Genomic DNA, 61,112 nt, shown 5'->3' on the forward strand with positions numbered 1-61,112 from the left:
GGATATAAAAAGCTATGCAAGCAATATATTTTCCATTCACAATTAATTGTAGAACATTTACTTTAACACATTACTGGATATATGCAAGAATGTTTATATATGATTATAAGAATTAGACTTGCATACAATCAAATACTTGTTTTACTAAAAATTAGAAAACTATAGTTTTTGCAAGAAGAACAAGAGGCAACAGAAGGAGACAGTACACACACCCAGGTACTTATTATGGAAAATTAGCTTTTATTGTACATATAAATGTAATTTCCCCAATGTACACATTATATAATAATTCTGGAAACAAAACGGAACATCCAAGAAAATGCACGAAACAAAAAAATAAGTGAATGCGTGGTAGTTGTCACGCTCGGTCTGCAATTGTTGAAATTTTGTATAAATGGACAAATTGTATAAATGGATCGTGGCATTAACCTGTTGGCCAGGTTTAGCTAGCTCAGACAAACTCACTGAAGCCATTATAGTAAAAAAAAGTGTCTGAAACCAGAAAAATGCCCCAAAAAAACAAAAAGAAAAATGTATAAAGATTTGAAGGAACATTTCTTCCACAACATGTAAATGGAAAAAGCTTATAATATTATATACAACGTTGTAAACTAAGAATCTGAAAACACTGGTTAGAAAAAAACAAATACAAACAGCAAAACCAAGGTGTTGTTGTTGAAAAAGGTGCCATTTCTGATGCAAGGTAAATACATGCTCTTCAACGTCGCCTATTTTTCAGCATATCGGTCTGCAAGGCTATTATTATTATTAAGTGTACAATTGTTACTACACAGACGACCTTGTAGAACTTGTGTGGCCAGAGCTTTTTCTCACAGACGGACATATTTTTTCCCCCTTCCACATACCAGTTGTAGCATTAACCTAGTTCTAGCCATACAGTTATAACAACTTTGACGTAAGCCATTTGCTTGCATTTTAGTAAGTTAGTTTACATGTATAATGCACTGTACTGCGTCATTGCATAGAAATAATGTCTTGTAAAGTGTTTTGACAGAAAAGGACTTCAAATTTTCCTCCAACGACCAAGCTTTATTATGAATTCGTCAGTAATGAGACCAAAAAAACAACTAACCAACCAGGTGAAGAATACAGCTGCCCGGGTGTTTTTGTAGTATTTCCAGTTAAATCAATACGTAAAAAGAGAACCTTTTTTCAGAGAATAATAAAATATTGAACCACTCTATATAGTTCCTCTAAAACAGATTCTACTGTTACTAAAATTGTTACAAAGATCCCCAGTTGAACCCACATTCCCCTTTTTACTACTTGCCTCGGCAAACACCAGGTTACAAAATAGAGACCCGCTATTGGTCTTCCCTTCATAAGCCCAAATCAACAGGCCAATCGAAACCTCTAGCTACACAACTACATACCTTAGAAATAAAGTGATACGCATGTTTTACATAGCATACACATATGATATTGCAGATAACCTATAACAAAAAAACAGCCCTCTTCCAGGGCAGTTTTCCTGCCCTCCATACTGCATACCATCTGGGTCATGTTCATTAGGACACACAACTGAAAGTGTAATACTAACCAATTCGGTAACATTTTCCAGTAAAATTTTTTTTATATCTCAACGTTTCAGTGTAATTGTGGGCCTAATCAACGATTGCAATTTCCATTTTGATATTAAAAGGTTTGCTTATGTTTGGAGACAGTAAATGCAACCCTCGTGGGAAATATCAGGTGCTTCTTTGCATCATTCAGTGTTTCTTACCCCTAAGTGATCCAACAAACTCCAGAATACTGTAGCTACAGTCGTTTATACATCCTCCCTACTTCATAGGCCTGCTAGGGTGAGTCTACAACCTATTCCCACCAGTCAGGAGGGCACCCCATGTCCTTTTCCCAGGCCCACCCTAACCTCTCTGGGGCGGTCAGACACAAACGCCCTCTCGCCGAGGCGTTGGTTCCTTGTCTGGTGCCCGTGCATTCTCAAGGCCTACACGTCACAGCACCCAGGCTGACCTGGATTTCCTGTTTGCATATCAAGGCCTACTGTAGATCAGACCTGGGTTCAAATACGATTCTAAATGATTTAATATACTTTATTGGGGCTTGACTGAGCTTGCCTGGAGTGGAACCAGAAAAATGTTCACAAAAGTTATAAACTCTGCCCACCTGGCACTCCAGGAAGGCTAAAGTATTTGAAACATTTTAAATAGTATTTGAACCCAGGTCTGTTCCTATAACATACTGTACTCTCCATGTTAACTGCAAAGAATTACTAGGAAACACCAGACCATATTATCACACATGGAATATGAGGGTTTGGTTAGGTAGGGGTGAATATGACAGGTTTAACTAAAGCGGTTCTATGCAATAAGAAATAAAACTGTTACAATTTAAAATTCAAGACAACACTTAACGAACAACTCCAAGCTTAGTAAAAAAAAAGGTAAAACTACTACTGCATGTTAGTTGCACATAGTGTAACAATGTTGCAGGTTTCGATATCTCAGATCATCCTACAGGAGAACAAAAAAAGGTAATGGTATTTTGCATGATGAATGTCTTGCTTTTTACAGTATCATGTATGAGAACAGTAATACTGGGTCACTGCCTCTCTATAGCATTAGGCCTATGTGAGCGTCAACAGTTGCCATAGACCCCATCAGAGACAGAGGCAGCATAATCGTTACCCTGTACGCACAGTTGCCTAGAAACAACATTTCATGCATTTCAAAACGTCAGTTGAAATTAGCCATACAGAATCACAGATTACATTATGTGCACCATACTTTAAATAGACAGCACGCTTCATGTCATATCGAGCTAATATTGACAATTAGTTACCCACCATCAGACTTGTGCTTTGTGTAACACAAAACATACATCACACTGTTCTTTAGTACAATTATGGATGCCTTGGTTACAGTCGCTCAGGACGATGCAAACTCGACTTTTGATTGGCCAAGGCCGGACACACACACAAGCTGTGTTATGCAGGGTCACGACGGGAGGAATTATACTGCAAAAAGATGACCAAAATAACAAACAGCGAGAAATACATTTTTGGACCATGTTTTTGGATTGCCATGTTGCTCGATACACGTGTTCTTTCAACGCCAGTACCGCAAGGCTAGAACACTTTCATTTCAAAAGGATAACAGCAAAACAGCATATAGAGTTTATATACAGTACTGTACATACTGTTTGGCAAAGGCTATTCCGCCTTAGTGCTTCACATTCAAACTACAGTATGGTGCCTGCATTAAGGTGCCTGCATTAAGGTGTACTATGTAAACACACACAGGGAATTCCTCTCTATGACCAGACACTGTCAGGTCAGTACAGAGAAAAGTAGTGTTCGTAATATTTGCTTCTTGTGTGTATTCATGTATATTTGTCTGCTACAACATCCTATGCCGTAAAAACTGTTTTAGCTTCATCAACTTAAAAAAATGTTTGGGCCAACTTCAAGTCAACCTTTTCCCATTTCATCATAAAAATCCATAGAAAAAACAACCATTGAAAACGTAAAACTTGAAAAGGGGTGGGCACGGGGCAACGCTTTAGGAGAACCGAGCAGCTACTGTTACTGTAGTAACATACAGTAACAGACTGATCTGATTAATAAAACCTATATATCCTGATACATCTCTAATATAAAAAGTAGCTTCATTTCTCTCTATATAAATCTCCTATAGATACACTACAATGGCAATACCCCCTCTTACTGTGGACTATAGAGTACATTATATCTTCCTAGAAGTAAATATACTCTAAAACCCCCTCCGGGAAACACCAGGAAGGAATCAAGACGGTTTCTCACTCCTCTCCCTCTTCCTCCTCCTAGGAAGGAATCAAGCCTGGTTAGGGTCCCGCCATCCCACCTCCTCCATCTACTCTTCCTCCTCCTCATCATCGTCTTCATCGTGGCAGTGGGTGATCTCCTGTGGGGTCTGGGGGAACATGTTGGGGGGTTTGATCTCACTGATGGACCGGGTCAGCTGGCTTCGGTTCTTGTTGCTACAGCACTCCAGGTCCTTGCTGTCGGTGCAGTGGCGGTTGCGCGTGGCCAGGGGGGACTCGGTGTCCGTGTCGATGTGCGCGTGCTCCACCGTTGACTCGTGGGGCATCTGGGAGGGGAGACAGAGAGACAGAGAGACACAGACAGAGACAGAGAGAGAGAGAGAAGGTGAGGAGAGAGGCTATTACCAAAGACTACTCAGAGCACTTCCAGTTGGCTAACAGCTAGTAAAGAGAGTTTCAGCTCACCGATACATAATATAATATTATTATTACCATGCGTTGAACTTGTTATACAGAATATTGATTACTGTGTGTATGTGATGTGCATGTTTCAGATAATATGTCTGGCAAAGACATTTGTATTGAATTGAGAAGATAACGCATACATACCAACTCTAATGCAAATGTCACTCTGCCTGTCAGTGTTTCAGCTAGATGGGCACCAGACTATGTAAGCATTCAGTCTGAGTCAACTACTGTATATTTTTTATTAAACTAGCCGGAAATGTTGATTCATGTCCATCTATATTTTTAACCATCAATTTCTAACAATTACAGTTTTCCAATTAGCAAAAGAAAGGGCTGTATCTTACACTATATTATTTCTTACACTATATTATTTCTTCCCTTTTTTGTAAACTGTTAGCAAGAATCAACAAACAAATTCAATACAGTGACTCACCAGTACGTGAGCAGCTCTGAAGAGGTAGCTGAAGGGATAGTACAGGAGGTTGATGAAGGAAGCAGCATACAGGTCAGCATAGCGCATCACCTGAGAGGCAAACAGAGTCTGTCTGGAGCCGGACCTGAACAGACTACCCATCATACCATAGCACATGTCCATGTCATGGGTCACTTTCTGCGGAGGGGAGAAGAACACCGGGTTTAGATACTCAGCCGAAAGACGCTCGGGCAATACTTCAAGCTCTGGTGGAAGAACGTGATGACCATTGTCAAATATGTTTTAATGTATGGTATTGTGCTCTTGTGTTATGTGTACATTCTGACTACTTCCTGCTGACTACTTCCTGCTGACTACTTCCTGCTGACTACTTCCTGCTGACTACTTCCTGCTGACTACTTCCTGCTGACTACTTCCTGCTGACTACTTCCTGCTGACCTCTTGCCAGGTCCCCTTCTAAAAAGAGGTTTCTAATACAAAATACAAAATTCCGAGGAGGACAATGGAAATTCAGCGACTTGTGTTCCGGTATATCCAAGCCTTCGATGGGACGGGTGGAGGATCATAGTGTATTTTCAGGAGTTTACTTAGGGGTTGTTAGACCATATAAGTCCACAGTTGGGAATGATTTGGTTTAAAGACAAAACTGAAACCTGTAACTATTCAGGGACACGTGGACATTTTGAATAATGTTTCTGTAGCTGCAATGGAAACATGTGTAGAATCAGTACCTTGACCCTTCTCTGGAGAGCACTGATGTCAGGTCTCTCATTACTACTGCTGTCCAGATGCCTGGAGAGATAGAGAGATAATGGGTTAGATAGAGGGCAAAGAGGTAGAGAAGAAGGGGATTGGAAGTGAGAGAGCGAAGACAGTGCTAGTCACTATTATAAAGAGCAAGGAAGGGGACAGGCCTACATACATAGATAGACTTCAGACTGTTTCTAAATGGTCTGACTGTGAAGCCAGTTATCATCAGACCGATGGGGCAAACCCTGCAGACTTTGGCCCAAGGGCGACAAACACACAAACACACACGCACTCAAACAGTCGTTCACGCACACACACACACACGCCAGGTGCAGAGGCAGCCTAGAGAGCGAGCAGAGGGGTGTTGTACGGGAGTAGACGGTGCAGTACTCACTTGTAGAGCTCTGCCAAGAAAATGTCCAGGCCCTGCAATTCTTCGAATAACGCTGTAAGACAGAAGAGGAAAAGGAGGCCAGGGTAAGTCTCAGTCACAACATATTTCCCTTTCCCTCCTCCTCCCTTAAATCAGCGGTGGAGAAAGTACAGACACCACAAAAAAACCGACATAAGTAGTACTTTAAAGTATTTTTACTTAAGTACTTTACACCACTGCCCTTAATCACAGGTGTTGGCTCACTCTTGTTCCATCTGTCGCGTTCTCACTCTCCCCCTCTCATTCACCCTCTCCCTGACACACTGTCGCTCACAGGCCGTTGAGAGGTTTACGAGGGCATTTTACAGCTACAATGACACGTCACAGTTATATTTGCGTGTGTGCCTGTGCATAAATGTGTGTGTGCCTGTGCATAAATGTGTGTGTGCGCACAAGTGTGTCACTGCTATAATATACACCCCTTGTCTAATTAATACCCCTGGACTTTTTCCACATTTTGTTGTGTTACAGCCTGAATTTAAAATTGATTAAATTGAGATTGTGTCACTGGCCTACACAGCATTTCCCATAATGTCAAAGTGGAATTATGTTACGACATTTTTACAAATTAATAAAAAATGAAAAGCTGAATTGTCTTGAGTCGATAAGTACTCCAGCACTTTCTTATGGCAAGCCTAAATAAGTTAAGGTCCCTCACTCGGCAGTGAATTTCAAACAGATTCAACCACAAACACCAGGGATGTTTTCCAATGCCTCTCAAAGAATGGAACCTATTGGTATAGGGCTAAAAATGAAAAAGCAGACATTTAAATACCCATTTGAGCATGGTGAAACTTAATTACACGTTGGATGGTGTATCAGTACACCCAGTCACTACAAAGATGCAGTCGTCCTTCCTAACGCAGTTGCCAGCGAGGAAGGAAACCGCTCAGGGATTTCACCATGAAGCCAACTTGACTTTAAAACAGTTAGAGTTGAATGGTCGTGATAGAAGAAAACTGAGGATGAATCAACAGCTTTGTAGTTACTCCACAATACAAAAAAAATGACAGAGTGAAAAGAAGGAAGCCTGTACAGAAAAATATGCATCTTGCTTGGAATAAGGCACAAAACTAAAACTGCAAGAAATGTGGCAAAGAAATAAACTTTATGTCCTGAATACAAAGTGTTACATTTGGGGCAAATCCAACACATCACTGAGGACCACTCTTCATATTTTCAAGCATGGTGGTGGCTGCATCCTGTTATGGGTATGCTTGTCATCAGCAAGGACTAGGGAGTTTTTTTAGCATAAGAATAAATAGAGCCAAGCACAGGCAAAATCCTAGAGGAGAACCGGGTTCAGTCTGCGTTCCAACAGACACTGGGAGACAAATTCACCTTTCAGCAGGACAATAATCTAAAAACACAAGGCCAAATACACTGGAGTTGCTTACCAAGATGACATTGAGTGGCCAAGTTACAGTTTTGACTTCAACTGGCTTGAAAATCTATGACAAGACTTGAAAATGGTTGTCTAGCAATGATCAACAACCAATTTAACAGAGCTTAAAGAATTTTAAAAAGAATGTGAAAATATTGTACAACCCAGGTGTGCAAAGCTCTTCGAAACTTACCCAGAAAGTCTCACAGCTGTAATCGCTGCCTAAGATGATTCTAACTTATGTAAATTAGATATTTCAGTATTTCATTTTCAATAAAACACAAAATGTTTTCACTTTGTCATTATGGGGTATTGTGTGTAGATGGGTGAGAAAAAATAATATTGAATCCATGTTGAATTCAGGCTGTAACACAACAACATGTGGTATAAGTCAAGGGCTACGAATACCTTCTGAACGCACTGTACGCCATTTAGCAGACGCTTTTATCCAAAGTGACTTACAGTCATGCGTGCATACATTTTACGTACGGGTGGTCCCGGTAACCGAACCCATAATTCTGCCGTTGCAAGCACCATGCTCTACCAACTGAGCTACAGACCAGTGCTCTCCAGTGTGCCTATCTGCCTTTTTATGTACGAGTATCTGTATCTGCACCCGTCTGTCTGGCTGCTTGCATGGGAATGACCACCCGTCCTTTTGTGTGTGTGACTGTGTGTGTGTGCGACTGTGTGTGTGTGTGTGTGTCAGAGAGACCGAGTGCTTTGTGACTCACAGCTCTTGTCAGTCCAGACATGCAACTCCTGGGCCAGCTCGGGGATGATGAGGAAGGTCCTCCAACCCTGGCGTTTCTTGGACTTGAGGATGTCCCCGAAGATGTGGTCTCCGATGTAGACGATGTCCTTCCCCTTGGCCCCCAGCAGGTCACACACAATGTCAGAAGAACCTGGGCGAGAGAGAGGGACATATTGAAATGTAGATGTTACTGAACATTGTTGTTTTATTGAAGATTTGGACCACGTTGTTTTTAGAGTTATACCATTGTTTTGTTTTTAGGGTTACCAGACCTCCCTGGAGAACAGTGAAAGTTGTTAAGACTATGCTGGCTAAATAAAAGGTTAACTGAGATCCATCTTGTTTAGAAGTACTCTGCTATTTAGATGATTTGTGAAGTTTGCAGTGCTGTCTGGCTGTCTGGTGGTTTGTGATGCGAGTCAGTGCATTTCCCCAGGTACTGTATCTTACCTCCAGAGTAGACGATGCCATGGTGCAGGGGTCCTGTGTAGGTCCCGATCTTCAGCCGCCCTGTCGTCTAACACCAGAGAACACATAGAACAGTAGTTTCACCACAAAACAATGTCAAGTATTTGCATTTATTATGGATCCCCATTAGTTCCTGCCAAAGCAGCAGCTACTCTTCTTGGGGTCCAGCAAAATGAAGGCAGTTTATACAATTTTAAAAACATTACATTCACAGATTTCACAACACACTGTGTGCCCTCAGGCCCTTACTCCACCACTACCACATATCTACAGTAATAAATCCATGTGAACGTGTGTGTGTGTGTGTGTGTGTGTGTGTGTGTAGTGCCATGTTATCATCGAGTGTGTGTATGCATGTGTCTGTGCCTATGTTTGTGTTGCTTCACAGTCCCCGCTGTTCCATAACGTGTATTTATCCGTTTTAAAATGTATTTATTTGTATCTAATTTTACCGCTTGCATCAGTTACTTGATGTGGAATAGAGTTCCATGTAGTCATGGCTCTATGCAGTACTGTGCCCCTCCCATAGTCTGTTCTGGACTGTGAAGAGACCTCTGGTGTCATGTCTTGTGGGGTATGCATGGGTGTCCGAGCTGTGTGCCAAAGTACAAGTAGTGATGAAGTCAATCTCTCCTCCCCTTTGAGCCAGGAGAGATTGACATGCGTATTATTAATGTTAGCTCTCTGTGTACATCCAAGGGCCAACCGTGCTGCCCTGTTCTGAGTCAATTGCAATTTTCCTAAGTCCCTCTTTGTGGCACCTGACCACATGACTGAACAGTAGTCCAGGTGCGACAAAACTAGGGCCTGTAGGACCTGCCTTGTTGATAGTGCTGTTAAGAATGCAGAGCAGCGCTTTATTGTGGAGAGACTTCTCATCTTAGCTACTGTTGAATCAATATGTTTTGACCATGAGTTTACAATCCAGGGTTACTCCAAGCAGATTAGTCACCTCAACTTGCTCAAATTATAATTCTTTACAAGTTGTACTTCACATTGTGTGACCAATTAGCTATCAGGCTACCACACTCAAAAGTCTTGGCACGGTGTTCTGACAGAACCCGTTCTCCATCTACGTGAGTGTAGAGGTATGATGGTGCAATTACTCACCGTGTCGACTTGTCTGAGCACCGTTCCCTCTCCAAAGAACAGAGGCTTCCTGGCGTCCACCAGAATCAGGTCAAAGTAGGACTGCCACGGCCGGTGGGACGTCCCGTGCTGCAACAACCACACACAGATTCTGGTCAACGCGTGCCGAATATAGTTAACTACACGCGTCTACGTAAGTTAACAAGATTTCATGTCTGAGGGAGAATGCCGTGTGCGAACGTTGATACGATTCTCTTACCTTTGGGCCGTGGGGGAAGTCAAACAGGTATGTCATGATCTTCTGTGAGAAAATGAAACATAATGAGTCTATTAGTCATCTCGTTAAAATGTCTTTGTGACTGGGACAGATACCGCAGCTACACGCCCCAGTTCAGTACACGAACACGTCACCCCGGTTTCAGATGCAAACGGGACAGTTTGCCAGGACATGTTTTGTGAAGCTGTGTGTACGTTTGCTTTGCATATTAAACGTTGTTTTGCATGGACGTTTAACAAGGCGGGACTTACCTATTGTTTTGGACTCTGAAGGATGTCTGTTACTGTGTACTGTGCATGTGAAGCGTCCATTCCCCTGTGTGTGTGTGTGTGTGTGTGTGTGTGTGTAAACAGTGGACCAGGGCACTTAGCTTGGTCAGTACTGTGTACTCACGTGTGTGTATTTGTAGTCACTGTTGGTGGCCAGGAACACCTTGGCTACTTCATTCATTCTACTCAGCAGGAGAGGCAGCTTTGCCTTCATGAGAGAGAGAGAACACTAAATATTACAAAGCCATTATCATATACAGTGTGTTCGTACAGGCATACAGACAGAGACGTAAAGTAAATGTTAACTACTCATCAGGTTTTGGAGTCGTCGTGTCAGTGTTTTCCCATAGAAATACGACACAAGTCGAGCGGTAAAGGGGCTGATAAAATGTTAATGTGTGTACTTACGTCTCTCACTACGTACTTTTCAAGGTTCTCTACTGTCTTTTCCTTCAGGGTGCCCTGGAAGACAGGACTACAGGTAAATGGGTTGAAATACATAGAAAAATAACAAGCATGCATCTATATATCATACAAAATGTCTTCTTTATGATGACACTCACTGTAAACCATGTGAATCATTTTCAGGGTACATACCATTAGCACTACGATAAACAGTAAATGATTGCTTCAAGATAAAGATAATCATTGGGCGCTTAGCCCCATATAATACCTTGAAATGGAAGTAAAGTGAATTGAAGTGAACAAATGATTGCATTGTTATAGACTTCCTCGTCACGCTACCTTGAAGTGGACCCAGTCGACGGCGTCGCGGATGTCTTGGAACATGCTCTTGAAGGACATGAAGAGGTCGCCATCTTTAAAGCCAGTCTCACAGCTGAGGTAAGGGGGGAGGAGAGGGACACACAGAGCCAGTGGACAGGCCAAGGCCAGACAGAGAGCGTTGCTTTTAAATGCTAGTAGCCATTTTCACTACGTTTTTTGTTTTGTTTTTGTTTTGCTTTTAAATGGGATAGTCTTCCCTTGTTTGAGGTGGTTTCCAGCCAAACAGGAAAGCAATCTCCCCCTAAAAGACCAACAACTCGTTTCAGAGGAGAAGACATGCAGCCATTCCATTGCAGATCACACATCATCACACAAAGAATTCGTTGAAACTACCGCTAACAAATGATTGTATAATTATATCGAGACGATAGACATGATATTACATCACGCTAGATGATTAGTCATTACAGAATCATTTCAATAATAAAAGTAATGAAATCTGAAAATATGGAATTAAGTTACTGCATGCATTGGTGGAATGATTAGTATCGAAGACCAATAATCATTCAGATAGCTGAGTAATCCTAATAAAGTATCTTGTTTATGACACAATAAAAGGGTGGTCCTATTACTCAACCACAGGCTTAACAGGATTAGGGCTAAAGTATTTCCTTATTGGAGGATTTTTATTGGAGATATGGACCTACCCTGTTGTCATGTTGTCTAATTGGCTTATCAATGTTGCCATGTCATATCCAGGAATGACTTGTATATAACATACAAGAAAAATAAGGTGGGTAGCGTGACTAGGGATTCCTTACCTTGCATATCTGTCACAGTTTGAGAAGAAGTCCACAAGGCAGGCAAAGAGGTAGGTCTCTGGAGAGAGAGGGAAACTGTACTGTAAAATCAATCGAGTGTCAATAAAGTTGAGTTGAACTCCATGGCCTTGCCCCAAACTGTGCTCAGACAAAACGGAGGGCATGTCTGGACTTGTCCCTCTTATGAATGACAGTTGAATCTAGATGGAGATAAACACATTTTTAAATAATTGAATGGCTCTGGCATGGACAGAATCTCTCCTCCTTCTACCTGGCAAGTTGAAGAGAGTGTTGAGGATATAGAAACGTTCAGTATCGTCACGTTGGATGAACTTGTTCGGGTATAGCTCCCGTATTTCAGGTCTGGGGGAGAGAAGAGAAAGAGAAAATGCAACGTCAGGAGAATTTCTTGGCAGGTAGACCGGGATCTAACCTTCAAACCCGCTCAATGATCTGGGGAGAGGGGACGTAGGGAGGATGTTGCGAGAAGGTTAGGAGAGTGTTGGGTTCACCATTTACCCTCGTAGGAAATTGAAGCCGTGGACACAGACCAGGATGTTGCCGTACGCGTCCACCTTCAACAGGTTCCCATACATGGTGTCAAACACCAGGCCTCTGAAGAAACACAGAGAAACAACATCATTCAATCAGTTCGAATACGTCTAGAAATGGTTTATACATGATCTTTAAAAGCCCATCAGAAAATCTACCTTGCTACAACCAGGACCAAATTAGAAACCCACGTATCCAGGTACAAAAAATAGCATTAAAACGTCCTCACCATGGCAACCATGATGTGATAGGTAATAGGTACCTGGTAATAAAGTACAGCTGGTGCCCCGTTGACATCAAAGCGTTTTCCAGTCAAAAAATAAATAGAGCAGTATAACGCCATCACCATGGCAACAACATTAACGGTATGATGTGATTGGTGGTCACCTGGTGGGGAAGGCGGGGTCGTAGACGAAGCTGAGCAGCTCCTGGGGGTAACCGATGTGGACCAGGCGCTCCACGGTCAGCTCAAAGCCCAGAGACTCGTACTCTGGAGACTTGTACACTGGAGAATAGAAACAGACAGACAGACGTTAGCATTTAACACAAGCCGGTGTAGACTACACAGAGTCACACAGCAGCACTCCACGAAGCCTATACAGTGACGTAATTACACTGACCCCATACATTTAGGAAAAGGACGTAGGAGGAAGTCAAGTCTAATTGCCTGTTGGCGAACGGACTACTCTGTAACTAGCAGCCTCCAATTTATCCAGAACCAGCCAGTGTGGACCCATTCACCTCCACTAGATAACAGCACGTAAGCCATGGCAACATGGCGGTGATGCAACATGAAACAGGTCTTTTAAAAAGAACTAACCGTCAGGGTAACCAAGATACTGTTGGTAATAACATAGCCTAGCCCCTCTCCCCCTAAAGTGCATCCGGGCACACACCCGGGCACACACCCGGGCACACACACCGAGCACAGCGGCCTGAATATCCTAGGATCTAATCCGTGGAGAAACAGGATCCATAGCTCAGCTCTGGACTCTGATACTAATGAGGCCCGTGGAGACGATGACATTCAGACACCAAACAACCAGGCATCTCCAGGGCCCTGTTCATTAGGGCACGTGACAGAAAACAGTTTACAAGGTTTTGCAACGGAAAAGGATAAGCCTTTCTTATTGGGCAGGTCCATTTAGTCCCTCCCTGTTTCAGTCTGTTTTCCGCCGTTTGGTGCCTAATGAACACACCCCCAGGCCTGGCGAGCCAAGCCATGGATGAAGGGGAAAAGTAGAGAGGGATACAATGTCCAGGCCTGGGCCAGAGGGGCCTATCAGCCGATTAGAATGCTAACTGACATTGGAAGAAGGTTCTGTCAGATGGTATTAATATAAAGGCTGTTTTTCCACATTAGGTCCAGTCAGGCTGCAGGAGGGGAGGACTTGGCTGATGCTTAAGAGGGAGCAGGAAGGACGATGTGGGGATAGGCTAGCTAGCGCTGAGACCCCAAACGTGGAAGGAATAGGCGTCTTACTGAGTTAGCACGTGCACACAGACAGAGAAAGAGGAGTGTGAATACCCATCTTGGTGTAATGTGTGTGTGCGTGCACATTTACCCATTTGTGTGTTTGCTTCTTAGCCCAATTGTGCGTTCTCTCTCTCTCTCTGGTGAGTTCAAATCCCCTGTGGTGTTCCAGTGTCCCTGGCTAGCTAGCGAAGCAGAGGAGTGGTGGGCATCATGCCCAGTGCTGCAGCCTCGAAGAGTCGCACAGTCCTGGGCCAGACTCCTCCATACAAATAGCCCCTCCCACCTTTCCTCTCCTCCCTCCTCATCCCTGCCTCCATTTCCCTAAGCTCTGTGGCTGTTACAAAGAAACCTATTTTAAGAGTATTTTCCCCTCCGTCACCTTCCCGATCAGCTCTCTCTTTGGTTACCCGGCGATGAGCAGAGTTCTCTCTCTGCACTGTCCCCTGCTGTGACCTTCAGACAGCTTTAGCTTAAATACACACAGGCGTGGAAACACAGCCTATTTGTGTCTGTATATATAACACAGTCTAGTCCAGGGATAGGCAACTTTGATGGGAGTGGGGGGGGTCACAAAAAAAACGGAACTCATGAGGGGTTGCAGTGGGTCTGCATACCCACACCCCCACCTTGCGAGCAAAACATTTCAGCGACCCCCCCCTCATGACAGCGAAAATAAAAAAGTACGTTTTAAAAAAAGGTCCTTTCCTGCAGTTCTACACATTTTGCCATGGGGTGAACAGTAAAGTTTGCAGTTTTTAATATAATAACTGGCCCCACCCCGGTCGGTAATTTGGCCATGGTTACTACAAGTTTAAATAGGTGGACGTTAGACTAATTTACCAATCAAAAAAAAAAATCCCTGACATTTCAAAATTGCACCTTGTGTGTTCTATTATTCTAACTCTCAACAGTATGCTGAGAGTAGGGGGGGTGGTGAAATTGTTTGGTGGCCCATCCCTGGTCTAGTCCATTAGATTTACTGGTCTGTGACCATGTTAAAGTTGAAATAGTTGATTTGTTTACTCATAGGTGAGGGGTATACCTTACATTTGGGACCAAAGTGACACTGGAAAGTAGTAAATTATAGCCTGGTAACACAAACACACACTAAGCTTGGGGATCCTTTAAATCCTCCTCTCCTGATGCAGTCGTTGACAGATAATTATACTCCCCTTAAGCTGTGTGTGTGTGTGTGTGAGTGAGTGAGAGAGTGTGAGTGACCAGGCTAGAATTTACAGCCCTTCAAATGTAAGCTATACCCCTCACCTAAGGGTAAACAACTTTACCCTTTAACTAAAACATGGTCGTAGACCTGTAAACCTATTGGACGAGACTGTGCTATATACAGATACATAAACAGCCTTCATCCCAAATAGCACCCTATTCCCAATATAGTGAACTAATTTTGGCCAGAGCCCTATGGCAGGTCAAAAGAAGTGTACTGTATTGGGAATAGGGTGCCATATGGATCGTAGCCATAGCTTATGACATATGAAGTGTCTTCTGCACAACTTCCTGGTAGCTAATTATAGGCCTAAGTAATTATCTAGCTGTATCGGAGGTGGGTCCAGACATCACTGTCACTCAGACAGCGGTATCTTTATTAGACAGCAACACCTTGTCAAAATAACATAAATTAACATGAGTATTGTTAGTAGCTTGGGCTCTGCAAAAAGGCTAAGAGTTAGCATAGCATAGTCTAGCTTATTCCAAAACGAATGGCTTTCAGGCTAATCACCATGCTACAGTAGAACAGTGAAAAATAATCCCGTGCCCCATAGAACTAACAGGTCGACAGTGTGGCTCCAGTGTCATTTGAGCTTCTCAGAACAGTGGAGTCTCTCACTGGGTTGTTTTCAGAACAGTGCGTGTGTCATTTGAACTACAGTACAGTGAAGCCTCTCTATGTTGTGTTTCCAGAACAGCGAGTCGTCGAGGACAGATGTGTCAGCCAGCGTTGCCGGGGGTATCTTGTTACCACGGTAATTTGCTAGAGGCGAGTGGGCAGGGACAGTGTTAGGCCACCCAGAGCTGTCATCAGTGGATGATTTCACGACCTTTGATATAAAACCACAGTTAATGACGTATGACCTATCATAGAAGGGCATGGTTCAACTAATGCCCTTTTCTTTTGTCAGGCACCGTGATCTTGATATGGAAATACTTTATCGCATTGACATGGATAGACTGGAGGACATTTGATCTCCTCTGTGTGACACAAAGCTATTGACAGAAGGCCTATCCTAGAGGAACATGGTTCAACATTTGCCAGATATCTTGATCCTAATATGAACGTATAGGACCACTGTCTGGTTATGGTCTATTTACGGTCAGAGGATTTGATGTACATTTAACCATGTTGTATGAGAACAATTGTGGACAACTCCTAACGGCCCTCTTTTTAAATCCTCACTAGAAAGAGAAACCAATGTGTAGCCTAGCTGCTGCCGTGAGAAGTCGTCCCAGTGAGGGGTCTGACTCCTGAGGCGTAAAGTCCTATCAACATTGGTCAAGACGCTACCTAGCTAGCTAAACGTGCTTCAGTGACTCAGCTAAGTGGAGGGTTGGTAATTCATCTATAAATACAGTGTGTGTGTGAGACTTTGAGGAGGGGGGTCATCCCTAGGGAAAGGGGATCGCTTGTACCCGCAAACACACGGCCCATATCCCATTTCCATCATCTGAGGGCAGATTTTACGGACGCTCAACTGTTGACATGTAGCCTCTTTATATAGGACGGTCCATAACCAAGTGATGATGTTTACAAGATGCCAGGGCTATCGTATCGCTTCACTCAAGGGCTCGAGTTGCGACCGCAGGAACGGGCTGTGGCCTCCCTGGCCAGAGCGCGACACCTCAGCCTCCTGCCGGTCACTGGGGAGAACCTCATCTAGGGTTCTGGTGCGCCTTGCGGTTACAATCGGGCACGGACTCATGTCAACGCCATCATTTAGACATTGTGTCAAGAGATGTCCCCTAATTGTGGTTGACGGTCAGGTCAATGGATTACAGACAACCTATTGTCACTTAGAAAACTATTTTTTTAAAAAAATGACTGCTACTTCTTTTACTATTGCTTAGTCAAATACAGAGAAACTGTACTAGTGTTAATATATAGAAAGTGAGGAGAGTCTTAGCCAATCACTTGAGGTCAAAGAGTTTTGTTGTTTGCAAATTCCAATGACAGAAGAGGCTAAAAACAATACATCTAAATCGGATTACAGATTCAGTTCACGCGTTTTCCTCCGTTACAGTATCCTTCTGAAGAACTCATCACCTTTTTCCATCACCGCTGTACCCCAAGACACCTACACCTCCCCTGTCCTTCTACCCACCACCCCTAGTCCCCCTAGGCCCCAGTGAGTCTGGTCTGGGCTTATCGAATGACACGTGAGCCCCTGTTCTGACCCAGTGTACTTTGTCAACAAACACTGAAGGAGAAATCAATATGGCCGACGACTAGTTGCTATGCCAACCAAACTAGAGTTGAGTCTACATTGTAAAGTAGTGACGGTGGGCTGAGGGCGCCCACACACACACACTGTAAAGAAGTGTTGACGGCCAGGGCAGCGACTGTAGTGCACTTACCGGCTAGAGTGTAATCCATATCGAAGCCAAAGCATTTAATCTTCTCCATGGCCAAGCTTCTGTTTACAAAAACTCTAAAAAGGGAGGAAACCGAGAAGGATAGAATCAGAAGAGTGATTTTGAGAGACATACAAGAGAGTACTGTCTGTGTGCAAGGAGAACATTAGGATAAATTGCCTCTCACAGAAGAAGAATGAGCAGAGGTATTTTTGGGATTAAATCATATGTTAGCCATCTAGTGATGGCTAACGTGGTTCTCATTTTGAAATATAGCCAAACAAACATCTACAATTGATATGCATGGCCTCAAAACAGATATTAGAAACAATCTGGCACAGATAATGAAGTCAGTAAGCTCCTATTTTCTCTAGTCTTACAAGGCGCGTTCCTACAGGTCTTAAAAACATAGGAATTTGAGTGTTAGACAGCTAGACTCGGTGTCTGAGCTTTTTAATCTTTTAAAATGCATTATTAGCCCTTAGACAGTGCATTGCTTCCTACAGGGTAGGTTCACAAGTGCACACTATAGCAAAACATTTAGCAATGGACAACAAAATGAGCGTTTCTTATTGGACAAGTTCCATCCCTATTTCAGTCTGTTTGGTACCTAATGAACATGACTCTCCATTCTGCATAGACGGCATGTTTACGGTGGCAGCTCGACTAGCTCAGCTGTTCCCGGTGTTAAATCTCCGGCATGGCCGGAGTGGTCGGCATTGTTGGCATATCCTGCCTGACACTTTCTGATCCAGCCAGCTCCAGTGGCAGGCCAGGCCAGGCAGCTCCAGTGGCAGGCCAGGCCAGGCAGCTCCAGTGGCAGGCCAGGCAGCTCCAGTCCAGGCAGCTCCAGTCCAGGCAGCTCCAGTGGCAGGCAGCTCCAGTGGCAGGCAGCTCCAGTGGCAGGCAGCTCCAGTGGCAGGCAGCTCCAGTCATCTCTGTTCCTCTGGTTCTAGGCTTTACTGTGTTAGCTCAGCGTAGCCTGCTACCTACAGCTTTTGAACAAACTACCACAAAATAACTTATACTGCAAAGTAACTTGTATAAAAAAGATTAGGCTACACATAGAATTGCGCCATTTTTTCATAAATATGTTGGTATTCAAAAAAGGTCTCTTGATGTTTTCACACACAAATCAATGTAATTAATCTAGCAATTTTTTTATATTTCATACAACTAGTAAATCCAGTTCAACAACTACATATCTGTTACTAATGAGATTGTAAACATGTTGACATGCATTCCACAAACCGGTTTTTCTTTGCTCCGAAACAATCAATCAACATCTATGACACAATCCTCATTTCCACACTACCCTAACACTACCCTTTTCCTATTCAGGGAAATAGAAGAACCGGGACGATACCAGTATCGCGATACTCGTTAATATAATGGCAAAAAAAATTAAAACGGATTTAACGTCTTTACAAAAAAAGTCCTAATGTTGGAAACAAACATCATTATGTTGTCATCGAGTCACATTTATATATTTTCCAAGCTATAGAACACAATATCTTAAATACAGCAGGTTTTTAAAGGAGCAAAGAATTGTCTACTTTGTGTTTCCATTTTTACCATGGAAAACATATTCACTATGATCGAATACTCATACAACCACACTAATGTACTATTTGTGACTTAAATTGAGTATGTAGTATGCTTATTGGTCATAGTATGGAAATAGTTAGTATGCCAAAGTTCCGGATGTCATACTAAATTCGCCAAAATACGAAGTATACAAGCAAGTGGACACAATTTCCGTGTTTTTAGGGCCCATAATGCAAAATGGGCGTGGCTTCACAACGTTTTCAGATTTGAAGAAAATGGCGGAAAATATGCAGCTAAAGTCCAACGAGAAAGGATACAAATTCATTGCTTTAACTAATTAAGACAAATGTTAAGAAAATGTTCAGCAATGTAATAAAGTAATGACTTTTCAAATAACTTACATTACACGTTATGTTGGCTGACAATTAGTTAGCTAACCTTACGAACCGCATAGCATATTACAGCAGTATGTAATTTATTATTTTATTTACCTTTATTTAACTAGGCAAGTCAGTTAAGAACAAATTCTTATTTTCAATGACGGCCTAGGAACAGTGGGTTAACTGCCTTGTTCAGGGGCAGAACAACAGATTTTTACCTTGTCAGCTCAGGGATTTGATCTTGCATCCTTTCAGTTACTAGTCCAACGCTCTAACCACTAGGTTACCTGCCGCCCCATGTATGTAAGCTAGCTACCGTCCTAAAGTTAGTTGGCTACTAACATATCGAACTTGCCAGGCAGTATATTAACTATATGCTACATAACTAACTACCCAGTGTTTATTGACATGATTATTCACGTCATTCTTATCTACGTGGTTTAGTCATTGTTCATTCTCTATGGGCATTGCTAATTCTGTCTATCTACTCTGATTTCAGAGCACTCGCGTCTGAGTGTGCCAGAGCGCAGAATAACTGATGAATTTATGAACGATCAATACCCATTGAATATGGCCGGTCTCAAACGTTGGCTAAAAAAACGCGTAATTAAAATGTTGCCAGCAGCACAGTTACAGTCACCAATGCTCTGGATAACCAGCTCTGCTAGAGCAAGTAAAATGGTCAGAGAGGTGTTCTCTCAATTGTGTCTGGAAGTAGCTAACAAGCTAGCCAACGTTAGCCAGTTAGCGTGGGTGCTTGACTGCCGTTGTGAGGTCAGAACGCTCAGATCAACCCTACTCCTCGACCAGAGAGTCCAGTGTGTGCGCTCTGAACGCTCCAAGAGCAAAACGCTCTGAATTTACAAACGCTCCAGATTGAAATTATGAACACACCCGAAATCGTAAAAGGTCTAGGTAGTCATTTGTTATGCTAACAAGCTAGCAAGAGGTTGCATAGCAACAGCATCAACTTCCGGTAGACAGGCAAAGCACTAGTACACTCAACTGAAAGGATACAGTTCTTTTACAGTATACTAAAATTAACTAATAGTATATAGTATATACATTCATTAAGTATGTAGTGTACAGTATGGGTATTTGAACACAGCTATTATGATCCTGGTATCGTCACGGACCTAGGAAATAGACCATAATACATTCATAAATGATCCAATATTTTGTCATTACCTTGCTGCAGCTCCATACTGAACCAGCTTCCATTGCGAGTTAAGCCCGACGGCAGACATACGATGCATTCTGTGTCGTGACTAAAAGTGTACTAGCCTGGGCTCTGGCCTAGCCCGCTTACATAATGTTATTCCAACTCCAGCCCAGAAACAAAAGAGCCCACTCTCTTTGCTTCCTTGCCATTCAATTTCTGACTTGTTGCAAAAATTATTGTTGCCATTCTGCATCATTCTCTGTTATTGTTGTTGTTTGTGGTGCCCGTTTGTCACTAGTGTTGTTGGTTGGAGGGAGTTGTTGTTTGCTCTAGCCCTCAAAGACATCCAGAACAATCCATCAGGTGGAAACAGCAACAAACTCAGTGCCTCCCAGGCCTTAAGCCACTGGATTCGCAAAGAGTCGTAGTGTACTAGCCTTTTAGATGATAATGAATGTGATTGTATGGACCAGAGGGACCTGATCCTAGACCTGCGCTCCTACTCTGAGACGGTTTGTGAATAGGGGCTATGCTTTCCATCAGGAATAAGGAGAATGTAACACCATTCACTGCTTTAACTCAGAAGAATTTCATCAGAAATAGCCAATTACCTGATGCTCACAATCCCTAATGTGGATGATACAATTACAATGTCAGTGCACTGGATGTGAGGTAGACCTGCTACTGACACTAAGCTGTAGCTTACAACTGAGGTCTCTCTAGGCTAACTGATAACAATCGTCTGGAATGTGAGTAGGCCTAAGAAGGACCTACTGTATTCTCGGGATTGAGTACAAAGCGGGGTCTTGAAGTAATGGGTAGATTACTGGAGTTCTCCTTGTTACAGTCCCCCCTATGAACAGGTTAAACGGTCAAACTGTAGGTGTACAGTTCAGGCCCTCCTTCTGCAAATAGACCAAGATGTTCTGGGGCTATTAGCACTGAGGTGAGTGGGAGTCATAAATGTTGCCCAAGTGTGCGAGTACTCTTCTCCCTACTATTGACAAAGAGTGACGGTGGGGGACAGCCCATTTTGGCCTGATGACTGGGCCTCAAATAGACAATGTGTGGGCCGGCCTCCCGTACCAGCCTACCATTACCTGATTGTCACCACTGTGGTCTGACTGAGGGACTCACTTTCAGGTGCAGGCGACGTAGAAATAGATTTACTAGAACGGGTAAAGCCCCTCAGAGCACAGTGATTCTATTTCTACGTAGTCTTAACAGTGAATCCCTAGCTTAGGCAGACCACAGCGTGTGACAATCAGGCAGACTTGTGTTCCACCAGTACCCTTATCTTATGGAAACAGTACATTGAACCTACCGTGAAAGAGTATCTAAGTCTAACAGACCCTTCTCTGCGAGACTAACAAATGGTGGTTCGCCTTACTGACTGAGTGGATTGTTTCATTGTATGGTTTCATCAGCCTTTCAGCAAAGATATTCTTTCTGTAAAGGTTGCTGATGTTTTTGAATCTGCAAAGCTTGTTAAACTAAACCCGACATCTCAACAACAAAAAAGTGTTGATACATTTATGTACATCTAACAACCCCTCTCAAAACAACCAGGTAGTAACAGTTCAATTCTGTTGTTGCGAGGGGCTTCGCTTACAGACTTCCTGACAGATGCCAGTGAACGCAGATAGACCTAACAATGACAGAAAACTGACAGCTTTAGTGCCGCTGTAATGTCCACAGGTTATGTAACCGTATGAAATAACTGCAATTAACCCGCACGCGCGCACACACACACACACACACACGTCTCTTTGGTGAAGTTAAACGTTGCACAAGCGGCTGTTTAACTCCCTCACGTGGAGCCGGCATTCCTGCCCACTGCCATTGCCTACCATTAAGGCCCGCTAACCAGCATGCATGGCCAAAGGCTTCTTTCCTGTCATGAGATAAAATGCATTTAGGGCTCTTCTATTTTAGGGTCCCCATTTTCAATTACAAAAGTAAGTGACTGCCAAAACATTGTGACCTATTTTACGACTGGGCACCACTTTAGCCTATATTTAACGAATTAGAGGACTAGTTTATCGAGTTAGGACATAGAGAGGATATTTGACCGCTGCAGGCAGCTAGTGTAGGACCACACACACACACACACACACCTAGAGCTGGGATGATAAACCGAAAATGATCAACAGACATTTTGCTGATGTCTTTCATTACGATAAGTAGCCTATAGTAGAGAAATGTCAAGTTTCAAATGAAATAAGTTTGCTAATATAATATGGATGTTTGTTAATGGGACAATTGATGGCTACAACCATCAAACTAGTAGCAGTAGGTTAAAGGATCATTTTTAAAGCCTGTGGTGCACATTGTTGTAAACTTATCGTTCTCGCCTAAATTCAGGCAATTTATCGCAATATGGATTTTTTTTCCCATTTCGCCCTCCTCTAACTCACACACAGACATCACAAATAATGTCAGTATTGAGAAAATACATGTTTCAATTGAACAGGATGTTGGTATAACGGTCATGAAGTTCTGAGGAAGACGCTTCAGACAGGAAGTGTTAGATTAAATCCACAGAGACTTCAGAACTGAACAGGTGTAGAACAAACTAGTACACACCGACTCTGTAATATACTCTACATTGCTGACAGGTTGTCGGCAAGCTATTTGACCAAAGAATAACCTACAACTACACCACATTCAAATCCACAGCAATTTACAAGACATACTGAGTGGTTATGAAGGTGTGAACAGAGAATTAGGCTAAGTGGAAATGTGTTTACCCCATGTTGAAAGACATTTACAAAGAGAGGGTTGGGTAAACACATTTACAACCAAGTAGTATCATAGCGTCCTTTCATATGTTGCTGCTGTAATTATCTGAAGTAGACTAATGACTCAAGAAAACAGTGACACACAATACCTGGCTACATACAGTACAGTAGCTTAATATAACGGAATCTTATTGTACATCATTTACATGTTAGTCATTTAGCAGACGATCTTATCCACAGTGACTTACAGGCGCGATTAGGGTTACATGCCTTGCTCAAGGGCATATCGACAGATTTTTCACCTAGTCGGCTTGGGGACTCGAACTGTCGGGTTCACCTAGGGGTCATGAAAAGGATTGTACCAAAATGTTTGATGTATTAGAATAATTTATTATGCTTTATTAATAGAAGGGGAGGGGTTATAAGACCCCCCCCCCCTCCTTACATTTATAGGGTCCTAGACTACAGATTAACAATATATATATTCATTATGTAGTTTTAGAATTGTTCCACAGTTGTTTGCTCTCTCTTTCTAAAGAAGACCCCTCTTAGAGATGTGTGACTGAGACAGAACTCTGCAGGGGAGTGTGGGAGATAAGAGACTACTCAGACATTCCACAATAAATCAACTTTGGGGAGGGGACATTTATTGCCTAGCTTTTAGATAAACACTGAAACTCTATGTTTGTATAGCTGTGGATGCAGGGTTTTGGTCTCAGGAGTAAAAAGGTAATGACGTAGTCAGTGACATCACTAAAGCGGGACTTCGGTTTAATAAAACAACTTGAGATCTTTTGTTTGATGTAGAACTTACTCAGAAACATGTGTGCTATGTTCCTGTTTGTCAACTTCTGTCTGCAATTGCATTAATAAAGGATTTTGAATGATTTAATTAAAGATAGTAATAATGCTAATTTCACCAATGAACCAATGATTGACAAGGAAGGACGTAAGGAACAAACCCTAACAGAACCAACAACCTATCGGTTCCTGGCCCACAGCTCTTAACCGCTAGGCTATCTTCCCAGTGTCCATCCATCCATACAGTACCAGGAAAAAGTTCAGACACACATACACATTCAAGGGTTATTCCTTTATGTTTACTATTTTCTACATTGTAGAATAATAGTGAAGACATTAAAACTATGAAATAACACATGTGGAATCATGTAGTAACCAAATAAAGTGTTAAACAAATCAAAATATATTTTATATTTGAGTCTTCAAAGTAGCCACCCTTTGCCTTGATGACAGCTTTGCACACTCTTGGCATTCTCTCAACCAGCTTCATGAGGTAGTCACCTGGAATGCATTTCAATTAACAGGTGTGCCTTGTTAAAAGTTAATTTGTGGAATTTATTTTCTTCTTAATGTGTTTGAGCCAATCAGTTGTGTTGTGACAAGGTAGGGGTGGTATACAGAAGATAGCCCTAAAGTCCATATTATGGCAAGAACAGCTCAAATAAGCAGTGAGAAATGACAATTCATCATTACTTTAAGAAATGAAGGTCAGTCAATGCGGAAAATTTCAAGAACTCTGAAAGTTTCGTCAAGAGCAGTCGCAAAAACCATCAAGCGCTATGATGAAACTGACTCGCATGAGGACTGCCACAGGAAAATAAAACCTATAGTTACCTCTGCTGCAGAGGAAAAGTTCATTAGAGTTAACAGCATCAGATTGCAGCCCAAATAAATGTTTCACAGAGTTCATGTAACAGACACATCTCAACATCAACTGTTCAGAGGAGACCATGTGAATCAGGCCTTCATGGCCGAATTGCTGCAAAGAAACCACTACTAAAGGACACCAATAATAAGAAGAGACTTGCTTGGGCCAAGAAACACGAGCAATGGACATTAGACCGGTGGAAATCTGTCCTTTGGTCTGATGAGTCCAAATTAGAGATTTTTGGTTCCAACCGCCATGTCTTTGTGAGACGCAGAGTAAGTGAACGGATGATCTCTGGATGTGTGGTTCCCACTGTGAAGCATGGAGGAGGAGTGATGGTGTGGCGGTGCTTTGCTGGTGACACCGTCAGTGATTTATTTAGAATTCAAGGCACACTTAACCAGCATGGCTACCACAGCATTCTGCAGCGATACGCCATCCCATCTGGTTTATGCTTAATGGGTCTATAATTTGTTTTTCAACAGGACAATGACCCAACACACCTCCAGGCTGTCTAAGGGCAATTTGACAAAGAAGGAGAGTGATGGAGTGCTGCATCTGATGACCTGGCTTCCAAAATGTCCTGACCTCAACCCAATTGAGATGGCTTAGGATGAGTTGGACCGCAGAGTAAAGGAAAAGCAGCAAACAAATGCTCAGCATATGTGGGAACTCCTTCAAGACTGTTGGAAAAGCATTCCAGGTGAAGCTGGTTGAGAGAATGCCAAGAGTGTTTAACACTTTTTTGGTTACTACATGATTCCATGTGTTATTTCATAGTTTTGATGTTTTCACTATTATTCTACAATGTAGAAAATAGTCTAAATAAATAAAAACCCTTGAATGAGTAGGTGTGTCCAAACTTTTGACTGGTACTGTACATACATACACACATACATACATACCTATGGGAACATGTCACCCCTGACAGTATCCATAACTGTGGTAACTAATATGTCACTGACAGTGTCCATCCATACATACCTATGGTAAGCCTCTCTGCGGTACTTCTTCATGGCCAGCCCGTCCATGTTGGCTGGAAGGTCTGCATAGTTCTGCAGTCTGTCGCTCCATGAAGTGGTCATATTTATAGCTTTAAAATCCTCTGAAAGTCAATCTAGAGAAAATAAGAGAAATTCACTTTGACATGATTCTGCAGTTTCCTCTTCTTGCACTTTGAGCATATGCCTAACTGAACATTATATAGGCTTATCTATTTAGCGTCAAATATCTTTGAAATCTTCAAACAGGAGGAGTATGAACTCTCAAAGAGTTCACTACACTAGCTCTGTGGAACCTGTATGAACGAGCCACAATTGCAAGCCACTGCCTGAAATCCGGCTGCATTTAGACTAATTCTGAAGTTCTAAGGCGGGGAGAGACGCCGGGTGGGGAGAGCCACCGGGCGGGGAGAGCCTAGTCCTCCAGTCACACCAGCTGTTTGTTTTGTCAATGACAGAACAAAAGAGCCACAATAATCTTAACAAATCCCTAAAATACACTAGGCCAAGTCTGTGTACCAAATGGCACCCTATTCCATATATAGTGTACAGGGTGCCACTTGGGACGCATCCCTGGTTTGAGTCACTCTTGACTACTAAAGAAATCGAACAGCGTGTGTTGTCAATGTTCACACTATGCAGGCCATTTCTGTGCAAGACTCGGTAATGAGTTAGAAGAAGAGGGGACGAATGTAAGACTAATTACTGTCCTCATCCTGACTGTGGCTAATGAAAAACGGTCGGCCACCGAGGTGGAAGAAAGTCACTTCTCCTGGGCTACTCAGTTTGAGAGACAAAGAGCTAGGGTAGATTAGATTAAACCCAGCACACGTGAGACGAAATTGGGTTGTACGGTAGGCGTAACACATTTTTTTTTTTTTTTTATGATATAAACAGAAATGAAAAGAGCCTTCAGTGCCAGCATGCACATCTGTTCAATGTTTAGCAGCGTAACATTCTCAGGGGAAAGATGTATGTTTTTAGCCGTCTCTCCAGAGAATGAGCAGGGGTTTTTTTTTAACATTAACTGCCTTCGCTATCTCCCAGGAGACTAGGGAAGGGGGCAGGAGAAAAATCTGAGGTCAGCTTTTCTTTGTCACACAATTCGCAAATGACACAATACACAAACAAGCGAGAAAACCTTGAGGGGTTGAAGGGTGAGGTAGCCAGCAGATCTGACCTTGCTTACAGCAGCACTAGGGTTGTACAGAATTCCTGTATATTAAGGCTCGGGAAATGTACCTCTATCCAGGTATGAGAAATGTGTTGCACTTCGAATTGTCCCATTATCCCAACTGTTACACCGAGAAGATTGAACAACTGCTAAAAACGAGCACTCGTTCAATCTTCTCATGGTGTAACAGTTGGAATATTGGGACAATTCAGAGTACAACACATTTCTCATCCTTGGATTGAGGTACGTTTTCTGAGCAATACCTCACGTCAGCTCCACGGTGTCTTAATATACACAGGAATGCTGTCCAACCCTAGTGCAGCTGTAAGCAAGCGGGTCAGATCTGCTGGCTAAGGGCGAGGGAAAGACTTATCCCCAGCAACCATGAGTTTCCTCGCTCCAGCTGTGCTAGGGAAAAGTGACATTTGATGAGATGCTCTGAAACTGGGTTCAGGCAAAGTGACATCACAGTGTGAACTACTCAACTGAGCAAGTTTTCCAAGGAGGCCAAGGACAGCCCTTGGCATTTTTGGCATAGATAAAAGTTAGCCTATTCCAGCCTTATGCTCCTTGACAAACCAGTGAAGAAATGTAGAGTATAGCTTTATTTAACATTTTGTAATGGACTATACAATCAAAGACCAAGTTAATATGTTTATCCTCAATAGAAAAGTATACAGTGTTCAGACTTGGTCCAAGGTCCTACAGGGAACACTGGACCTGCCTTGTCAGACCAATCAATGTCGGATTGGCTGATGATGCACCAAGCCAGATATGTTTTTGATTAAACAAATATAGCTAACGTTATGTAGCAACTAACTACTTTTTACGTTTGCTAAAAGAATGGGCAAATCAACACAAGGTAAAAAGAATGTCAAGTAAACTAGCAGTAACTACTCCATTTGAGTAGCAAGCAATAATCAGCTGCGCTACGCTAGCTAGCATGGTAGCTAACTGCAATTTTGAGGCCAACAAAAAGTGATAAGTTAGTTAGCTAGGTCACATTTTAAATTCAGTAGCTAGGTATGTGCTTTAAAAAGGTGCAATATGCATAAATCACTTGCTAATATTTCACCTGAGTTCAGTTTGTGACAAAACAACCAGTCATTGTGTAAAGAATCATTGTACCATCTAATATATTTTCCACAAACAAAAATATTATTTTCAGCTGTTTGAAGCTGGTATACAAAACCGAAACTTAAGAACGGGAAGCATAGAAAAGCGCACATAGAACAGATCTACAGCTTCTTAGACTTGCTTTCAATAATAATGAAAGATCTATAACCTGTATTTCTATGTGAATTTGGTTGGGTCGCCCAAAAAAAGTTATATATTGCATCTTCAATAACTAGGTTTAGCTCATTGTTAGCCTGAATATATACTGTAGCTTCCTTTTAATTATAGGCTCAGCTCGCAGAGGGCTTGTCATTATGCGCTTATCTTGCCAGCGCAAACAATGGTCTCTGTCTAAATCACCTTTTCTTTGCTTGCAGGTCGCCAAGGGGGTTAGCTAGTAATGTAGCTAGTTATAGCTACCTTGTCAGCTAACAGCTGATTAGGGAGTTTAGCATTAAATACTAACGTTAGGCAATTTACAAAATGGACGTTAGCTAAGCCACAATTTAACTATTTTGTCGCATTTATTAGCATTATGCTAAGCTAGCTAGCAGGTTACAAAACAACCATTCACATCTGCTCCCCCTTCACGGAAAAGCCAAAGTGGCAGACTGTCTATAGTAGAATAGAACAAAAACGGGTGTTCTGTGACCGATTTTACATACACTCACCTCTGTATTCCTCGATAAAGCAAAAACTGCACCGTTTGATAATCTGAGCATGCGCTTCATACACGATCAACGTGGAACAAAATCGAAAAAAGTATCTGAAATGCACTCGCAGGAGAACAAGTAGATACGTTATGCATACACAGTCCGTGGAGATATGATTCTTTCGCAATTTCTTGGAAAAGCTCTCTACTGACAGTGGATTGTTACCGAGGCAGTGGGCGGCGTTTTTCTGCTGTAAGGGGGAGGGACATAAATTGTATTATTGAAATATGATGATTTTAGGCTGAATACAATTCTGATATCATCAATGGGCCATCAATGAGACTACTGTTGCAATTCCTTTCATTCACTAAATGTATTTAGAATAAAAATACAATTGTGATTTCGTAATTTCACACGTTTTACTGCAAACACTATTGCAAACTTGAATTTGTTTTTCCAAATCAATCTATTGACATTTTATACTTTTTCTATTAGGCAAATCATTTCTCTATTCTCTATTATTTTGATGAATAGGCTCCAGTAAGTAGGCCTAGGCCTAGAATAAAATGGCCTACAATGCAGACCTGGACAATAGAGACTGCTGCTGCTTCCACATAAATGCATAGAATAAATTAACACAACATAGATAGAATAACACCCCATCATACACCCCCCTCCCCACCCACACAAAACGTTAGTACATGCATGGCAGGCAGGCTGTTTAGCAGTTTTAATGACAGGGGGACAAAATAATGTTTATATCTGTTCAGCCTGCATCGAGGCATCCTATAACACCTCCCCGGCAGCATCAGCTGGAACTCTGTGTTCAGTGCATGTGTGGGGTCCGATATGACCCTGTCCTGGAGAGAGGAGGGAAGTGTCATGCCTATAATCTTCCCCGCTGTCTTAGTCAGTCTCAAGATTTGGGCTTTGAGCTGCACCGTCAGGTTACCAAACCATGTAACAGTGAGCTGCACCATCAGGTTACCAAACCATGTAACAGTGAACTGCACCGTCAGGTTACCAAACCATGTAACAGTGAGCTGCACCGTCAGGTTACCAAACCATGTAACAGTGAGCTGCACCGTCAGGTTACCAAACCATGTAACAGTGAGCTGCACCGTCAGGTTACCAAACCATGTAACAGTGAGCTGCACCGTCAGGTTACCAAACCATGTAACAGTGAACTGCACCGTCAGGTTACCAAACCATGTAACAGTGAGCTGCACCGTCAGGTTACCAAACCATGTAACAGTGAGCTGCACCGTCAGGTTACCAAACCATGTAACAGGGAGCTGCACCGTCAGGTTACCAAACCATGTAACAGTGAGCTGTACCGTCAGGTTACCAAACCATGTAACAGGGAGCTGCACCGTCAGGTTACCAAACCATGTAACAATAAGCTACACCATCAGGTTACCAAACCATGTAACAATAAGCTACACCGTCAGGTTACCAGACCATGTAAAAGTGAGATACACCAAACCATCCATGTACAGTAACAATGCCATAGCGTATGATTGACCCAATTGGTGAATAATCTGCCCACGGGGCATTAGAATCTATCTGTCTATCATCCATCTCATGTCATATTTAAAGATATAAATGTCTGCTAAAGTAATTTACAATACCAGGCTAACTAAACTCAACACTGTCTACATCCATCCATCCATTTAACCACATGCACCTAGCCTTGTATTTAGCTGCAGCTGTCCCATCCCAAACTCTGGGGCCGTGCAGTATGAGTTGCGTCAACAGAGGGCAGCATCACACAACCATTTCTGTAGGAGGTGTGGAGAGAGGTCTGATTCTGGAAAGCTGCATGATGACTAAGGATGATACAGGGATATTTACAAACTAAATCTAGCCATATGTCAGAAATGTGCTGGATCCTCTGCAGGACAATATCTGATGTAGGCCTATTAACGTAGAGACAAGACGCTTCATAGTTCATGGTTCATAATTGTAGTGTCAAATTATGTAGAAGGACCTTTATTACTTTCAGTAATGGGAAGAGTAGCTCACATATGGCAGTAACACGTCAGGCTCACCTTCTACATTAATATACATTTCAGCATTACTACCGGTTTTAGTCTACAGAATAAATGTTTTAGGCAGCCTAAAAACGCATCCTAAGTCCAATAGTATTGAGAATGAAAATTGCACAGGTTTAGAACAACATTTAAAATAGTTTAGTACAATGTGTCCAGTCTCCTCAGAGGTGAGTGGCTAAAACGAGATCAAATATTTCTTGCTGATATCAGCACTGCGCCAAACCGGACAGTTCCATCTACTGGCTCTAGTGTCCACAATAGGTATGGCTCCTTAGATCTCCTTAGATGTGAGTTTAATCACAAATATAAATGTGGTTATTAACCCTTTAAAGGTGCTTATAATCAATGACTCAGTATATTTAAGGTATTTGATGAGAGGTTGTTTTACCTGGGACATCTGCAGTGGCCAGTTGGGCAGGCTAGAGGTTGTTTTACCTGGGACATCTGAAGTGGCCAGTTGGGCAGGCTAGAGGTTGACGTCAGCAGGCATTCATTATAGATCGTTGGGAGGTCCCCCTATAAAAAGGAGACGCGCCCCCTGCTCTGCTCCCTTTCATCACTCGCCAAGATGAGCTACGGATCTGACTTCAATTCTGCCTCTTCCTACCGAAAGATTTTCGGGGAGTCTCCCCGTTACTCCAGCTCTCCATCCCGCATGAGCAATGCCTCTTTACGCAGCGGCGGTTACCGGTCCCACTCTCAGTCCCGGAGCATGGGCTCTAACCTGGGCTCCTCTTTCCACCAGAAGAGGTCCTCTGGCCGGTCCTACTCGCAGATGCCCATGCCGATGGAGAACTTGGATTTTGCCCAGAGCACGGTGCTCAACAATGAGTTCAAAATCATCCGCACCAACGAGAAGGAGCAGATGATGGGGCTCAATGACCGCTTTGCCATGTTCATCGACAAGGTGCGCAACTTGGAACAGCAGAACAAGGTGCTCGAGACCGAGCTGGTGACCCTGCGTCAGAGGCAGACGGAGCCCTCGCGCCTGGCGGACCTGTACCAGCAGGAGATCCGTGAGCTGCGCTCCCAGCTCGATGAGGTGAACGGTGAGAAGTCCCAGATCCTCATCGAGCGTGACAACATTGAAGAGGACCTGCAGAAGCTCCGCGTCAAATACGAGGACGAGTACCGCCTGCGGGAGGAAGCCGAGCAGACCCTCAAGGCGTTCAAGAAGGACGTGGACGACGCCACCATGGTGCGTTTAGACCTGGAGAAGAAGGTAGAATCCCTCCTCGACGAGATCAACTTCATGAGGAAGGTGCACGAGGAGGAGGTGGCCGAGCTCATGAACATGATCCAAGCCGCCCAGGTGTCCGTGGAGATGGAGGTCTCCAAACCTGACCTCACCTCTGCCCTGAAGGAGATCCGAGGCCAGTACGAGTCCATAGCCTCCAAGAACCTCCAGTCCGCCGAGGAGTGGTACAAGTCGAAGTTCGTTGACCTCAATGAGCAGGCCACCCGTAGCCAGGAGGCGATGCGCGCCAGCCGGGAGGAACTCAATGAGTTCAGGAGGCAGCTCCAGTCCAAGACCATCGAGATCGAGAGCCTGAGGGGAACCAACGAGTCCCTGGAAAGGCAGCTCAACGAGATGGAGGAGAGGCACAACCAGGAGATTGGGCAGTACCAGGTAAGACATTATTTGTTTACTTTAAATACACTTAAAAGTTCAAATGTGAGCTTATCTTTCTTGCAGTTTGTTTACAAACATGTCCAGGATAAAGCAAGAGATAAAGAACTGTTTAGTTTGGAAAGATGTTGCATTTAACCATGTGCAAAAAAATAAATAATTCTGATTAAAGAAAATCACAATTTCTGTTCTAATAAAATTGGGGAATTTAGCTTTATAACATTATTTTAGAGCTATTAAATTGTTTTACTAAAATGTACAACATGAGAGCTGTAAAATAAAAGTGTTGAGATGACAATAGGAGCTGTTCACTCTCCATGGTGCTGAAACTATTCCGGTGGCGTGATAAAACGCTCTGTCACCGGTCATAGGGCTGCGGTTGAAAGGGTCTTTTAGCTTTTTTTTGAGATTGGAAGTTGAAAACCACTGTTCTAATTTTAAAATACACACGCGCCTCTCATTGTAACTGCTTTGTGTTGTACTTAGTAACTGAGAAACTCATTGAATGCTCTCTTATAACCGTATTTTATTTGGCGTTAGTGCGTCTCTGTACTGTACATGGTGATGACATATTCTTTGGAGAGTGGCCTGTTCTTGGTTATTTAAAATCGAATTTATAATCTTATTGTTATCGTTATTCTCTTGAGTTAGACATCACCAACACTCAGAAGAAAGTTAGGCTATATTAAAACATAGCCTATATCAACACAATTCACTTTTACGGTTGCCACTGTTTCACAATTTGTTTTCTACTTCAATATGTTACCAGGACAACATGGCCGAGCTGGACAATGACCTGAGGACCACTAAGAGCGAGATGGCTCGTCACCTGCGGGAGTACCAGGACCTGCTGAATGTCAAGATGGCGCTGGATATTGAAATTGCTGCATACAGGTACTTAATATAATCATATATAATAATATATGCAATTTAGCAGATGCTTTTACCCAAAGCCACTTACAGTCATGCATACATTTTACATAGCTTGTATTCATCATTATAATCATAACATTCATCATTGTAATCATAACATCACATTACTGTAACATACAAATTGACATTCTAGCTTTCATAAAGTTACAGTAGATTTATTAAGCTTGAAAATGTCATGCCTAAATACCTGCATGACCAACACTTGATCAGCATCACTTTAAAGATCCTGATCAATCAATGACATAGATTTAGAAGTCATTACCCACATGCCCTGAGGTGACTTAGCATTACTCTCCTGGGGTAGAATGGGCTGGTCACGTGACTCGTTTATATTTTAACCTGTATTTAACCAACCCTATCTCTCTCCCTTCCTCCCCTCCCGCTATCTCTTTCTCTACATCTCTCCTTCCTCTCCCCTCTGACCCTGCTTTCTTCTCCCCCATCCCTCCCTCCGTCACACTCCCTAACACTTCCCCCCCCTCTCCTCAGGAAACTCCTGGAAGGGGAAGAGACCCGCATCAGCACAGGCATCACCTACTCCAGCCCCAGCATGAACATGAGGTCCTCCGAGATGAGGTCCTCCGGCATGAGGTCCTCCGAGATGAGGTCCTCCAACATGAGGTCCTCCGACATGACCTCCTCCGGCGACGTGGACTTGCCCAGCATGGGCAGCTACAACCAGACCACCAGGTACACCACCATCTCTGGAGGCTCCAAGAAGAATGAGGGAAAGGACCAGGAGGATGGGCAGAGCAAGTCTGGCAAGGGGTCCAACGACGGAGACCAGAAGGAGGCCAGCGACGCCAACCCCACCAACCAGAAAAACTAGACTCTCCCCTTCCCTTAGGTTTAACCTTCCACCTTCCATCCCCTCCCTCCTACTCCCCATCCCCCTCCCCCCTTCACAGGGGTATTCTCAGAGAGGAATCCGTTATAGTTTAGACTCTACTACTACTACTGTGTAACCTACCACTATCCAACAACCAATCACTGTAGTTCTCTCCACTCTACTCTCTTACTATGACAATAACAAAGTAGTTACAGGCACACTTCTGGCCCTATCAGGAGACACGTAGGTTATTGTGGTGATAGGAACATACAGTTCAGTACAATACTCAAAACAGTTTACTCTCACTTTGGGCTCGCGCTATTGTATGGCACTAGCCTGGTTTAACCAGACTGAGCGCTGCACACACTAGAAACAACAGTGAAACACAGCGAAATCAGTTTGGGACGCCAGGCTAGTTTGGCACCGAGCTGTGATAGATGTCATTCAGTTCAAGAAACAATCATGCACCACTGCCACCGCCTATGATAATATTCTCTATACACATTCCATGGGGGGAGGGGCGGATGTGTGTGCGAGAGTTTGAATTTGTGCACGAAAAACAAAAATCCGAAACATATCAGCTTGTTAACTGTTGTTAATACGTCTACTACGTCCACATACCACAATATGAATGAAAGCACTTGTATGGTACGGAGGTAAGAGCTAGAGATCGATCAAGTTGTTAAAGGAGCACACAGTTATTCAAACTCGGCAGAAAACAAAAAAAGATCTGTGATCTTGCGGAGCCATTTTTGCCTTATCTACAACGCAGATAATATTGCGAACTCTGAGTTTCAATGCAATGCTTTCAGACAAAACATCACGAGTAACTAAATCAGAGTATATCTAAAAGGCTTGTTCGTACCCTGGTCTCGTCACTGTCAATAGCATCTGCCTTATGATCCCGGTCCACTCAAATCTGCATGACAACATGACAACAGCGCGTTGTTTAAACCGCCACCCCTTCTACACCAGAACCAGAGCTCAACCAACAATGGTTCCACCAAAAGCAGAATTACTCTCCAAGATTGCTCTTGATGTCAATTCATCAAACTTCTATAAAGGCCCAGTCCAGTCAGAAATGTGATTTTCCGGTGTTTTCTAAATGTTTACACACTATGAGGTTGGAATAACTCAGTGAAAATGATGATAATGCCCTTTTAGTGTAAGCGCTGATTGACGTTTGAATAGACCGCCTGACATTTCAGCCTGAAAGTGAAACTAGCTAATAATCAAACTGTTATTTGCATGATGTATGTAGCATATCTCAAGCTTGCATGGTGACAGATTGTTAGAGGGCCATACTTCATTTTCACATACTCATAACGTATAGTAGGAAATCAATGGGATGCTAGGTTCCACACTTCATTGCCAATGCTTTACATCGCCATGTACACAACACTGGTTTTAGAACATGAGGTTGTACGTGCTTAGTTGGCCAGTAGGTTAGACTTGAGATGAATGCCATCATTTAGACAGGATGTGACTTCGACACACGCTGCTGACATTGTCCTCAGCTACACTGCTTGGTTCTTGTGTGATGATTCTGCGAATGATGAGGATGTTCGTCATGATGAGGGTCATATTCAGGGCCCTTATATATCGATCTAGATGAGATTTCATTTGTACTGACGATCAGTTTGTGCAGGCCATGACTGGTTACAAGAAAAGGGGCAATGGGAGAAGTAGAAAGAAAAGTAGGAGGTGTGGGACTCTGAGAAACAGGGAGAAAGGAAATTAAACAGAGAGGGAGAGAGAGAGAAGATGAGCTACCTTTAAATTCTCTTTCTCACGACAGGCTCAATCAATCAAATAGAGAATGCGTGGGCTTCTACATGGTCCAATAGGGTGTGTCGGGCAGAATGGTATGCATAAACTCCATTTCCCACCTTCCATTGCAGACTCCTGAAGCCCGTTTGAATTAACAGCGACGTCCAGCCTCCGAACAGTACCACATCACGACACTACGCCTTAGGAACACAACAACTAACAAGCCAAACAAACAAGTAAACAAAAACAAACCAATAGTCCAGAAAAATGGACCCGACCGTGATGCTTTTAAAGCACCATGACCTCTGAAAAATACGGCCATGACGGAAATATTATGTCTGTTGTGAACGATTATGAATGATCTCAGCAATAGAAATCTGTATGTAAAGGAACTAGGCAGACCTTTTGTTTCCTTCTTGTGCACTGTCCAGGTTTCAACACAACTACTTCTGTCTTCTTACCTCTGTATCTTAGCTTGAGTGCCAGTCTATTTCTGCTATGTTGCCAACTCACTGTCTCTCATCGACATAGAGTTGGCAAGAGAGCACAAACAAATCTAGACCTAGGCTACCTCTGTATCTATGTCTGTCTGACTGTCTGCCATGGACCTCTAAACCCTGACCGGCTGCACTCACCCACTCACCCTGCGAATGGAAACCACTGATTGTACAACAAACTACAGAAAGCTGTTGATTGGTGGAGATGTGGTTGCCGTTGTTTTACACGAGGCTTGCGTAACTAAGTGTCTGAGTGTCTGGAGTTGTATGTGTTTGTATATGTGGACAGTTTCCTAGGGTAACTCATAGTGGGGAATCAGGTTGGGAAAATCAGAAAGTTTGGCCTACCGTTTCCTTAATTCTTGAGCTCCAATGTAAAGGAAATTTACAGAGGAAAACTGGTTGCAAGTACAAGCACAGCTACATCGACAAGTACAAATATGAGTGCAAGTGCAAGTACAAGTACAGATACAAGTAGCCTTGTACACAACCACAGGTATAAGTTTAGAATAGCTATGACTTCAACGTAATCAAGAGGGTCACAGGTGTCAAAATACCATTGCAACAAGCCTCTACAACAAACCTCACGACTACTACTGCAGCACTGCCAAACTTTTCTAAAATGCGTGTGCGACAAAAACCACTTTTCCTGTACAAAATAGAGCTGTTTTTGAAAACCCGTTGCCACGCAAAACCAAAACCGACAAATAATACAAAACAAAACATGGAATGAATGAATGCTATAGTGTTGTCAAAATGCCTTAAAACACCAGCTGCTTTCTAGCTGAATGAATCCTGACTTGCACTTCAAGTTAAACTTCCACTTAGCCTCCCATAGACATCAACGCAAGTGTAAATATGACTTACGTGGAAGTTGGGATTCATGTGCGTCTACGTGTGGTTATGTTAAGGATGTTTTATTCTCAACCATCTCTCTCTAGCTTTAAGAGCAACAGCTACCATGCTAAACTGAATAACTGAAAACATGTAAACGCTTAGTATCTGAATGTAATTGATAGACTATGCTCTGACTCTGTACCTTACTGCTGATGTATGGCACGCACCAATAAAGACTAGACGTTATTAAGACCGTATCTCTGGGCTTGTTGTGTCTTTCTGATGGGGTTTTTAAAAGGACTTGCCTCGTGGAGTAGGCGAGCATACCAAACTGGGCATAGGCGTCTATTCCACGTCTATTCCACATTGGTTCAATGTCATTTCATTGAAATGACGTGGAAACAACGTTGATTCAACCAGTGTGTGCCCAGTGGAGTGCACTAACTATTTGACTTTACAGTAATGTTTCCTATGTGCTCTCAGTCACGGGAGATCTCAACCAAGCCAAATGACATCGTACATCGACGAATGGGTGGATCCTACGATAAAGTAGTCATTTTTAAGCGGTAATGCAGTCATTATGGTAGTAATGGACCAATCAAGCGAGGTTTAATACATCTATGAAAAAAACATGTAAACCATTTACTAATGGGATTCTAATCTTATTCAGACACAGGATTAACCGCGGTATGATGGAAAGGGGTTTTCCACTCTTGGTCATGCTAGGTAAATGAATCTAAGAAATATGCAGGATCTCAGTTTAGATGAATCAATTATTCTTAGCTTTAAGTGAGCATCTTTTGTGATTCATCTAGCGTCCCATGTGTTGATGATTCTATCAAAGCCTAGGTTGTTCATTCGAAATTGAATGTGCAATAGATAACTCCATTAGTAGACCCATTCACTCTCGCAGTTCACTTTCCAATTAGAGAGCTTTTGTTCATTTTGTTAACGATGAAAGAACTAGGTAGGAATGTAGGAACGTAAGAATAATCATTGAACAATTCACAAATAAATTCATGAATAAAAGAACAAAAGACGTTCATTTCATTTGAATATCCCGCCCCTCCATCTGTCAGGTGGAAAATGATTGACAGTTGTCGTAGCTGTTTGAACATCTCTGTGTAAAGAAGTGATGCTGAGACAATAAGGGCACAACCACCTTGACGGTTTGGTTATGGCTGTAGTCTGCTCTCCAGGGTCATGGTAGAGAGACACCTTTATAGGTTGTCTGCTGTGTTGACCTTTGTATCTCTTCCTCTACCAACCTCACACACACACACGCACGCACGCACGCACACACACACACACACACACACACACAGTCACACACACAGTCACACACACAGTCACACACACACTCCTTCCAACACCTAGGTCTTGGGCCTCCATGGACCCCCTGTAAGCACCTCTCTCCCTGCAGCCTCGGTCTGTGGGCCGGGCCGAATTGGGCTGGGTGGTTCTGTGTGTGTGACGCACTCTGCAGTCCTTCAAAGATTTATACCCCTGCAATGCTGCCGAGTGGAAGGTCTAGCGAGAGGCTCACACAGTGGCACGCCATGTAAAAGCCCTGTTATGAAACAGCCCGCCCTGCATCAGATCAGACCATCCTGCATTGGAGCTATGCCTTTTTACCTTGTTATGCAGGTCCCAACTTAACAACCCTGCTCAGAACACTCAGAGATGTTGCCAGATATGTATTTTAGAGAGTGAAACAAATGCTTTGAAGAGAAACTGTAAAGTAGGATATCATGTACTAAGCCATGGGATCCATTTGTCACTCTGCGGGGTGCTGAAACTAATCATGAAGCTGAAATACACTGTCAAGAGTGGATGGCTCAGAGGCCAATGCAAAAAAAATCACAATCACACAAGGTCAGTGTAGCGTGCTGATGGCTAATTTCCTGCTAGCATTAGCATGTTGCGCACATGCAGTTGGCACACTGTGTCACGCATAATGTTTTCCTTACAGTGTAAAGTATGAACTTGAATGACTTAGTTGGAGTGTATTGGATATGCTTCAGTAGGGACAAACTCTGGATAACCCCAGTAGCTCCATAGCGTGATAGCGGCATATGTTCTAAAATACCTCTACAACGAACTATGTGAACAGAGAGGGGAATGACTAAGGCAATCATGACTAGTCAGCTTGTCAGGCAATGGCATCTGTTTTGAGGAAACATTCTCTCTCTTTCTCCGTTTCTATCTCTCTCAACGTCTCTCTCTATCGCTATCTCTGTATATCTCTCTCAGGGTCTCTCTCTCCCTGTTTCACCCCTGTTCTCTCTATCTTTCTCTCTCTCTCTCTCTCTCTCTCCCCCTCCCTCCCTTTCTCCCTCCCTCATTGTCCTCCCTCTCTCTCTGTGAGGGATGTTCTGAAAAATAAACATGTTTTAACTTTACGGGGTCATGGCGATGAATCTCTCTCTCCTCTCTGTTGGCGGTGGACGGGGCAATGACAATCAGTCCGGGGACTGTGGCTGGGGAGCGAAGGACGCCATAAACCACACACACACACACACACACACACACACACACACACACACACACACACACACACACACACACACACACACACACACACACACACACACACACACACACACACACAGTTGACTGGGGCTGGGGGAACGAGGGAGGCCATAAACTTTATCTGGCCATCAACGCCTCGGATCAATGCAATCGCTCCTCTGTGGGAGAACAAGAGAAGGAGTGAGTCATCATGGTACCAGCCAGGTCACCCGTGATACAAGTCAGTATTCGACGTCCATCCATGTCTGAGGACGTCGGGAGATGATGTGGAAACCAGCCACTAGGGGCACAAGTGAGCGCTGTTACCTTGAAGTAGGTTTCAGTTTGTCGACGGGGATGGGGGATGGGCATCTACCTCTGATTCCAAACGTTGCATGTTCGAATCCAGCGATAGAATGTTTTTTTTTGTTTTAAGCCCATCCCAAACCTTAACCCTTAACTTAACCATTCGGAGTTAATGCCTTGAACACTTCTAAATGTAATGTTTGAGAAACATGTTATGAACGTCTAATTTTGACGTTAGACTGTGAGAGCTTGTAGCACAGCGCGGACAGATGCAGAGTCACACACACAGATGTACATATTCACATACGCACACACACATCCATACACACACACTCCCATAAATCATCTCATTACTTCGTCAGTCACTACTTACTATGACAAGTATGGACAGTACGTTAAAATCCCTGAACCCAAGGGCCCACTGAAAACAACAATCACAATACATTACCATTACATTCTGTATATATTCCCTATAGCAACAGTATGATATCAGCCTGCAGCCTCTTCTAATGAAATGGAATCACCCACAGCTCTAACCCCTGCTGCTCCTTACCCCGGTGGGAGTAGACCCATTCATCCCACTCTCTCACAGGCTTACCTGTCACTTAGTCCACCCACAGACCCATAAACGCAACACACACACACACACACACACACACACACACACACACACACACACACACACACACACACACACACACACACACACACACACATGCGCACGGAAGTGGATGCTGTCACGCTCTGACCTAGGAGTGCTGTGTTTTCTCTGTTTAGCTAGGCCAGGGTGTGATAGGTGGGTGGGCATTCTATGTTTTTGTTTCTATGTTTTGGCCGGGTATGGTTTCCAATCAGAGGCAGCTGTCTATCGTTGTCTCTGATTGGAAGCCATACCCGGCAGCCTGTTTTTCCCTGTGTTTTCGTGGGATCTTGTTTTTGTGCAGCTGTGTGTGAGCAGCCCCAGAACGTCACGTTTGTTTCAGTTTTCTTGTTTTGTTCGAGTTCACAAATAAAAGATGTGGAACTACCGGCACGCTGCGCCTTGGCTAATCTATGACAGGGAATTTGAAGATAGCACATGTGACAGATGCACACACGGGCGCACACACACACACCCATAAATGCGCAGAAACACACAGTCTCTCCCGCCCACCACTACTTCAATCGGCCTTAAAAAAACACATTCCGGAATCAAGGCAAGGAATACAACTGTTATTGAAAAATTCCTGAAGTTGTAGCTTTAACCCACATGTTATGTATCACCTGATGGCAGACAGGAGGAGGGAGGAATTATTGGTTGTAAAATGGGGGACGTGCTGCAGTCTCCCATCTCAAGGTCTCGTTAGAAAGTGATTCGTCATCTTGAGAGGTCACCATCCAGGGCTGTTGATGTCATCAGTAGGCGACCTGAGGGTTATTGTCACGACTTCCGCCGAAGTCGGTCCCTCTCCTTGTTCGGGCGGCGTTCGGCGGTCGACGTCACCGGCTTTCTAGCCACCGCCGATCCACCTTTTCATTTTCCATTTGTTCTGTCTTTGTCTTACACACCTGGCTTCACTCAACCAATTACTTGTTTATTATTTAACCCTCTGTTCTCCATGTTGTGTTTGTGAGTGATTGTTTATTGTAATTCGGTCCATCTTTGTGGGCTCGTGATGTTACTTTGTAAATTTGTCTTTTTGAGTAAAGTGCATTGATTATGCATATCTGCTGTCCTGCGCCTGACTCTCTACACCAGCTACACACAGGACCCTTACAGACCTGGTGTTGATCTACTCATATCTGCTGTCCTGCGCCTGACTCTCTACACCAGCTACACACAGGACCCTTACAGACCTGGTGTTGTTCTACTCATATCTGCTGTCCTGCGCCTGACTCTCTACACCAGCTACACACAGGACCCTTACAGACCTGGGGTTGTTCTACTCATATCTGCTGTCCTGCGCCTGACTCTCTACACCAGCTACACACAGGACCCTTACAGACCTGGTGTTGTTCTACTCATATCTGCTGTCCTGCGCCTGACTCTCTACACCAGCTACACACAGGACCCTTACAGACCTGGTGTTGTTCTACTCATATCTGCTGTCCTGCGCCTGACTCTCTACACCAGCTACACACAGGACCCTTACAGACCTGGTGTTGTTCTACTCATATCTGCTGTCCTGCGCCTGACTCTCTACACCAGCTACACACAGGACCCTTACAGACCTGGGGTTGTTCTACTCATATCTGCTGTCCTGCGCCTGACTCTCTACACCAGCTACACACAGGACCCTTACAGACCTGGGGTTGTTCTACTCATATCTGCTGTCCTGCGCCTGACTCTCTACACCAGCTACACACAGGACCCTTACAGACCTGGGGTTGTTCTACTCATATCTGCTGTCCTGCGCCTGACTCTCTACACCAGCTACACACAGGACCCTTACAGTTATCGTTAAGCTTGAACTCTGTGCCTAATGAATGTGAGAGAATAGTATGGCCTTTTTACCAGTACCAGTGGAGGTCGGTGGGAGGAGCTATAGGAGGACGGGCTCATTGTAATGGCTGGAATAGAACGTATGGACAGGAGTCAAACATGGGGTTTGATATTGTTACAAATAATTCCATTCCAGCCATTACAATGAGCCCATCCTCCAATAGCTCCTCTCACCAGCCTTAACTGACCAGGACATGAATATGTAAATAGGCATGTTGTATTAAACACCCTGTATTTGAAATATGCAGATGGCATATGCAGATGCTGTGCAGGACCTTCTTTGCATAGCTTGGTCTCGTTACCTGTAAACAAAGGGTTAATTCGGGGTCACTAGCGACTGCTGTTGCCTTGGATACTGTCGCTAACGTCCCGCTGTGCTCTAGCGGCCTTGAGAGCGACCTCTCAGACAAATTGGGCAGTCAGGAAGATAGACACACACACACGCACACACACACACACACACACACACACACACACACACACACACACACACACACACACACACACACACACACACACACACACACACACACACACACACACACACACACACACACACACACACACACCCAAAAGTCTAAGAAGATCAGACATCACAGTTTAAATTCATGGTCCAGTATCCTCTCGGTCGATAGGATCCCAAGCGTACAGGTTCAATAGTCACTGTCCAGTAACCTCTCAGTCAACAGGATCCCAAGCGTACAGGTTCAATAGTCATGGACCAGTCATTGTATCATTCAGTGGCTGCAGACAGAGCCCCAGCTGGTCATAGTACAGGGACTATTACAAACAGGACAGTATGTTTTTTTTTTATCATGGTGAATTCTCATAGAGGTGTGTTGTGTGCTGTCGTGGCAGTTTACTGTGATTGGAAAGTGTTCCACATCCAGAAAATAATAGGCTAGCGTTGTTTTAGTAGCCTACTGCCAGCAGTAGCTTTATCTCAGTACTCTGACAGTCTCCAATGTCCCGGCCCATTACACAGGCGTATAGTGCCCCTCTGGGAAATCATAGAAACAGCATAAGTCAAATGATGTGGGAGCCCAGAGTCCAACAATCACTATTACTGCAGATAAAAAGGTTGTATAAGGTGCCTGCAGTGAAAAACAAAAGGTGTCTTCAACAGAAGAGCTGCAGGGGCTAAGAATAATACTGGATATTGACATGGTAAAGGACTAAAAATAGAATATTGATAAGGTAATAAACCCCCCAAAAACATGTGGCCATCAAAACTATAACAAAAGCACTGCATGGACAAAAAATATTGTATTGATGAAGAAAATACCACTAAGCACACTGGTTGAACCAACGATGTTTCCACATCATTTGAATGAAATTACGTTGAACCAACATGGAATAGATGTTGAATTGACGTCTGTGCCCAGTGGGATAATCCAGAAACCAAGAGTATGTCCAAACAAAATTGTAACGCCCTGGCCATAGAGAGGGGTTTTTGTTCTTTATTTTGGTTAGGCCAGGGTGTTACATTGGGTGGGCGTTCTATGTTCATTTTTCTATGTTTTTGTATTTCTTTGTTTTGGGCTGTGTGTGGCTCCCAATCAGGTACAGCTGAAGTTCGTTGTTGCTGATTGGGAGTCACACATAAGTAGCCTATTTTTCCTTTGGGTTTTGTGGGTGATTGGTTTCTGTCTCGTTTGTTTTTGACCAGACCGGACTGTTTGATATCGCTGCTGTTTTGTTTATAGTGGTTCATTTGATTAAATATTCATAATGAATCCACAACCTCCGCTGCATCTTGGTTTTCTTGCGACGACAGCCGTTACAAATGTATAATACAGCTAGCAGCTATACCAAACCAAATCTCCAATTACTACAACCAATGCCTCCCCATGAATGAGAAAAAAACTGTGTCACATTACCCAAAAGGAGAAGTGACTCAGGACTCTCCCTGCTATGAAAACAGCCCCCCAGCTGGTGCTAATTATAGATCAGACCGAGTCAACAGAGCGAGACAGACAGAAGCAGTTAAACCCTGAACAAAGGGATCGGCTGTGCTGCTGCTGTCACCATGGACACCATGCACTAGTCTTATATAATCTCCCCTGAAGGAGATGGAACAGTCTATTCCCTGGTATTATCTGTACTGAGCCCAGAGCCCTGAGCCCCCGAACCCTGAGCCCTGAACCCTGAGCCCCTGAACCCTGAGGGGTCCAGCAGCAGAGGCAGAAGAAACAGAACAGACCTACAGTATCTAACCCCATTAGAGACTCAGTAACGGTTCGACAAGATACATACACACCCACACACACACACATCCCATCAGCCTAACTGTTCAGATGGATAGACAGACCAGCCTGGGGAGGAAGACAGTGTTATTCTCTGTCTCTTTATACAGCTGACTGGGTTGGTGTGCAATATGAGAATCCAGCTAAGCGCTCCCCTGTCTGTCATACAGCAAGCTAGAATGGGAATACACAGTCAGCTCTCCCCTGCCTGTCATACAGCAAGCTAGAATGGGAATACACAGTCAGCTCTCCCCTGTCTGTCATACAGCAAGCTAGAATGGGAATACACAGCCAGCTCTCCCCTGTCTGTCATACAGCACGCTAGAATGGGAATACACAGCCAGCTCTCCCCTGTCTGTCATACAGCACGCTAGAATGGGAATACACAGTCAGCTCTCCCCTGTCTGTCATACAGCAAGCTAGAATGGGAATACACAGTCAGCTCTCCCCTGTCTGTCATACAGCAAGCTAGAATGGGAATACACAGTCAGCTCTCCCCTGTCTGTCATACAGCAAGCTAGAATGGGAATACACAGCCAGCTCTCCCCTGTCTGTCATACAGCAAGCTAGAATGGGAATACACAGCCAGCTCTCCCCTGTCTGTCATACAGCACGCTAGAATGGGAATACACAGCCAGCTCTCCCCTGTCTGTCATACAGCACGCTAGAATGGGAATACACTGCCAGCTCTCCCCTGTCTGAAAAACAGCACGCTAGAATGGGAATAAACAGTCAGCTCTCCCCTGTCTGTCATACAGCACGCTAGAATGGGAATACACAGTCAGCTCTCCCCTGTCTGTCATACAGCACGCTAGAATGGAATAAACAGTCAGCTCTCCCCTGTCTGTCATACAGCACGCTAGAATGGGAATACACAGCCAGCTCTCCCCTGTCTGTCATACAGCACGCTAGAATGGGAATACACAGCCAGCTCTCCCCTGTCTGTCATACAGCACGCTAGAATGGGAATATTCAGTCAGCACTCCACTATCTGTCATACAGCAAGCTAGAATGGGAATATTCAGTCAGCTCTCCCCTGTCTGTCATACAGCAAGCTAGAATGGGAATACACAGTCAGCTCTCCCCTGTCTGTCATACAGCACGCTAGAATGGGAATACACAGTCAGCTCTCCCCTGTCTGTCATACAGCACGCTAGAATGGGAATACCCAGTCAGCTCTCCCCTGTCTGTCATACAGCACGCTAGAATGGGAATGCTCAGTCAGCCCCCCTCCTCTGTGTACATTGAAGGTTCTGCTGCATTGTCTCTATGATAGTGATACTGCATAAGGCATTTCCATGCTCTGCTGTAATACAGTATAGAGTAATAATCATACAGATGTAGGATCTTAATTTGAGGCAGTTTTCTACAGCTGGAAAATAATCCTGCAGCAACAGGAAATGTGAATTATTATGTGGATTATAATTTCTGGATATTTTTGTAGGGGTTGATACATTTTTCGTAAGGGAAAATCAAGTCTGACATTTCTAAGTGGAAATTACAAACTTCAGAAGCCTTTTTTTTCCCCACCCCTTTTTTCTCCCCAATTTCGTGACATCCAATTGGTAGTTACAGTCTTGTCCCATCGCTGCAACTCCTGTACGGACTTAGAAGAGGCGAAGGTAGAGAGCCGTGCGTCCTCCAAAACACGACCCCGCCAAGCCGCACTGCTTCTTGACACAATGCTCGCTTAACCCGGAAGCCAGCCGCACCACTGTGTCGGAGGAAACACTGTACACCTAGTCGACCGTGTCAGCATGCATTGCGCCCACCCCGCCACAGGAGTTGCTAGAGCGCGATGGAACAAAGACAACCTGGCCGGCTAAACCCGCCCCTACCCCAGACGACGCTGGGCCAATTATGCGCCGCCTCATGGGTCTCACGGTCGCGGCCCGGCTGTGACACAGCCTGGGATCAAACCAGGATCTGTAGTGATGCAGTGCCTTAGACCGCTGTGCCACTTGGGAGGCCCAGAAGCCTTTTTAAACCTTAAATGCACAAGTTTTACATTTCAGCATTGCAGGAAAGTTCTCCTGCAATGGGGTGATCAAATTAAGATCCTACATCTGTATCCATTGAGGATAAAAGCTCTCTCCTGTCTTTACATTCAACATTCTGGAATATAGGCCTTAGATATATAACTGCTATACGTATATTGATGGATGTTATAGTTAGTGTTGTGAGTCAGTGTGTTGATGTGGAGTGTGTCTCTGCAAAACTCCTCTTAAAGCCATGCCTTTTCTCCTCCTGTCCCTGGGGAGCCCAACACCACATCACGCCATTGCCGTTCTGACTGCGGCAGAGGATGGCACACTCAGAGAGAGAAAGGGAAAGAGACAGTGCGGGTAGATCAAAGCATAAATGCAGGATAGCATTTGTTTTCATTTGCATTAGTTTACATTACAAGTGATTGTTTTTGCAGACTTACAGTATAACACATCCATCTTAGAATTGCATAGCAACATGTTCCTTGTTGTACATCACATGGCAGAGAAAAGCAGTCAGCCCACATAAAATAAATTCTACAGTGTTCTATAAAATACTACTTACTATGGAATTACAATGCATTCGGAAAATATTCAGACCCTTTTTCCAAATGTTGTTACGTTACGGCCTTATTTTAAAATAGATTAAATTGTTTTTTTCCCCTCATCAATCTACACACAACACCCCAGAATGACAAAGCAAAAACAGATATTGACATTTTTGCTAATTTATTAAAAATAATCACAGAAAAATAACATTTACATAAGTATTCAGACTCTTTACTCATTACTTTGTTAAAGTACCTTTGGCAGCAATTACAGCCTTGAGTGTTCTTGGGTATGACGCTACAAGCTTGGCACATCTGTATTTGGGGAGTTTTCCCCCATTCTTCTCTGCAGATCCCCACAAGCTCTGTCAGGCTGGATGGGGAGCATCTCTGCACAGCTATTTTCAGGTCTCTCCAGAGGTGTTAGATCGGGTTCGAGTCCGGGCTCTGGCTGGGTCACTCAAGGACATTTAGAGACTTGTCCCGAAGCCACTTCCTGTTGGAAGGTGAACCTTCGCCCCAGTCTGAGATCCTGAGTGCTCTGGAGCAGGTTTTCATCAAGGATCTCTCTGTACCTTGCTCCATTCATCTTTCCCTCGATCCTGACTAGTCTCCCAGTCCCTGCCGCTGAAAAACATCCCCACAGCATGATGCTGCCACCACCATGCTTCACCCTAGGGATGGTGCCAGGTTTCCTCCAGATGTGACGCTTAGCATTCAGGCCAAAGAGAATCTTGTTTCTCATGGTCTGAGAGTCCTTTAGGTGCCTTTTGGCATACTCCAAGTGGGCTGTCATGTGCCTTTTACTGAGGAGTGGCTTCCGTCTGGTCACTCTACCATAAAGGCCTGATTGGTGGAGTGCTGCAGAGATGGTTGTCCTTCTGGAAGGTTCTCCCATCTCCACAGAGGAACTCTGATGCTCTGTCAGAGTAACCGTAGGTTTCTTGGTCACCTCCCTGACCAAGGCCCTTCTCCCCCGATTGTTCAGTTTGGCCGGGCGGCCAGCACTAGGAAGAGTCTTGGTGGTTCCAAACTTCTTCCATTTAAGAATGATGGAGGCCACTGTGTTCTTGGGAACTTTCAATACTGCAGAAATGCTCTGGTACCCTTCCCCAGATCTGTGCCTCGACACAATCCTGTCTCGGAGCTCTACGGACAATTCCTTCGACCTCATCGCTTGGTTTTTGCTCTGACATGCACTGTCAACTGTGGGACCTTATATAGACAGGTGTGTGCCTTTTCAAATCATGTCCAATCAAATGAATTTACCACAGGTGGACTCCAATCAAGTTGAAGAAACATCTCACGGATGATCAATGGAAACAGGATGCACCTGAGCTCAATTTCAAGTCTCATAGCAAAGGGTCTGAATACTTATGTAAATACATTTGATAAAATATCTAAAAACCTGTTTTTGCTTTGTCATTATGGGGTATTGTATGTCGATTTATGAGGGGGGAAAAACAATTTAATCAATTTTAGAATCAGGCTGTAACGTAACAAAATATGGAAAAAGTCAAGCGGTCTGAATACTTTCCGAATGTACTGTATATTGTGCCACTGGCCTGAGACAATTGACATTCCATATATAGCCTAGATGTAGCCAGTAGGCTCACGTTAACTAGCTAGCTAACTTAGCTAGTTCATTGTTGCCCATGAGAGGAAGTTAGGCTAGCAAGTGTTTTAGTTAGGTAGCCTATGACAACAAAAACTAAACGCATACTGCATGACAGAGCCATAGACCATTTTGCCAACATGAAAGAGAGGAGGAATGCATTGGTTTTCAGCTAGTTTGTAAGTAGGCAGAGTCAAAAACATGTTTTTACTCGTTTTTACTGCGTTTTTACATGTTTTTACTGCGTGCACACACACAGACACACACGCACACAGACAGAAATAAGTACCATAGACAGTCACATGATATTTAGCAACATTGATAGGACTAAGTTGTTTTTGTATCTTTAAGTGTGTTATCAGTGTATTAAACTAAGCTTATATAGCCTTGTTGATTTGATGATGTTTAAATGGTTAAGTTGAAATGGTGCTGAAATAGCCGAGGCAGTGCTCCTGTTGTCTTTGTGATGATTTGCAGTAACTCTGTGCTTCTAAATCAGTAGTTGTTTAGTAAACTGTCAAACATTAACTCGCTTTACCATGTTGCCGGTCATATAACTGTTTGTTACATGAAATATTTGCTTTGTAGACTTCACCGGACAGATGTTGCTCTCCGGTTCTGTGATGAAACAAACGTATGTGTAGTTGAATTTATTCCACCACTGTGTGACTGTCTTTTTTGTTGTCTCGGCCATTTTATATCACAGTGCCTTATGAATGAATGGGTTATAGAGCAAACAACACAATTATCACAACATTGGTTGTAATATGGATGTTTTACTGACTTGGCTTCCTCAGTGATTTTACCCCGCTACAATCCGCAAAAACACTACATTAAATACTATAGTATATACCACATTTTTCTTTTACAACAGTATTTATACTATAGTTAACTGTAAATATAACAGTACACTACAGTAAATACTACGGTATTCACTGATTTGTTTTTGTAGACTTTAGTCCGCAGAAACACTACAGTGAATACAGTAGGTATTATTTCATGTAGGAGACTGGCAAAATGATATTCAGGGGAAAAAATGTAACCAGAATCCCTACCACTTCACTCAAAGGCTGCTGATCAAAGAAACAGTGAAAGAATGAGATTTCGCCCAACTCTCCTCAGGCCAGGCAGAGAGAGAGAGAATTGAGAACAATCATGTTCTTGAATAATTCCCCAATACTGTACCTCAAGCAGCCTCTTACAACAGAACAGAAGAACATTTTCAGGAGATGTTATAAGAGAGATACTTTTAGACTTAACTCTTAAAAGACTGACTCCAACCTCAGTCAGCAAGAAACTTTTGTAGCCATCCACAGCAGCAGAGTCCTGGAGGCAGATAGAGCTCTTCAGGGTTCCTGTAGTTCCTCTAGAATGCTCCTGAGATGAAGACTAGTTTTCCAACAGATCGAATGCCAGTTTGCCTTCCAGGAAATCGGAATAGTTAGCCATTTTTTTGAGTTTGTTTTCTGCCCATATGAAAGTATGCGTTTGAGATGCAGGACTCTTGATATGGTTGCTGTCTATAATTTGGATGTGGATACGTTTTTGGAAATTAACTATCCACGTGGGTGCGTTCTGAATACACTTGGTAAACCAATCCATTGTCTCCCTTAGAATGTACAACTCTATACAAACGCTCCTCCACTCCAGCATTTAGCTATATTCTACCATTGGAGTATTTCCACAAAACTCCAGGAACACAGAGTGTAAAGCGTCTGTGTGGAGCTGGTGAGATGAGTCAGGCGTAGGACAGCAGATATGAGTAATGAAAGCAATTTTACTCAATAATATCACAATACACGTTGTATAAATACAAGGCCACAAATACAGACCTGCAATACAATAAACAATTACTCACAAACAAACATGGGGGGAACAGAGGGTTAAATAATGAACAAGTAATTGGGAATTGAAACCAGGTGTGTAGGACAAAGACAAAACAAATGGAAAATGAAAAGTGGATCGGCGATGGCTAGAAAGCCGGTGACGTCGACCGCCGAACGCCGCCCGAACAAGGAGAGGGACCGACTTCGGCAGAAGTCGTGACACAGAGACCTTGAGCTGCATACAAATAAAACAGTTACATTTGAATGCATGCCTTGAACGATTAGGCCTCTTTGTCTCAGCAAAGTTCTTTGACTCTAGTTGTAATTACTGCTCAGGATTTCCAGTGTAAACTGGGAGGAGAAACAGAGAGATGTTTAATCTCTATTCAGATGGGACTCGTTATTTTTTAGGGCGCATCACAGGGAAAACAACCCCGTCCAATGGGACGTATCCTGACGCCGGTGACATTGCAAATTGGAGCATAAAATAGTCCTCGACATCAGAGAGATTATGTTGCATGGCAGTGCTGAAAATGTAGAGTACAATCAATATCAGAGCAACCCAACATTAGAGGGAAGAGAGAGGCTGCATGACATTGCAAAATGGTGGTGGTGACTGACAATTATTGATAACTCAAGGTTGACAATATATTGATATCTGTGCTCAATAATATGGATGGCCTTCAATTCTAAAAAATAAAAATGTTGTGACTATGCCACCTCACTCAAGCTAGTCATTCATACTCCTAGCTAAATATTCCATAAAATCTCACTCACACATCTCACTACAAGCAAGGTACAGCATTTATTATAAATCGATGACGACTGGCCAGGTTAAATCAACAATGACTCAAGGTTGCACTCCAACAATCCCACAACCGCCTAGGGTGACTTGGCACTTCGAGAGAAGGGACGGAAAAAGCTACAAAATGAACGGACCTAACGGACCTAACCAGGGGAAAATAACACTTTGGAAACAAACGCCACAGTAGGTGACGATAACCCGAAGTGACAAGGTGTTCTGTGGAGTGCAGTGACACTTTCGGGGGGGACTCGACTGCGGTGGAGGCTGATTTCATACCTCAGAGACGGAACGGATTGATATGTGGGTGTATCAGACAGAATAACTACTGATGAAGAGGCAAAAGAGCTCAAAGCCTTTAGGATTTTTGTTTCATGTAATTTTTTGATGATTTGTCTCAATAGAACGGATTTTGAACTTCCTGTCTCTTCATAGAATCTCTTCAAGATTGTAAAGCCAGAAATAAGGCATAGGAAATACATTTTTTTTTAATGTCCTCATTTATCATTTCTCTGTCAGGAGAAACCTCATGTTCTCAAAATGAAATTTTTCTACCTTAAAAAAATCGTATTGAATATAGCAAGAAAACTGATTTACATGTAAGAATGGCTAAGTTTCAGTAGGCAGGCCGAGTTATCAATGTACAGAAAACACTTACATCTGCAATGACAACATTTAATGTCTTAACAACAATTAACTGGTTCATAGCTTAATTATATCAGCCCAGCAGACTTTTGGCTGGCTTAGGCAGTCATCCCCTTAGTGATATAGTAGTGCAGCTGTTAAACAGGTGGAAGGGTGGAGGAGGTGAAGGAGATGGACGGGGACCCTACCCTTCTCCAGACCTCTCTCCGGAGGTGTGTGTGTGTAAGCCAAGGTGTGAGTGGGAGAGGGGAGTGGGTAGGAAGAGGGGGTTGTGTGTGTGTGTGTGTGTGTGTGTGTGTGTGTGTGTGTGTGTGTGTGTGTGTGTGTGTGTGTGTGTGTGTGTGTGTGTGTGTGTGTGTGTGTGTGTGTGTGTGTGTGTGTGTGTGTGTGTGTGTGTGTGTGCCAATGCACCACATTCCTAGTACATGCTGTATCTGAACTGGAGGACACGCAGCTCTCAGAGCTTCTCTCAGATTATAAATAGCACTACTCCATCAGATGAGCTTTTTTTCAAAGCCGTGTTTGTGCGCTTTTCACTTAAAGCATCAGGATGCAAATAGAGAATAAGAACATCGCCTGCTTTTGGCATATGCTTTATTCAACCGTTTCCCTCACAATCTGAGAATGATTAGTCTCCACACAGTATATTCTATGAAGCTAAACAACTGGATGTAGGGAATACCATAAATGTAGCTCTGACACATTGAAATTCTAGCTAGCGACTATTTTCCATGCAACCAAATGGCAGGTTGACTGACGTTTATTGTCCTGGAGGCAGAACTGACCGATTTCTGCTTAGATAGGCCAGCTGCAAAGTCAAAATTGGCTATATTGTACAAATTTATGAAAACCAAAAATGTGCTTTTTGTCTTAGTTTAATTGAGGTTAGGGTTAGCAGTGTGGTTAAGGTTGGGGTTAAGGTTAGGTTTAAAATCGGATTTTATCACTTTGTGGCTGTGTTCGCTAGTGACCACTCTGCCGAGCTGCCTGCAGAACAAGATTCATGGCAAAAAAAGCTAACCTGCTTCCAAATCACTATACAGTACAAGCAATCACATTATTTGTACTCTACAGTCTTCAGCACACCCGTGTTGATTCCACAAATGGGCCACAGTCAGATTGTAGCTGGCATGATGGGAGAGATAGAGACACACCCATACGGAGTTGCACTGCAGGTTGGTGTGCTGCAGAAATAACGATTACACCAGAGGTGTGTTTAATTGAGAGATAAATCTGTTTTCGTATCAAAGTGTCACTGACTGAGCACTGTGTTGTCCCACCCTAGGGCATCTGTTAGACACAGAGCACACACACTGCGTGGGTGGGTGTGTGTGTCTGTGGATGTTGGGGGAGGGTAGTGTGTGTGAAACCCTACATGACGGAACCCGCCCTATCGTCCCGTTGAGAATTGAAACATCACTGGTGATGGAGAAATCCTATTCTCTGCTGCTTCCCCTGCAACACCGTAGCACTGATCGGAGACAAGATCAGACAAAATACTACAAAGATATGATTAAATAAGACGCGACAGAATATAATTAAACCTTGTCATTGTAGTATCCAACTTTTAACCAAAGGACAAAGGAGAATACTAAAATCGAACAAAAAGAGGCTGATAAGATTTGGTCAGGAAAGGTGGCCACACCCATTGCAGTTCCATTCGATAGCCTGTGTGCGTGATGCATGTTTCCCCCAAACTGCATACATGTTACTGCAGAGGACTGAGAGAGAGAGAGAGAGAGAGAGAGAGAGAGAGAGAGAGAGAGAGAGAGAGAGAGAATGATGTGACGAGAGTGGGAGCTGCACTGTCCTTCTCTCTGCTGACTCATCCCTCCTCCTCCCTCTCTTTTTTAATCATCCCTTTCTTCTCTTCCTCTAACAGACTATCCATCCTCTATTCTCACCTCAGCTGCTGCAAAGTAGTACCTGCAAATGGACAAAGCTTGTACTAGCTGGTCCTATGAGTCTGTTACAACTCTCTTGTAAACAGGACAGTCTATTGTCACAGGCCGGCTCATAGCCTGTGGCAAAAATGAGGGGGACATCAACAACAGGTATAGGCCAATCAAAAGGTTCTTTATTGTAACCCAAAAACGATTAACTTTAAACAAAGAAAAAGGAATGAGGTGTGGAAATGTCATAATGTAGGGTGAATGTAAGGTGCATGGATGCATGAATCTGTGTGTGTGAACATGACTGAGTGGAAACTAAGTAAACCTACAAAGGAACAAACAAAACAGGATCATACCTGGAGGAGCAGGGAGAGAGAGAGAGAGGTTAGTGAAGCAGTTTAAATACCCTGAGCCCAGGTGGCTCCAATCACGCCAGCTCCAATCACTAACGACCCTCCTCTGCCTGCAGGAGGAACTGCCCCTGCACTGCAGAGGAGGGGCCGTGACAAAATGCTAAACACACTATCTGTGTCTCTGTCTGTCTGTCTGTCTGTCTGTCTGTCTGTCTGTCTGTCTGTCTGTCTGTCTGTCTGTCTGTCTGTCTGTCTGTCTGTCTGTCTGTCTGTCTGTCTGTCTGTCTGTCTGTCTGTCTGTCTGTCTGTCTGTCTGTCTGTCTGTCTGTCTGTCTGTCTGTGTGTGTGTGTGTTCAAACATTATAGAGACGAATGACTGCATTCATGTTTGAACAACTTCCATGTGATGGAAATGACACCCCAGAAATGCTTCTGGGGGAAAATGATGAACCTCCTTCAAAGGACCTTTACGTCGTTTGTAGTCCTGTTCAACAGTATAGAATATATTTCTTCACCAGACTTTCCTTCTCTCTTCAATTGGTGGTCAAACACATTTGGCAAGACACTGGCTCCTCTTCCCTGGTTGGGAGGAAATAACAAAAGAGAATGTGTCTCTAAACCCTTTGAAATCAGAGAGGTAATGACCTGCAACAGTGTCTATTTATCACTATGCTAAATCACCACTACCACGTAGTGAGGTACTAGAACAGTAATAGCTCTGCTTTAAATGGTTTATAATATACTTCCCTGTAGTACCCCCTCTTGAAAGCATTGCTGTCTGAAGCAGTTTTTTCCTCATATGTTATCAGTCTTGTGGTTGTGTGTGTGTGTGTGTGTGTTGTTTGTCTTTGTAGGAGGTCTGCCTCTTGACGCCAGGTGGGTGACTGAGGGAAAATGTATTGAGTGCTGCAACATGATCATCATCACCATCTCTCCTGTGCCCTTACCTGACAATGGGAATGTCTATTTTAACCTTCAGGAACGCACACGCACGCACGCACACACACGCACACGCACGGACGCACACATACACACACACACACACACACACACACGCACGGGCGCACACATATACACACACACACACACACACACACACATATACACAATCCCCGCAGAATCACAATAGGGGATTTTTCAGGAAGTGGGTCTTTCTCCATCTAACCTGCCAGTCAAGCGTGAGTGAAAGGTAATTATGAGGCATCATTCAGAACCGTAACGTTGAATGAATTCATCCCCCTTCGATTCCCTCCGATGGCTTGTCTAACACCAACAGCAGAGGCAGAAGGCCAACAGTTAATGGAACCATTACTCTCTGACCAACACTGAATTTGTTCTGGGGAAATGTCACCGGGTCTGACTTAATGGTAATGCTGGTATTAATCATGTGTTACTGTACCTTAGTGAGGGAAGGGAGTGGAGAGAAATAGAGACAGATGTTGTTTGTATTATGTTGTTATGTGGAATCCATTCTATTTGCACACAGATGCTGTGTTACGAGTTTGACAAAACAACTGCACTGAAAAATGACATTGTTTAGGTAAACCTATTTTATTGCAATAATGATGAATGAAAAATGTGGTTGTTTAATTAAGTCCATTTGTAACAGTAATGACAAGCATTATGCTGTGTTACGGGTTTGACAAAAACACTGCGTAAGTCCAATGAAGGCAAACAAACTGAGGGTGTAAAAATAGGATATTAGTTGTTAATACTAATTTAAATCCATATGTTACTGTAATGGCAAGCTGACTAAACAACTGCACACATATGAGGCTCTATGGAGATCTGTCACGGAGGAATCAGGAACTGTATGTCTGTCTACCTCTGTGTCCGGGAGTTGCAGATGAAGCTCTGTGCAAAGTTAAGAGGGGAGAGGGAGCACACACACACACACACACACACACACACACACACACACACACACACACACACACACACACACACACACACACACACACACACACACACACACACACACACACACACACACACACACACACACAAGCACTGCTGGTATTCATTATTCAGACTTTGTGAATGTTCATCCACTTTTACTCCATATCTCTCCCTAACTATGAAGTCTCCCTGTCTCCCTCCCTCCCTCCACAGCAGTGCTGAAATCATGAAAGACCCTCATGATGAAAGAGGGTCCTTCTGTAGTTTCACTCCCACCCACACTGTAGAGACAGATATCAGCCCTGAAACCCCTATTATGAAATCCATGAAAGATTCTCTCCATATTAGAGTGGAGAGCATCATTTAATTATATTGTCTATTTTTGGCTACAGAAACATAAATTTAGGTTTTGAGAGATGTTCTAAAGCCAGAGAGCCTGTCCATAAAACACTGATAATGCCCTGCCAAGTTCATGGTGATAGTGAACTAATAGTGACAGAGTACTCATCATAGGCTCACTGGAGAGATATTACATTTCAACACCTCTATGACACACTTAAAGATCCATATTAACCAATCATACACAATAAAACAGTAGGTTATTCGAGGCACATTTCTCACAAGCTCCAGCCATCCTGTCAACAACACGTGCAGTACAAGGGCTTGTCCTCCTCTATGACATCATAGCATCACAGCACACGTATAGACACAGTCCAATTCAGCACTGTCTCCTACTGAATAACATACAACCCACACTAGCCCTTCCCATCCCCACTCTGCAACCCAAATCTCTCCTCTCCTCTCCTCTCCTCTCCTCTCCTCTCCTCTCCTCTCCTCTCCTCTCCTCTCCTCTCCTCTCCTCTCCTCTCCTCTCCTCTCCTCTCCTCTCCTCTCCTCTCCTCTCCTCTCCTCTCCTCTCCTCTCCCCCTAAGTGCTGACAGCAGTATAACTCAGCCCATGGCTCTCGGTCCTAAGGGATCCAGGGGATAGAAAGTATTCACTTCTTCTGTACACACATAAACAGATATTGATTAACTAGACAAGACACTAGCATTCCATTATCTCAATATTCTGTAGACAGTCATTAAATAACTAATTGCTTGTAAAAAAAGAATTAAGAAATAGATGTATGTCTGGCTGACTAGTGGCCTGGGCGGAGCTGTCTGTTTACCTTCTTCTCTTGAAGGGCGATTTAGGGAATGGCTGAGTGGTGGTGTTTTGATGCTAAAATATTTACCAGGCATCTGCAGCAAAGCGAATCACAGTCATGCCATTGGATAGGGCGGTGTGTGTGTGTGTGTGTGTGTGTGTGTGTGTGTGTGTGTGTGTGTGTGTGTGTGTGTGTGTGTGTGTGTGTGTGTGTGTGTGTGTGTTCTTGTGAAGTATACTATGCCAAGCCCCTATAATTAGTGAGCAGGGGAGCAATCGATAAAGCAGGATCTGGTATTAAATAAAAGGTAGCTTAGAGAGGGTTTGTTATGTCAGCAGGTGGTGCAGTCAGGGAGGGGTGATATATCACTGTCTGTCTGTCTGTCTGTCTGTCTGTCTGTCTGTCTGTCTGTCTGTCTGTCTGTCTGTCTGTCTGTCTGTCTGTCTGTCTGTCTGTCTGTCTGCCTGCCTGCCTGTCTGCCTGTCTGTCCGCGGTGTCTGTCTGTGTATAGGGTAGGGCAGGGTGGATTGCCAGGATAGCAGGCTGGCTGGAGCAAGCAATGCCAGCTCAGTGACTCTGCAGGGTATGAGAGAGACAGGCAGAATGATAGACAATGATAAGAGATTTGAAATCATCATCTCTCACTACTTAATGTATTTTAACCATTGCTCTGTCACTAAATAGTTATCATCTTGACCGGCTGAAAATCTTACTCACTTGAAATAAAGGGCATTATGGGAATACTTTTCAATTTAGAGAATAAAGGATTTGCCAAGTCTTCCTCACCTTTGCAGAGGTGCAGTTTACAAGGCACTGAGTGTGTGGGTGGTAGTCAGGAGATGAAGAGCTGACACAGAGGATCTCATACCCACACACCAAGCCAGTTTACCAGACAGATAGAGAGATTCCTAACTGATCCCTGAAACTGTTGCTTCAACCAGGCTTTGAGAGCCAAGATGGATGCCAACTTCACTGTTAAATGTGAAATATGCCCTGGCTCTCACTGTAACTGTCTCCTCTGCCTCATTAAATCCCCCATAGAGCTTCATTTTGACACACGGAGTGTCCATCATCGCTAGGGGATATGCAAATAACATGGTAATCGTTCTGACTTAGCGTTTTGAGAAGATCGTAGAGTAGGCGAATTTCATTCATTTACATATACTGTTAACCTCTAATAGAATGAGAGTTGTAAACTGTGCAATTAGTCCATAGCCACAGTCTCTCTCTCACACGGTCTCTCCACTTATTATCATTGTTCGTAATGTTACATTTAGATGCTACAAACATGTTAGCTAGATTACTTTGTTTTTTATTCCCTCTCGCCGTGAAATGTTTCTCAGCTGAATCTGTATTAAGCTATTTGAGGCTTCTTTCCTCTTTGCTTTGCTTTGAGTGTCAAATTGAGAAAAGGTTGAAGTGTGAAATTATAATTGGTTTGAATATGCGATGATACTGAATGAATGTGGAATTAGACTGGATGAGTAAAAAGAAGAGAAGAGGAAAGGAAAAAAGACCTCAGAACAAATGGTACCCTATTCCCTATGTAGTGCACTACTTTACCCTATTCCCTATGTAGTGCACCACTTTTGAGTGCACTACTTAGGGAATAGGGTGCCATTCGGGACGAACACCAAATATATTTCTGTATAACTGGCCGTTTCGGAGGCGTGATTTTCCCATTTCTCTATCCAAAGTGTAGGGGAGTTCGGTTTTCATAAATACAAAAAAGCCTTTTCTGTCTGTGGCATTGTATGACTGTTACTGTAATGTACTGCTCACAGCTTAGAGGAAAGATAGGGATTTTCCAGAGCTGTATGTTGAGCCATTCATACCTGAGGCTGAAATGATACTGTGATGCAATGTGTTTGAAAGCCCACTGTCTGTGTGAGAGCGTGTCTGAGAGCGTGTGGAGAGCGTGTGTGAGAGCGTGTGTGCATTCTCAACAGATATGTGGCCGCAGGGGCTGGTAGGGCGACAGGACAGCTCGGACGGACAAAGGTGAGTGTGTGTTTGTGTTCGTGTATGTGTGTATGTGTGACATGATGGACGCGCTGGTTTGACACACTGTTTACATAGGATGGCTGGTCACTAGGGACAACCCCTCCTCTCCTTCAACCTCCCCTCCTCCCCCTCTCCTTCAACCTCCTCTCCCCCCCTCCTTCAACCTCCCCCTCATCCCTCTCTCCTTCAACATCCCCTCCTCCCCCCTCTCCTTCAACCTCCCCCCTCCTCCCCCTCCTTCAACCCCCCTCTCCTTCAACCTCCCCTCATCCCTCTCTCCTTCAACCCCCCTCTCCCCCCTCTCCTTCAACCTCCCCCTTCTCCCCCTCTCCTTCAACCTCCCCCTCCCTCCCCCTCTCCTTCAACCTCCCCTCCTCCCCCTCTCCTTCAACCTCCCCCTTCATCCCTCTCTCCTTCAACCATGCGTGCATGTGTGTGTGTGTGTGCGTGTGTGTGTGATTGTGTGTCCATCTGTATGTGTGTGTGTGTATCATGTGTGTGTGTGTGTGTGTGTGTGTGTGTGTGTGTGTGTGTGTGTGTGTGTGTGTGTGTGTGTGTGTGTGTGTGTGTGTGTGTGTGTGTGTGTGTGTGTGTGTGTGTGTTTATGACAGCCATGGAGGACTGATTCGATTTTTGTCCCTCGACCAGCCAGGCGTGACATCCAGAGACCCTCCACCCATCACTCAGCGACCTCACCGAAAGTGTCACTTCGCTGGGTTGGGATCGACAGCAACCTGTTTCCTGGTTGACGTGGATTGTGGATCCCCAGACCCACCGCTCGATTAGGTTGACCCCTATAGTCCTGGGGGACAGTGGGGTGGAAAGCCTACTGTCTGTTCAGCTCTCCACCTTTTACACTGAACTAGGTTTCTCCAGGGAATAACATGAGATTCTAAACCTTAACTGGTGAAACAAGAGGTTCTGGTAGAAGCAGAGTTTCTGGTAAAAGAAGGGTTTATGGTAAAGGTTCTGGTAGAAGCAGAGTTTCTGGTAAAAGAAGGGTTTATGGTAAAATAAGGGTTTATGGTAAAAGCAGAGTTTCTGGTCAAAGAAGGGTTTATGATAAAGGTTCTGGTAAAAGCAGAGTTTCTGGTAGAAGCAGAGTTTCTGGTAACGTTTCTGGTAAAAGCAGAGTTTCTGGTAAAGGTTCTGGTAAAAGTAGAGTTTCTGGTAAAGTTTCTGGTAAAAGCAGAGTTTCTGGTAAAGATTCTGGTAAAAACAGAGTTTCTGGTAAAAGCAGAGTGTCTGGTAAAAGCAGAGTTTCTGGTAAAGTTTCTGGTAAAAGCAGAGTTTCTGGTAAAGTTTCTGTTAAAAGCAGAGTTTCTGGTAAAAGCAGAGTTTCTGGTGAAAGCAGTGTCTGGTAAAGTTTCTGGTAAAAGCAGAGTTTCTGGTAAAGTTTCTGGTAAAAGCAGAGTTTCAGGTAAAAACGGTCACGTCCTGACCAGTAATAGGGGTTATTTGTTATTGTAGTTTGGTCAGGACGTGGCAGAGGGTATTTGTTTTATGTGGTTCGGGGGTTATGTGTATGTAGAGGGGTGTTTTATTTATGTGTTCCGGGGTTTTGGTGTATGTTCTTGTTTTGGTA

The 61,112-nt window shown here is 43.6% G+C and overlaps 2 protein-coding genes and 1 long non-coding RNA gene across 8 annotated transcripts; 2 read left to right on the forward strand and 1 right to left on the reverse strand.

The window, feature by feature from the left end:
• Positions 1 to 217: 217 nt before the first annotated feature.
• Positions 218 to 28,961, reverse strand: LOC106588647 (cytosolic purine 5'-nucleotidase). 4 transcript variants are annotated; one of them, XM_014177833.2, is made up of 18 exons: positions 28,732 to 28,961; positions 25,754 to 25,886; positions 17,273 to 17,346; positions 12,595 to 12,712; positions 12,175 to 12,270; positions 11,927 to 12,018; positions 11,656 to 11,713; positions 10,853 to 10,946; positions 10,517 to 10,570; positions 10,233 to 10,316; positions 9,822 to 9,863; positions 9,584 to 9,691; positions 8,456 to 8,522; positions 7,986 to 8,156; positions 5,829 to 5,880; positions 5,416 to 5,476; positions 4,685 to 4,861; positions 218 to 4,109 (listed from the first exon to the last, which is right to left on the reverse strand). In XM_014177833.2, exons 2-18 carry the CDS (start codon positions 25,852 to 25,854, stop codon positions 3,873 to 3,875), a joined length of 1,686 nt encoding a protein of 561 aa, XP_014033308.1. In that variant the 5' UTR covers positions 25,855 to 25,886; positions 28,732 to 28,961; the 3' UTR covers positions 218 to 3,872. The 4 variants fall into 4 exon arrangements, with proteins under 4 accessions (XP_014033308.1, XP_014033315.1, XP_014033320.1 ...); XM_014177840.2 differs by lacking the exons at positions 25,754 to 25,886; positions 28,732 to 28,961 and adding an exon at positions 20,386 to 23,478; XM_014177845.2 differs by lacking the exons at positions 25,754 to 25,886; positions 28,732 to 28,961 and adding an exon at positions 17,880 to 18,071.
• Positions 9,592 to 10,952, forward strand: LOC123730443 (uncharacterized). The gene is made up of 3 exons (XR_006761894.1): positions 9,592 to 9,755; positions 10,565 to 10,589; positions 10,835 to 10,952. It is a non-coding gene; the product is annotated as an uncharacterized lncRNA (long non-coding RNA).
• A 2,345-nt stretch (positions 28,962 to 31,306) lies between the features above and the next one.
• LOC106588656 (alpha-internexin) lies at positions 31,307 to 37,520 on the forward strand. Of its 3 annotated transcripts, none has more exons than XM_014177865.2 (4): positions 31,307 to 32,397; positions 33,167 to 33,291; positions 33,820 to 34,177; positions 36,061 to 37,520. In XM_014177865.2, the coding sequence occupies exons 1-3, from the start codon at positions 31,336 to 31,338 to the stop codon at positions 34,157 to 34,159; spliced, it is 1,527 nt and encodes a 508-aa protein (XP_014033340.1). In that variant the 5' UTR covers positions 31,307 to 31,335; the 3' UTR covers positions 34,160 to 34,177; positions 36,061 to 37,520. The 3 variants fall into 3 exon arrangements, with proteins under 3 accessions (XP_014033340.1, XP_014033349.1, XP_014033329.1); XM_014177874.2 differs by having other exon boundaries at positions 33,820 to 34,020; XM_014177854.2 differs by having other exon boundaries at positions 33,820 to 37,520.
• The last annotated feature ends 23,592 nt before the right edge of the window (positions 37,521 to 61,112 follow it).

Source organism: Salmo salar, chromosome ssa02, assembly GCF_905237065.1.
Source record: "Salmo salar chromosome ssa02, Ssal_v3.1, whole genome shotgun sequence".
Lineage (NCBI taxonomy): Eukaryota > Metazoa > Chordata > Actinopteri > Salmoniformes > Salmonidae > Salmo > Salmo salar.

Excerpts from the sequence above, each read along its gene's own strand:
- LOC106588647 (XM_014177833.2), bottom strand. The coding sequence starts at position 25,854 with ATGACCACTTCATGGAGCGACAGACTGCAGAACTATGCAGACCTTCCA. Across the intron at positions 17,347-25,753 it reads CGCAGAGAGGCTTACCATAG|AGTTTTTGTAAACAGAAGCT; the intron begins GTATGTATGGAT and ends CTCCCTTTTTAG. Across the intron at positions 10,317-10,516 it reads AAAAGTACGTAGTGAGAGAC|GCAAAGCTGCCTCTCCTGCT; the intron begins GTAAGTACACAC and ends TCTCTCATGAAG.
- LOC106588656 (XM_014177854.2), top strand. The coding sequence starts at position 31,336 with ATGAGCTACGGATCTGACTTCAATTCTGCCTCTTCCTACCGAAAGATT. Across the intron at positions 32,398-33,166 it reads AGGAGATTGGGCAGTACCAG|GACAACATGGCCGAGCTGGA; the intron begins GTAAGACATTAT and ends ATATGTTACCAG. Across the intron at positions 33,292-33,819 it reads ATTGAAATTGCTGCATACAG|GAAACTCCTGGAAGGGGAAG; the intron begins GTACTTAATATA and ends CCCTCTCCTCAG.